At 40.7% G+C, this 72,089-nt stretch overlaps 2 protein-coding genes across 4 annotated transcripts; both read right to left on the reverse strand.

The window, feature by feature from the left end:
- Positions 1 to 7,346: 7,346 nt before the first annotated feature.
- Positions 7,347 to 20,615, reverse strand: LOC115184555 (GPN-loop GTPase 2). 2 transcript variants are annotated; one of them, XM_029745412.1, is made up of 6 exons: positions 20,511 to 20,615; positions 18,396 to 18,853; positions 17,933 to 18,089; positions 17,629 to 17,789; positions 17,214 to 17,344; positions 7,347 to 8,049 (listed from the first exon to the last, which is right to left on the reverse strand). In XM_029745412.1, exons 2-6 carry the CDS (start codon positions 18,813 to 18,815, stop codon positions 7,977 to 7,979), a joined length of 942 nt encoding a protein of 313 aa, XP_029601272.1. In that variant the 5' UTR covers positions 18,816 to 18,853; positions 20,511 to 20,615; the 3' UTR covers positions 7,347 to 7,976. The 2 variants fall into 2 exon arrangements, with proteins under 2 accessions (XP_029601272.1, XP_029601273.1); XM_029745413.1 differs by lacking the exon at positions 20,511 to 20,615 and adding an exon at positions 19,134 to 19,279.
- A 14,220-nt stretch (positions 20,616 to 34,835) lies between these two features.
- Positions 34,836 to 49,363, reverse strand: gpatch3 (G patch domain containing 3). 2 transcript variants are annotated; one of them, XM_029745415.1, is made up of 8 exons: positions 48,902 to 49,363; positions 39,235 to 39,480; positions 39,041 to 39,120; positions 38,579 to 38,753; positions 38,390 to 38,449; positions 37,136 to 37,260; positions 35,278 to 35,405; positions 34,836 to 35,110 (listed from the first exon to the last, which is right to left on the reverse strand). In XM_029745415.1, exons 1-8 carry the CDS (start codon positions 49,311 to 49,313, stop codon positions 34,930 to 34,932), a joined length of 1,407 nt encoding a protein of 468 aa, XP_029601275.1. In that variant the 5' UTR covers positions 49,314 to 49,363; the 3' UTR covers positions 34,836 to 34,929. The 2 variants fall into 2 exon arrangements, with proteins under 2 accessions (XP_029601275.1, XP_029601274.1); XM_029745414.1 differs by having other exon boundaries at positions 39,041 to 39,480.
- Between the last annotated feature and the right edge of the window lie 22,726 nt (positions 49,364 to 72,089).

Consider the following 72,089-nt stretch of genomic DNA (forward strand, 5'->3'; position numbering starts at 1 on the left):
TGAAACTACTAGCGTTGGAGGAAATTGAGCGTCAGATTGAGGAGGAACGACAGGCTGGTGAACGATGTCACCTATTGGGTGTGCAGGACCGTAGAGCTCTACAGGAACGGGAATTCATTGCCAAGGACCTGGCACAGCAGCAACGGCACCACCAAGCAAGAAGGGAATTGGAGGAGGCACGAATGGTCTCATCCTTCCTGGAGAGGAATGAACAGGGAGTTGACCTGATCACCCTTCCACATGGACTTGACCTGTCTGCCTTTCTTTCCCAATCTGCTCCTCTGGTATAGCATGGCACACAGTCCGCGGAGGCTCCAAGGTCAACAGTCAACACGGAGCACAGGGGACAGGCCGCTCCGCAAACGCCCTCTATGCCAGTGACACAAGTTAGCATTCCTCCTTCATCTAGACAAAGCATCACTCCTTCGCCTTTCCGCCAATTACCAACCATGGCAAATCGTTCCTCTCATCCATGGCCTGGGCCAGGCCAGTCATCAAACATCAGGTGGGAGGGCTCTCATCCAATTGCGGCTGCCACCAATGGAGGGTCTGGGACAGTAGGGGACAGGCCCAATGAGGCCACAGTGAGCTCATCAGCAGTCCCAGGTTTATCCTTCATGCAACCAGAAGAGGGAGCCAACATTATGAAACTGCTAGTAGCCTCAGCCTAAGTACTGGATACTTGGAAGACGAGGAGCCATTCGTAAGCATCAATACGCCTGTGTGGAATGGCAGAGATGGCGGGCCGGAGCCACTGTGCCCAAAATGGCAGATTTACCCCCTGCTCGCTTGCGCCTCCTCAAACCACATTTCTGGTCAACAGGAGTCGATTGCTTTGGCTCCTTGACGATCAAGCTAAGTCGTCGAGTGGAAAAGCGCTGGGGCATTCTATTCAAGTGTTTGACAACTAGATGTGTCCACCTGGAGCTACTGGAGAGTTTGGATACTGAAGCCTTCCTCATGGCCCTGCGGCGGATTATCTCCCGACGGGGGAAACTCTACGAGATCCTGGCTGACAGGGGCACAAACTTCAAGGCAGGAGAAGCCAGGTTGGAGGAAGCCTTCCAAGCCATGCCTCCAGGATCAGCTGATGGACCAACAAATCTCATTCAAATTTAACCCTCCAGGAGCTCCTCATTTTGGAGGAACATGGGAGCAAGAGATCAAATCTGTAAAGACGGCCTTACGAGTCGTCCTGGGGGACCAAACTGTCACTGAAACGGTCTTGCGGACCGTCCTGATAGAGGTGGAAGGGATACTGAACTTCAAACCCTTGGGATATCTCTCTACAGACATCGCTGACCCCGATTCGGTTACACCGAATATGCTCTTGATGGGACGCCGAGATGCATCACTTCCTCAAGTCATGTATGCTGATACCAACCTCATTGGCAGACGCCGGTGGTGACACAGCCAGATCTTGGCTGACCATTTCTGGGCCTGATTCATTCGGGATTACCTACCAAGCCTACAGCACAGAGGGAAATGGTGGAGAGAAATGGCCAGTCTGGAAACTGGCCAAGTAGTAATGATTGTGGACCCTCAGCTGCCACAAGCCTCCTGGCCGGTGGGCCGTATCACTAAGATCATGCCTGAGACCGATGGTCGTGTTAGATCAGTGGAGATCCAGGTAAAGAACCGGACATATATCCGGCCAGTCGCCCGACTAATTCCTCTCACTGAGATGACAGAGGACGGGGAGCAATGAGCCTTTTTGAGGTGTGTGGAATTTAACAGTAACCCTTTCACAGACAAGAGCACATCGACAACACACTCTTCATGAATGATGGTACTTTGCCCAGTACTCTAAACCTAAATCTGTCAATGTGCCCTTGAGCAAGGCACTTAACCCTAATTTGCTCCAGGGTTGGCATACTACTGTGGCTGATCCTGTAAAACAACACATTTCACTGCACCTATTCGGTGAATGTGACAATAAAACATCTTCTAGATTTGTATACCAGACGAGCTAAATCACTTCTATGCTCACTTGAGGTAAGTAACACTGAAATATGCATGAGAGCATCAGCTGTTCCGGACGACAGTGATCACACTCTCCGTAGGCGATGTGAGTAAGACCTATAAACAGGTCAACATTCACAAGGCCGCAGGGCCAGATGGATTACCAGGACGTGTACTCCGAGCATGCGCTGACCAACTGGCAAGTGATTTCACTGACATTTTCAACCTGTCCCTGACTGAGTCTGTAATACCAACATTATTCAAGCAGACCACCATAGTGCCTGTGCCCAAGAACACTAAGGTAACCTGCCTAAATGATTACCGACCTGTAGGCTCACGTCTGTAGCCATGAAATGTTTTGAAAGGCTGGTCATGGCTCACATCAACACCATTATCCCAGAAACCCTAGACCCACTCCAATTTGCATACCGCCCCAACAGATCCACAGATGATGAAATCTCTATTGCACTCCACACTGCCCTTTCACACCTGGACAAAAGGAACATGTATGTGATAACACTATTAATTGACTACAGCTCAGCGTTCAACACCATAGTGCCCTCAAAGCTCATCACTAAGCTAAGGACCTTGGGACTAAGCACCTCCCTCTGCAACTGGATCCTGGACTTCCTGACGGGCCCTCCCCAGGTGGTAAGGGTAGGTAACAACACATCCGCCACGCTGATCCTCAACACGGGGGCCCCTCAGGGGTGCGTGCTCAGTCCCCTCCTGTAGATTTGACTGCTGTAGATTTGACTGCATGGCCTGGCACGACTCAAACACATTTAACATTTACATTTAAGTCATTTAGCAGACGCTCTTATCCAGAGCGACTTACAAATTGGTGCATTCACCTATAATATCCAGTAGAACAAACACTTTACAATAGTGCATCTAAATCTTTTAAAGGGGGGGGGTTAGAAGGATTACTTTATCCTATCCCAGGTATTCCTTAAAGAGGTGGGGTTTCAGGTGTCTCCGGAAGGTGGTGGTTGACTCCGCTGTCCTGGCGTCGTGGGGGAGCTTGTTCCACCATTGGGGTGCCAGAGCGGCGAACAGTTTTGACTGGGCTGAGCGGGAACTGTGCTTCCTCAGAGGTAGGGAGGCGAGCAGGCCAGAGGTGGATGAACGCAGTGCCCTAGTTTGGGTGTAGGGCCTGATCAGAGCCTGAAGGTACGGAGGTGCCGTTCCCCTCACAGCTCCGTAGGCACCATCATTAAGGTTGCTGATGACACAACAGTGGTAGGCCTGATCACCGACAACGACAATACAGCCTATAGGGAGGAGGTCAGAGACCTGACCGTGTGGTGCAACGACAGCAACCTCTCCCTCAACGTGATCAAGACAAAAGAGATGATTGCGGACTACAGGAAAAGGAGAACACCCCCATTGTCATCGACGGGGCTGTAGTGGAGCAGGTTGAGAGCTTCAAGTTCCTTGGCGTCCACATCACCAACAAACTAACATGGTCCAAGCACACCAAGACAGTCGTGAAGAGGGCACGACCAAACCTATTCCCCCAGGAGACTGAAAAGATTTGGCATGGGTCCTCAGATCCTCAAAAGGTTCTACAGCTGCACCATCGAGAGCATCCTGACGGGTTGCATCACTGCCGGGTATGGCAACTGCTCGGCCTCCGACCACAAGGCACTACACAGGGTAGTGCTTACGGCCCAGTACATCACTGGGACCAATCATCCTGCCATCCAGGACCTCTATACCAGGCGGTGTCAGAGGAAGGCCGTAAAAATTGTCAAAGACTCCAGCCAACCTAGTCATAGACTGTTCTCTCTGCTACCTCACAGCAAGTGGTACCGGAGCGCCAAGTCTAGGTCCAAGAGGCTTCTTGGGGGTAGAAGCTGTTTAGCTTCTACCCCCAAGCCATAAGACTCCTAAACATCTAATCAAATGGCTAACCAGACTATTTACACTGCCCCCCTCCTTTACGCTGCTGCTACTCTCTGTTATCATCTATGTATAGTCACTTTAACAACTCTACCTACATGTACATATTACCTCGACTAACCGGTTCCCCCGCACATTGACTCTGTACCGGTACCCCCTCTATATAACCTCGCTATTGTTATTTTACTGCTGCTCTTTAATTATTTGTTACTTTTATTTATCTTTTTGTTGTATTTTTCTTAAAACTGCATTGTTGGTTAAGGGCTTGTATTCGACGCATGTGACAAATAACATTTGATTTGATTATAATGGCAGTCGGGATACGTACAGTCTGCCATTATTTTTCCAATGTTAGCACCATCTGTGTCTGTGCCTACATCCCCAATTGATATGAGAAAAAGGCATCTATCTAGGAGGTCCATACTAAATATCAATCTTAAACGGCCATTTTTAATATCAGGGAACTATAGCAGAAAAACCTGGAAGGATTTTGACCTTTCACTAAGGACAAAAGGTCTCGGAGGAGAGATGGAAAGAATTGTCCCTGTCCTCTCAAAGCCACTATACTGTATATACATAAAGGGAAGACGCAGGAGTTTTTGTCGCTTTGGAAGACATGCAGGGCCTTCCTATCCCAGAGAACAGACACAGGGCCAGTTGTGCAGAAACACAGATTTAATATTGCTTCCTCACCCCTCCTAACTTAGTTTTTTTTGGCCACCTGTAAAAGCTGGAGTATAATTTTTTAAGGGATCTAGGGAAGGGGATTTGGATACACTGGTGCCATCTCCTGGTCAGAAAGGAACTTAAAAACAAATACAGTAGCCTAGATGTCCTATTTATACTGAACAAAAATATAAATGCAACATTTAAAGTGTTGGTTTCATGAGATGAAATAAATGATCCCAGAATTTTTCCATACGCACAAAAAGCTTATTTCTCTCAAATGTTGTGCACAAATTTGGTTATATCCCTGTTAGTTAACATTTCTCCCTTGCCAAGATAGGCCACATCTGTGAAGTGGTGGATTATCTAGAAGCTGATTAAACAGCATGGTCATTACACGGGAGCACTTTGTGCTGAGGACAATTAAAGGCCACTCTAAAATGTGCAGTTGTCACAACACAATGCCACAGATGTCTCAAGTTTTGAAGGAGCGTGCAATTGGCATGCTGACTGCAGGAATATCCACCAGAGCTGTTGCCAGAGAATTTAATGTTCAGTTCTCTACCATAAGCCGCCTCCAACATCGTTTTAGAGAATTTGGCAGTACGTTAAACCGGCCTCACAACCGCAGACCACGTGTAACCACGCCAACCCAGGACCTCCACATCCGGCTTCTTCACCTACGGGGATCGTCTGAGACCAGCCACCCGGAGAGCTGATGCAACTGAGGAGTATTTATGTCTGTAATAAAGCCCCTTTGTGGGGGGAAAAAAATGCATTCTGATTGCCTAAGCCTGGCTTCCCAGTGGGTGGGCCTGGCTCCCAAGTGTGTGGGTAGGCCCACCCATGGCTGCGCCCCTGCCCAGTCATGTGAAATCCATAGATTAGTGCCTAATGGATTTATTTGAATTGACTGATTTCCATATATGAATTGTAACTCATTAAAATCTTTGAAATTGTTTGTTCAGAATACATAATACAATAAATATATTGTCACATTAGACCAGTTATGCTTGGCCCAGTCTTACACACCCTTAACCAAGAATGCAGCTAAGAAAAAGTGTTGAAGAATTTACTAAAATAAACTGAAGTTTAAACAAAAAAAACTATTAAGGAGCAACAATAATATAACAGTAGCGAGGCTATATACAGAGAGTACCGGTACAGAATCAATGTCAATGTGCGGGGGCATCGGTTAGTCAAGGTAATATGTACATGTAGGTAAAGTGACTATGCAAGGACAATAAACAGAGTAGCAGCAGCATAAAAATAGGGGGTGGGGTAGGGACAATGCACATAGTCCAGGTAACCATTTGATTAGCTTTTCAGGAGTCTTATGGCTTGTGGTTAGAAGCTCTTGGGCACAGGGACTATAGTGGTCTGCTTGAAACATGTTGGTATTACAGACTCAATCAGGGACAAGTTGAAAATGTCAGTCAAGACACTTGCTAGTTGATCAGTACACACCCTGGTGATCTGTCTGGCCCTGGGGCCTTGTGAATGTTGACCTGTTTAAAGGTCTTACATCGGCTACAGAATGTGATCACAGTCATCCGGAACAGCTAATGCTCTCATGCATGCTTCAGTGTTGCTTGCCTCAAAGCGAGCACAGAAGTTATTTAGCTTGTCTGGCAGGCTTTTGTCACTGGGCAGCTCGCAGCTGTGCTTCCCTTTATAGTCCGTAATAGTTTGCAAGCCCTGACACAGCCGATGAGCGTCAGAACCGGTGTAGTACGATTCAATCTTAGTCCTATATTGACGCTTTGCCTGTTTGATGGTTTGTCGGAGGGCATAGCGGGATTTTTTATAAGAGTCTGGGTTAGAGTCCCACTCATTGAAAGCGGCAGCTCTACCCGTTAGCTCAGTGCGGATGTTGCCTATAATCCAAGGCTTCTGGTTGGGGTATGTATGTACGGTCACTGTGGGGAAGACGTCATCGATGCACTTATTGATGATTCTTTAAGTAGGGTTAGTTTTGACTGCCAATATACTGCCAATGTTCTTGTTTTTACATGGAATAACAGTTTACAAGAAAGCAATTATCCACAGATAAAACATATCCACATTCATCTATTTATTGATTTCCCAACAAGCCTCTGGACACTGCTGGTATGAACTTTTCTGAGCATATGAAAGTCAAGATTACTTCTACCCTTCTAGATGTACAGCAGCATTAGCTCCCTTTAAGCTACATCTTTGAAAGGTTGGCAGACAACTGAGGACAAGACTTGAAGTGTGACCAATACTTTGGAGCTAGAACTCCATTCCATGTTTTGAAAACAGCTCTACTCTATGAGCTAGGTGAATTACTGACTCAGTTATGCCAATGCTTCTGAAGTTTATCATGTTTGTTCCATAAAATCTGGCCTACGCCTACAAAGATGAAACACCAAGGTCGTTATAAGTGTATATTTTAAACCTCTGTATCATTTTACATCCTTAAAGCGAGCATCCAAATCAGGTTTGGTTAAGAATCTTGCCTACTATTTTGCACACGTCTATTGTTTTAATCTGCCTGCGAGCTTCTTTCTGTTGGCCATCAGCTGCCACCTATGGAGAACAAAAGTTACCTGAATAAATTCTGGAGCGAAATGAAGGGAACAGTTGCATCAGGGGACCAGTACCTATGCTGCTGATCTGACTAAAGCGCCACTCTGAATTCTCCCTCTCTGCCTCTTCCTAGTCTAAATGTGTCACAGGACCTGGGGTAGATAGGGAGATGATGATGCTCAGTTTGAGATAGTCCACCTCACCCTCTCCTGGTCTGCACCTAATACACCATAGGTCCACACAAACACAAGAGGGCACATCTGTACATGCATGTAAGACCAACTCGTCACAAACTTTATTCATGAAATGTAAAAAACACATTAAACAGTTGATTTTGCTGATCTGCAAAGGGATGCATACCCAATGTACACACCTTATAGACTGAACGGCTGACCAAATTGCCCCACACACCAGGGTATTTCTCATTACAATATGCAAATAATTATCTGTAGTCCAGAGCTCCTGGATTTGTCCATCTTTTTCACTGGCAGAATAAGAGATCAACATTTGCATCCAACTAAACACACTGTAGTCTGTACTAACACTAGCATTATAACCCAGCCACAAAGCCAAGGATATTTATCTTTTCAAACTCTTAACCCAGATTGATCCAATTCTTGGATTGTGGGGTAAGAAGCAGTTGATTTGGATTCTCTTTGCAGACTGATGCTTCTAACCCTTTCTCCACCCTTCTCTCCTATATATAACCAAAGGCAGCCATATCAAGATAAAAAAAAGTTATTTACGTATTCAGTCAAAGAGTGAAAGAAGAATAGCATTTGCTGCGTTTGACACTCCAATTCCACTGGACAAATGTTGTACTGTTGGTCCTTTGCTGGTCCAGTGCAAGCAACATCGGGGTCAGCAGCATCCATTGATGGGTGTCTGTTGATTTACAGATCCATCACCTCCTCCTCCACGGTCTTTTCACCATCTTCAACATACCTCTCTTGCACTCCTAGAGTTCTAGGGGTAAAATTTAAGAAAATCTAATCAAAATGCTACTCGTCACATGCACCATAAACAACAGGTGTAGACCAACAGTGAAATGCTTAGGAGTGTTGACCAGTCATCTATGTTAAGCAGCACTCTACAGGCAGATCTGCTTACTGCAGAACACACTATTCAAACTCAAATAATTGTCATCACTTGCTGAGACTGCTTTAAAAAAAAAAGGTCGAAATGCAGCAGTTTTAATCTCAATATCAAATAATTTTTGGGTAACAACTAAGTACCTTACAGATTCTTTTTGACCATTTGAAATAAAAACAAACAAAAATAGCTTCTTAGCAAAGATCAATTTCTCAAGCAAGAATTTTGCTAGGACTGTCTGGGAGTGGTCTGAGTGGGGAGGGGAAAACGGAAAACTAGCTGTTATTGGCAGAGGGGTTTGGAACTCTTATTGGTCTATTTAAGTGATAATTCCCGGTCCCCTAAACAATTCTCGGTCCCCTAACCAATTGTGTTTTTTCACGTTATTTTTAACTTATTTTGTACATAATGTTTCTACCACAGTCTCTTATGACCGAAAAGATCTTCCAGATATCAGGACAGCGATTACTCACCCCGTACTAGAAGATTTTTTCTTTAACGAGTCAAACGCGAAGGACTTACTCCAGACATCCGACAAGGCCCTCATCCCTGTCATTCGCAGGAGAAAGAGACAGAAATATCTGGGATGTAGGTCTGGGTGCCTTGGAAGGATCTGACGGCGAGTGGGTAATCTGCCTTTACCATCGGTCCTATTAGCCAAAGTACAATCATTGGATAATAAAATAGACAAACTACGAGCACATATATCCTACCAATGGGACATTAAAAACGTTAATATCTTATGTTTCACCGAGTCGTGGCTGAACGACGACATGAACATACAGCTGGCGGGTTTTACGCGCAGCTGGCGCTCCTAGTAGCCGGGGACTTTAATCCAGGGAAATTTAAATCCGTTTTACCTAATTTCTATCAGCAGGTTAAATGTGCAACCAGAGGGAAAATAACTCTGGACCACCTTTACTCCACACAGAGAGACGCGTACAAAGCTCTCCCTCGCAGTCCATTTGGCAAATCTGACCATAATTCTATCCTCCTGCTTACAAGCAAAAACTAAAGCAGAAAGCACCAGTGATGCAGTCAATAAAAAAGTGGTCAGATGAAGCAGATGCTAAGCTACAGGACTGTTTTGCTAGCACAGACTGAAATATGTTCCAGGATACTTTCGATGGCATTGAGAAGTACACCACATCAGTCACTGGCTTCATCAATAAGTGCATCGATGACGTCATCCCCAACGTAACTATACGTACATACCCCAACCAGAAGCCATGGATTACAGGCAACATCCACAATGAACTAAAGGGTAGAGCTGCCGCTTTCAAGGAGCGGGTCTAACCCGGAAGCTTATAAGAAATACCGCTATGCCCTCCGACAAACGGTCAAACAGGCAAAGCATCAATACAGGACTAAGATTGGAGCCGATTACGATTCAACGCTCGTCTTATGTGGCAGGGCTTGCAAACTATTACATACTTCAAAAGGGAAGCACAGCTGCGAGCTGCCCAGTCACACGACCATACCAGACAAGCTAAATTACTTCTATGCTTGCTTCGAGGCAAGTAACACAAACATGCATGAGAGATTCAGCTGTTCCGGACGACCGTGTGATCACGCTCTCCGTAGCTGATGTGAGTAAGACCTTTAACCAGGTCAACATTCACAAGGCCTCAGTTCAAGACAGATTACCAGAACGTGTACTCCGAGCATGCGCTGACCAACTGGCAAGTTTCTTCACTGACATTTTCAACCTGTCCCTGATTGAGTCTGTAATACCAACGTTTCAAGCAGACCACCATAGTCCCTGTGCCCAAGAACACTAAGGTAACCTGCCTAAATGACTCGTAGCACTCACATCTGTAGCCATGAAGTGCTTTGAAAGGCTGGTCACGGCTCACCATTATCCCAGAAACCCTAGACCCACTCCAATTTGCATACCACCCCAACAGATCCACAGATGATGCAGTCTCTATTGCACTCCACACTGCCCTTTCCCACCTGGACAAAAGGAACACCCAGTGGCAAGAAAAAGTATGTGAACCCTTTGGAATTACCTGGATTTCCGCATAAATTGGTCATCAAATTTAATCTGATCTTCATCTAAGTCACATCAATAGACACACTCAGTGTGCTCAAACTAATAACACACAAATTATTGTATTTTTGTTGTCTATATTGAATACATAATTTAAACATTCACAGTGTAGGTTGGAAAAAGTATGTGAACCCCTAGGCGAATGATTCTCCAAAAGCTAATTGGAGTCAGGAGGCAGCTAATCTGGAATCCAATCAATGAGACGAGATTGGAGATGTTGGTTAAAGCTGCCCTATAAAAAAGACTCACAAAATTTGAGTTTGCTATTCACAAGAAGCATTGCCTGATGTGAAACATGCCCCGAACAAAAGAGAAGACCTAAGATTAAGAATTGTTGACTTGCATAAACCTGGAAAGGGTTAGAAAACTCTCTCTAAAAGCCTTGATGTTCATCAGTCCAAGGTAAGACAAATTGTCTATTAATTGAGAAAGTTCAGCACTGTTGCTACTCTCCCTAGGAGTGGCCGCCCTGCAAAGATGACTGCAAGAGCACAGCGCAGAACACTCAATGAGGTTAAGAAGAATCCTAGAGTGTCAGCTAAAGACCTACAGAAACATGCTAGCATCTCTGTTGACGAGTGAACGATATGTGAAACGCTAAACAAGAATGGTGTTCAATATTCTGTGGACAGATGAAACTAAAGTTGAGTTGTTTGGAAGAAACACACAACACTATGTGTGTAGAAAAAAAGGCACAGCACACCAACATCAAAACCTCATCCCAACTGTAAAGTATGGTGGCGGGAGCATCATGGTTTGGGGCTGCTTTGCTGCCTGAGTGCCTGGACAGCTTGCTATCGTCGACAGAAAAATGAATTCCCAAGTTTATCAAGACATTTTGCAGGAGACTGTTAGGCTATCTGTCCGCCAATTGACGCTCAACAGAAGTTAAGTGATGCAACAGGACAACAACCCAAAACACAGAAGTAAATCAACAACAAAATGGCTTCAACAGAAGAAAATACGACTTCTGGAGTGGCCCAGGCAGAGTCCTGACCTCAACCCGATTGAGATGCTGTGGCATGACCTCAAGAGAGCAGTTCACACCAGACATCCCAAGAATATTGCTGAACTGAAACAGTCTTGTAAAGAGGAATGTTCCAAAATTCCTCCTGACCATTGTGCAGGTCTGATCCGCAACTACAGAAGACGTTTGGTTGAGGTTATTGCTGCCAAAGGAGGGTCAACCAGTTATTAAATCCAAGTGTTCACATACTTTATCCACCTTACACTGTGAATGTTTACATGGTGTGTTCAATAAAGACATGAAAACGTATAATTGTTTGTGTGTTATTAGTTTAAGCAGACTGTTTGTCTATTGTTGTGACCTAGATGAAGATCAGATCAAATTTGATGACCAATTTATGCAGAAATCCATGTATTTCCATAGGGTTCACATACTTTTTCTTGCCACTGTATGTGAGAATGCTATTCATTGACTACAGCTCAGCGTTCAACACCAAAGCTCATCACTAAGCTAAGGACCCTGGGACTAAACACCTCCCTCTGCAACTGGATCCCTGACAGGTCGCCCCCAGGTGGTAAGGGTAGGTAACAACACATCCGCCACACTTATCCTCAACACAAGGGCCCCTCAGGGGTGCGTGCTCAGTCCCCTCCTGTACTCCCTGTTCACTCATGACTGCTTGGCCAGGCACGACTCCAACACCATCATTAAGTTTGCTGATGACACAACAGTAGGCCTGATCACCGACAACGATGAGACTGACCGCCTCCCTATAGGATGAGACCTGGCCGTGTGGTACCAGGATAACAACCTCTCCCTCAATGTGATTAAGACAAAGAAGATGATTGTGGACAACAGGAAAAGGAGGACAGAGCATGCCCCCATTCTCATCGAAGGAGCTGTAGTGGAGCAGGTTGAGAGCTTCAAGTTCCTTGGTGTCCACATCAACAAACTATCATGGTCCAAACACACCAAGACAATCGTACAGAGGGCACGATAAAGCCTATTCCCCCTCAGGAGACTGAAAATATTTGGCATGGGTCCTCAGATCCTCAAGTTATACAGCTGCACCATCGAGAGCATCCTGACTGGTTGCATCACTGCCTGGTATGGTGGCAGGGAGCCTAGTGGTTAGAGCATTGGAGTAGTAACCGAAAGGTTGCAAGATCAAATCCCCGAGTCGACAAGGTAAAAATCTGTCGTTCTGCCCCTGATCAAGGCAGTTAACCCACTGTTCCTAGGCCGTCATTGAAAATAAGAACTTGTTCTTAACCAACTTGCCTAGTTAAAAAGGTAAAAAATAAATAACTGCTCGGCCTCCGACCGCAAGGCACTACAGAGGGTAGTGCGTACGGCCCAGTACATCACTGGGGCCAAGCTTCCTGCCATCCAGGACCTCTAATACCAGGCGGTGTCAGAGGAATGTTCTAAAAATTGTCAGACTCCAGCCACCCTAGTCATAGACTTATCTCTGCTACCGCATGGCAAGCGGTACCGGAGCGCCAAGTCTAGGCCCTAAAGACTTCTTAACAGCTTCTACCCCCAAGCCATAAGACCCCTGAACAGCTAATCAAATGCCTACCCAGACTATTTGCATTGCCCCTTCCCCCTTTTACACTGTTCCTACTCTGTTTGTTATCCTTGCATAGTCACTTTAATAACGCCACCTACATCTATATATTAACTCAACTAACCGGTGCCCGAGCACATTGACTCTGGACCGGTACTCCCTGTATATAGCCTCGCTATTGTTATTTTACTGCTGCTCTCTATTCGTTACTTTTATTTAGCTATTTTTTACTTATCACTTATTTTTCTTAAAACTGCATTGTTGGTTAAGGGCTTGTAAGTAAGCATTTCACCGTAAGGTCAACACCTGTTGTATTCGGTGCATGTGACAAATACAATTTGATTTGGAGAGTATATTGTTAGGCCCGAGACGAAGTCGGCAAACCGTGCTAATATATCCTCCAAACACCACCTTCAAGGGCATTATCACTTTTATACAACGGGTTACCAACATATTCAAATAATGATTGATATATTTTCATTATTTTGGGGGGGATTCATTTATTCATACCATTTCATCCTTCCACTAGATATAGTCCTGACACAAATCTAGGGTTTGCTCCCCAAGTCGTTAAGTCTTTGTTCGGTATCTATGGACGCGACCCAGTCGTTCTAATGCCATACTGGCTAGCAATGTTCTTATCCCTTGCTAGTTAGCCAACTACAGCAAACTAACTGTCACGTCAAACAGTGCAGCCATAATAACAGCCATGTAGCTGCATTTGCTTAAGCAGTTTTGTTGTGACATTTATTTGGATACATTCATAAGAATGAGCTAATGATGCGCGATTTCACCTGGCATAGAAAATTTGCTCCCGTCAGGACACTGATGTTCAGAGGAGCTAGCCTAATGCGTCGTCCGGGTTAGGGTTTGGCCGGGGTAGGCCGTCATTGTAAATAAGAATTGGTTCTTAACTGACTTGCCTAGTTAAATAAAGGTTAAACAAAAAAAACAATCACTTCAAACTGAAGGTGAATAGACCGCAAACTAGCTGCATTTCATTTCACCTATTTTCTATTGACATTTCTTTGAATACGTCCATATAAATGATGGATGAGAAAAGCTGCCTGCCTGTCTCATCCTGAGCCCTAAACGTTCATTACTACGGGACAGCTGGAGATCATTTCAATATTGAAACAATGTTGCAAATGCCAGACAGACAGCAAATCTCCATTATTGAAAACCAATTGCTAGTCTAAAAGTAATGGGAGATATTGTCTAGATGCTTTCTACATTGGAGATCAAGTTTATAACTTGTCTGGCTGTGCTGATGAGACACTGGATTGCGCAGTGAGAAGGAACAGAGTAAATAGGCATTTCAACATCATAGCTTTAGCCAGTGGTAACTTGTGGAATAGACACCGACTGGAATGCGGTTTTAACCAATCAGTGTCCAGGATTAGAACCACCCGTTGTATAATAACTAATTAACCACCTGGTGATGTCACCAGGCAGGCCAACACTCCAACTCATTAAAACAAGCGGTCTTCTTTTAGTCTTTTCAAAAAAAGCTCTTACATCCAACCTCAGTGTGGAAATATGTGGAGTATCTTGCAAGAGCCACATTACCTTAACTCTGTTTATACAGGTGGCTCAGTTATGAGGTTTGCATCTAATTATTGTATAAAATGAATGAGTAAAGATTAAACTATTTGCGAAATGATGTAATACGATGTTAACTTTTAAAATTAGAAAATCATCTTCCCTTTAAAGTTAACTAAGTCAGGAGCCACACCCAAGTGAATAAGCATTGGTGGAAATTATGAACCAACCCCTTTTCTACATTTCTATAAAAGCCCCCATTACCCAAAGTAACCTGAACTCCAAATAACAGGAGGATTTGTCCTCATGTTTAAAAAGGGCTCATTCTAATTTCAACCCTACAGGCCAGGAAACGTGAGAGCTTGCGCCACACATGAAATGGTATGAACTCTGAATTATTGATCACCTAAAGAAGAAGTGCATACTAAACTATCAGACTGCAGCTGAACATATGCGCAAATCTAGAACGAGAACACTGACCGACGTGGACGAATCTCCAGAGTGAGATGAACCTCTCAGACCACACAACGACACAGAAGATTCCACAAAGGACAGGACAAACCAGAGCCTCACATAACCAGCTTCATGTAAATACAATGCATTGCTTTTCCGAATGAGCGATCGTTAGTGGCATATGTATTTATGTGAGAATAGCTTCCCAGGTCTGATAAAGACCAATGTTCTTAACCTTCCTTCCCAAAACCCCTTCTCTTCTCTGAATCTATCGTGTTATAACCAAACTGTTTTTGCTTAGCCCAATAGGGGACTTTCCTATCCTTGTTAGTAACCAATGTCTACTGTTAGTTTATGCATTTCTGTGATTATTTAGTTAGTTAATAAATAAATGATTAAGCCAACTGGTGTATGGATGATTCATGGATTAGGCTGGGTTCGTGCAGATAACCAACAATTCACGATGATTGGAATGAGACTCACGTGAGGTAAAGAATAATTAATTAAAGACTAATTGATCAGATATTAAAATATCTGAAGAGTTAGTCGGAAAATTATAACTTTGTAATCTGAAGATTTTCCGTGGTGCACCGACTTCCTAGTTAATTAAATTTACAAGATTAGTTTAATCAGGTAATAATAATTACTGAGAATTGATTTGATAAAATAAGTCTTCACCTTTAATGATGCCAAAGACACGACACAGTACCAGTCAAAAGTTTGGACACACCTACAAGGGTTTTTCTTTATTTGAACTATTTTCTACATTGTAGAATAATAGTGAAGACATCAAAACTATGAAATAACACATATGGAATCACGTAGTAACCAAAAAAGTGTTAAATCAAAATATTTAACGTAGCCACCCATTGCACAGTCTTAGCATTCTCTCAGCTTCTCCGGGAATGCTTTTCCAACAGTGTTGAAGGAGTTCCCACATATAAGGAGCACTTGTTGGCTGCTTTTCCTTCACTCTGCGGTCCAACTCATCCCAAACCATCTCAATTGGGTTGTGGTCAGGTGATTGTGGAGGCCAGGTCATCTGGTGTAACACTCCATCACTCTCCTTCTTGATCAAATAGTCCTTACACAGCCTGGAGGTGTGTTTTGGGTCATTGTCCTGTTGAAAAACATGATAGTCCCACTAAGCGCAAACCAGATGGGATGGCATATCGCTGCAGAATGCTATGCTAGCCATGCTGGTTAAGTGCGCCTTGAATTCTAAATAAATCACTGACAGTGTCACCAGCAAAGCACCCCCACACCTCCTCTTCCATGCTTCACGTGGGAACCATCTGTTCACCTACTCTGCGTCTCACAAAGACATGGCAGTTGGAACCAAAATCTCAAATTTGGACTCATCAGACCAAAGGACAGATTTCCACCGGTCTAATGTCCATTGCTTGTGTTTCTTGGCCCAAGCAAGTTTCTTCTTATTGGTGTCTTTGCAGCAATTCGACCATGAAGGCCTGATTTATGCAGTCTCCTCTGAACTGTTGATTTTGAGATGTGTCGGTTACTTGAACTCGGAAGCATTTATTTGGGCTGCAGTCTGAGGTGCAGTTAACTCTAACGAACGTATCATCTGTAGCAGTGGTAACTCTGGGTCATCCTTTCCTGTGGCAGTCCTCATGAGTGCCAGTTTCATCATAGCGCTTGATGGTTTTTAATACTGCACTTGAAGAAACTTTCGAAGTTCATGAATTTTCCGGATTGACTGACCTTCATGTGTTAAAGTAATGGTAGACTGTCGTTTCTCTTTGCTTACTTGAGCAGTTCTTGCCATAATATGGACTTGGTCTTTTACCAAATAGGGCTATCTTCTGTATACCACCCCTACCTTGTCACAACACAACTGATTGGCTCAGACACATTGAGGAAAGACATTCCAAAAATGTACTTTTAACAAGGCACACCTGTTAATTGAAATGCATTACAGGGGACTACCTCATGAAGCTGGTTGGACCGCAGAGTGAAGGAAAATCAGGCAAAAAGTGCTCAGCATATGTGGGAACTCCAAGACTGTTGGAAAAGTATTCCAGGTGAAGCTAGTTGAGAGCATGCCAAGAGTGTGCAAAGCTGTCATCAAGGCAAATGGTGGCTACTTTGAAGAATCTCAAATATAAAACATATTGATTTGTTTAACACTTTTTTGGTTACTACATGATTCCATATGGTGTTATTTCATAGTTTTGATGTCTTCACTATTATTCTACAATGTAGAAAATAGTAAAAAATAAAGAAAAACCCTTGAATGAGTAGGTGTCCAAACTTTTGACTGGTACTGTATATATATTTATAAATAATACACAGGAAAATCTAGTTTTGGACTGAGCCTGGCCTTTAACACTTTTTACATTTAAAATTGCTTTGTTTCATAGGTTGAGCATGTGGAATAGACTGGTTTAATAACAAACACATAAATCAATATAGCAGCTGTGAGTAAAGGATACGAGGTGAACTGGAAGTCTGCTCCCACAGCGGCTGACATCATTGCTTGCAGGTTCCTCTCCTCCAGGTTGCCGAAGCAGTAGCCGTTGGCCTTGTCCACAGTCCGCAGGACCTGCGTCATGCTCTCCCTGTCCTGGAGATAGAGCACAGTGCAGGATGTCAGTGGTTAAGTGGCAAAAATGTTAACGGCAAGCTTCATCCTTTAGGTTGAGACTACAGTGTTTTACATGTTTGTGGACCAGTATTTATTATGAGTTTAGACAAAGTATTGTGGTTGTGTTCACTAGTAGGCACGAAGCAGAAGAAACATATCTGAAACAGGGAGGTACTGAACTTCATGTCTCATAATAAATATGACCCAGAAACAGCAGATGCCCAAGAACCAGTGAACTTCTAAAAGTAGCAGCAAAGTCTCACCTGCACATTGAGAGGCACAAAAGAGACAAGGCCATAGTCTTGTATGACCCCTGCAAGTTTCTCATTTAGTTTGAGGAACTTCCTAAAGAAAGGGTCAGCAGCCAAGTGATCCAGCAGATATGTCAAGTCCATAACATCTGTGTAGAAGTCTAGGTTGAAGGCTATCCCAGAGACAGAGAAAGTGCAAAAATGAAACAAGTCCCGCAGCTAAAGACAAACTGTCAAATCAAACACTTGAGGGAAACTGAGGGAATATAGCCATACAAAGCCCATATTCATCGTCACCCAGGATGTTTCATCTCACCCAGTTTGCCGTACTGCTCGATGAGGTCCATCTTGGAGAGGACGTTGACGTGGGGTAGCTCCACATGCAGCATGGTGGACAGGGAGGTGCACAGCACTGAGATGAACTTAGCTGGGTCAGCGCAGTAATGAGAGTCCACAAGGTGCACTGCAGTCAGCTGAGAGTGTTTAAAGAGGGAGTGTTAGTGAGACAGTGCAGGGATTCAACTAACTGGCCCAGGTTATCCCGGTGGGGCGAGTTTGCACAGGGTGAAAGGTGATTGCATTTGTTTTGTCAAAGCCCCAAATTCTCCATGAATGTGGCGAACAATACATTTCTTAAATTAGCCTAAATGATACTGAATGTGTCATGCATGGATTGACATACCACACTGAGTGTTTATTTTGGGGAATCGTTCATACTAGGAATCACAACATTCCAGCACCAATGGGCACAAACATCTTAGAATCCTGAAGCATCTCACCCTGAAGTTCCACTTGGCCAGCTGAGCAAAGATGTTTTTCACTGAGTTCTGGTGGGTGTACAGCTCCACCTGACCAGGACAGTCAAACAGGAAGTAACAGTCGCTATGTTCCTCTAACTTGGTTTCCAGCCAGTCCAGATTGGCCTCCAGGTACTCCATGCAGTACAGGAGTCCACCATTGGGCCCCAGCTTCAAACCCTCCATCACGTCATCTAGGGTGACCAGCTCTGAAATATCCACGGCACAGGGGTATGGGAGCCCTTCATTTGCAGGGTCCATGTTCACCACAACTACCTTCCGTCCCAAGTGACTCAAGAACTCCTGCATCCCCCGGCAGTATGTGGTTTTACCTGAGCCAGGAGGTCCTATGACCACCTGGCCAAAGCGTAAGGATGGAGGCTGCGAGGGCTGGGTGGCCATGATTACTTCTCCAAAGCTCTGACTTGTTAGATTCCCATCTGAGGAGAAAACAAATGGTACATACCCATCACTGACCCCTGTCCTGAGCCACTAACCACCACATATGGTCCTTGCATAAGGTTAGCCCATTCATAGAAGCTAACTATATTTAGCGCCTATTAATGATAGTAACTTCTGGTCGGGGGAGTTTTGTTAGGTGCCCTGACGCTCGTTCTGAACGTTAACATGCATCATTTACGGCACGGTTTTGAAAACATAAGGTATATATATCAGCAATAAATTATTTTTTTTTAAATGAAAGGTTAAATTTGTACGCACCTTTATAGGGTTACGCTTCGAACACACCGACAGCATCATTGCATTTTGGTACACCAGAATTACACTAATTTCCAATGAAACACTGCGTTTGCGTTGCAGAGGCAGTTCGTTCGGTGTGGTGCATACGTTGGATTTATCGAACGTATGCGTGGACGGCTTGACAGAAATGGTAGCAGAAGGTGAATGTTGAACTTTTGTTACATACATATCCAGATGATGCAGCATACTATTTTGCGCAATGACGCTGTCGGTGTGTTAAATAGTATACTATTGGGCTAGCTGAGGAACGCTCAACTCCGTTCTCTTATCGAGGCGGAGTTGAGTTTTGATAAATATTACTAGCAAACATTCGCCTCGACTTAAGAGAACGGAGTTGAGCGTTCATCAGCTATTATGGGTCTAGCGCAGGGTTTCCCAAACTCGGTCCTCGGGACCCCAAGGAGTGCCATAACACAACACAACTGATTCAAATAATAAACTAATCATCAGGCGTTGTATCAGCTGTGTAGTGTTAAGGCAAAAACCAAAACCTGCAATCCGAAGGTGGCCTGAATTTAGGCAACTAGCCAGGTTAGCGCAGAAACGTGTAAAACATGGTTTACTGACTAACATCTTTCAATTAACATGCACATTTTATAGTTTGCTAGTTAGTACCAGTTGTGGAAAAGGAACACAATTGTCATACTTTAATAAAAGTAAAGATACTTTAATAGAAAATTACTAAAGGAACATACTACCTGAGTAAAAAACTCAGTATTTGGTTAAATATACTTATCAAAAGTAAATGTAATTGCTAAAATATACTTAAGTATCAAAAGTAATAATTTCAAGTTCCCTTTAATAAACCAATCAGATAGCACATTGTTTTAATTTACGGATAGCCAGGGACACACTCCGACGTCATTTCCAAACGATGCATGTATTTAGTGAGTCCGCAAGATCAGAGGCAGTAGAGATGACCAGGTATGCGCTCTTGAATTTGACAATGTCTCTGTCCTACTAAGCATTCAACATTTAACGAATGGGTGTCAGGGAAAATGTATCGAGTAAAAAAGTTTTTTTTTTTTTTTTTTTAGTAATGTAATGACGTAAAATCTGTCAAATCTAAAAAGTACAGATACCAGCCAAAACGATTTAAGTAGTATTTTAAAGTAATTTAACTTAAGTACTTTACGCCACTGGTTAGAAGAGCATTCGATGCACAATGTCATGCGAAGTGATGATGCGCTAGTTTGTCATATTGCAGCTAGCTTGCTAATTAGCAGCGTAGCAAATGTATCACGACAAGTAGCTAGCAAAATGCTCCCCAAAATACATGTTATAAGAACAAATAAGTGTTGTTAATATTACATTACGATACGAGTGAAATGTACTAACCAGCGCCAGTTGCCGCCGTTAAATTTGGTTATTGGAGAAGCTACCCAAAACAACACTGCTGTGAAACAGGTAAGAATAACTTACTACTTCCGGGTCACGGTTTTTGGAATCCTTCAGAATAAAAGTTATGTCCTGTATACTTAGTAAAGGAATAATTAGGTTCAAAATGAGCACAATTATTGATATCTTTGACTTCTTATCCTACAAAGAACTACGTATATTATGTCATAAAATGTTAAAGCCTAAATGGTCAACAATGTTTTTCGTGTGTGTACACATTCATTTCAACTTTAAAAAGTAGCTTAACTTAAGTAACTCTGAACTTACAATGGCTAGTACCAAGTCACTATATTTCTTTCTTGTGCTCTATGCTATTTGCCTCATGACTCCTGCGTGCTTTGTTAACTTGCTTGTTTACCCAACTGTGGGACAGATTGTTTGTTCCCACACTCGAGACTGACTCTCTATTCTAACCACCTCTTGCCGGCTTTTTATTCATATTACCTGATAAAATGTTGCTGTACAATATGATCTTGTTGCCATCTAATGCACATTCAAATGTCATAAATCTCTCCCTGTCCTCTGCAGTGCCCTGATTGTATTACTGCTGATGATATCTGGAAATGTGCATGTACACCCTGGCCCATCTACTGTTGCTAGCCCCAATTATAACTTGTGATCTGATATCTGCTTCACTGATTTCTGCTCTCGTAAAAGCCTGGGTTTTCTGCACATTAACACTAGAAGCTTAAAATGGATCAATTGAAAGTGTGGGTTCACAGCTCCAATCCAGATGTGTTGGTCATTACTGAGACGTGGTTAAGAAATATTTTTTTGAACCTTTCTGGTTATAACCTTTTTCAGTAAGACAGATCTCCCAAAGCTGGTGGAGTGGCAATCTTTACCAAGGAACACCTTCAGTGCTTGGTTGTCTCGACCAAGTCTGTCCCCAACAGTTTGATTTGCTGGTTTTAAGCATTAAACTTTCAAATAGCTCTTTGTTGACTGTTGCTGGGTGTTATCGTCCACTAACAGCACCGGCCTGTACCCTAAATTCCCTAAGCTCTCTCCTGGCCTCTTACACTAAGTCTGAATTTGTCCTGCTAGGTGACCTAAACTGAGACATGCTTTAACCACCTGACCAAGTCCTAAAGCAATGGGACTCCCTAAATCTTTCTCAGATTATCACCAATCCCACAAGGTATGACTCCAAACACCCAGAAAAGGCTACTCTCCTTGATGTTATCCTCACAAATAATCCTTATGGGTATCAGTCTGGTGTTTTCAGTAATGACCTTAGTGATCACTATTTTACAGCCTGTGTTCGTAATGGCTGCTCAGTGAAATGACCTGTCTTGATTTGTCATAGACGCTTGCTAAAAATCTTTAATGAGCAAGCCTTCCTTCGTGACCTGGCCTCTGTAAAATGGTATAGAATCAGCTTGATCCCTTCTGTCGAAGACACTTGGACCTTCTTTTTATATTTTCAGTGGTATTGTTAACAAACATGCCCCATAAAGATAATGAGAATTAAAAACAGGTTCAGCCCCTGGTTTGACCGTGATCTTGCAAAGTTACTCCACCTCAAGAATTCCATTTGGCAAAATGCTCGGCACACGCATTCTCAAGCTGACTGGCTTTCGTTCAGGCAAATTCGAAATAAGTGCACTCAAGCTATCCGGAAGGCCAAAGTTAGTTACTTTAAGAAGCAGTTTTCTCTTTGTGGGTCTAACCCTAAGAAGTTCTGGAAAACGGTTAAAGACCTGGAGAATAAACCCTCCTCCTCACAGCTGCCCATGGTTGTTACTGACAAGGACCACATGGCTGAGCTCTTTAAACACCACTTCATTAAGTCAGGATTCCTATTTGACACAGCCATGCCTCCTTGCCCGTCCAACATTTCCTCATCTCCTACCCCTTCTCATGTGACTAGCCCCGATGCTCCTCCCTCTTTTTTTCCCCTGCCCCACTACAAAGTTTCTCCCTGCAGGCGTTCACTGAGTCCGATATGCTAAAGGAGCTCCTTAAACTTGACCCCCAAAAAACATCTGGGTCAGATGTTAGATGTTACTGCATAGTCGGAACTAGAAGCACAAGCATTTCGCTACACTCGCATTAACATCTGCTAACCATGTGTATGTGACAATAATATTTGATTTGATAAGTAGCATTGGTGGCAAATCTGATGGCCGAATGGTAAAGAGCATCTAGCCGCTCGAGAGCACCCTTACCTGCCGACAACAAATTCACAACAACTACCTTATACACACAAATGTAAAGGGAAGAATAGAATATGTACATATAAATATATGGATGAGCGATGGCGTGCGGCATAGGCAAGATGCAGTAGATAGACCTTTTTTTTGCGTGATTCCACGAGTGCTAGCTGGCTGTACTACAGACACCTGTCGTCGTCGTAGGAAAGACTCATTGTTATCTTTTTGTAAAACAACTGGTTGCAGTAAAGAGCCAATCTGGATACTAAGGAGATCCTGAGGGAAATCGACGAGAACCAACAGCTTTACGCTATGGAGGAACAACATACTCCTTCATGGAAAGATCCAACCACCTCACAAAATAACTTTAACCCGACAAAAAAATGAAAAAAACAGATTAATCTACAGACACAGGTGATTTACTTACCATTGAGGTAGAGGCTAGTGCTCTGGCTGGAATCCATGCAACACTGGAAAAGTTGTGTGAGGAGGTAGCAGGGCTGAGGGGGAGTTTGGAGTTCAGCCAGAGTGAAATTCTCACGCTCCTAAGAGAAAACAAAACAAGACACTCACAACCAAAGTAAACATCCACGATTCCAACATGGATTGTCTACTCAGGGAAAACAGGGTGATGGAGTCGCTACTAGACATACAAAGTCGTAGTATGTGTGATTTATTTTAATTTTTTTTAAAAAATTTTTTATGGGATTCCTGAGGACGCATCCAATAATCCAGAGGTCGCGATCAGAGAATTCATGCAATCTGCCTTAACTTCCTATAGAGACTGTAAACAAGGTGGCTTTCCACCGAGTACACAGACTTGGAGCGACAAGACCGATCATCGCAAAATTTGAACACTACTGTTAGGTTCTTATTTTTCAGAGTAAATAACCCACGGACACTAGAGAAGCTTTAACCAAGTTTAATTCTGCCCAAGGTTCTGTACAGCTGTAATCAGACAACCCAACATTTGTCCCATCCAGATATTTATATCCCACTTAAGACACTCCCTCTCTCCAATCCATACAGTTTATGCCCCAACAGGAAGAAGGTAACCAGATACTACCCTGATTACTCCTTTAAGGGGAACTGACCTCACCCCTCATTTTCTGACCTCAACCCCTCCTTCACCTAATCCACAGATATCCATCTGTCTTCCTTATATCAACACGTCGCTCTCCTTTCCTCCATCAAACACATTCCAAAGTCATCTGGATTTCTACAGAGAACCCTTAACTTTCTCCTTTGATTCTATGCTTCTTCTCTATCATTTATTTAATATCTCAATGTTCAAAATGTCAAACCCAACAAAAGGAGCTGATCAATAGCATAGAAAGGGAGCTTAAAGGGACCAAATTTGGTCTCAATGACCAATTTCCAAGGGAGATAAACGAACGTCGTAAGAGACTGTATCCGGTACAAAGACAACAAAGGAAGGATGGTAGGCATGCCTTCATCATTGTGGACAAACTCTTTATAGATGGACAGCTATTCTGAGACCGCTCCATAACTCCGTGTCTGTACTAAATTCTACAGGGACTTCAGGTTATGGGGAAAAAAAAGAAGTTATGGGAACTGTAAAATGAGCTGGGCATTATGAAGTGGATATGAACACGTACTCAATTACATGCTTGCTTACACATACGGACTTATACATACACACACACACCTGATCTCATTCTCCTCTCTCACGCTTTCTTTCTCTCTTTTCTCTTCTCTTCCTCTCTCTCTATTGTCGAACTGTTTTATAATTTAATGTGTTTATTGTTTGTCTATCTTTTTTTATGTATTTGTCTACAAGTTTATATATGTTTACAACAAGCAAGGGGAAGATATCAGAATAGGGGCATTGGGGAATAATAACATATTGTATGGAATACATTTGTACTGTATTGAAGCCGTCTCTAGAGTAATTCAAGGTCTCTTTCATGATCATGTGAAACGTCAATTGCTATGGAAATGCTGGGATGTGTTTTTCAATTATGTTAAAGATAATTATGATGCAACTATGATGGTGATACGATATGGATTACAATTATCATCATGAATATCAAGGATATACGCACTACATGTTACACACATAGACACTCAACCATGCAAATTGGCAGAGTTATTATTTATTTGGACATCACAGATTATAGTCTTACTCTTATACAGACATTACCCACTCTCACTATATCACATCCAATAGCATACACATCAGCCTACTCAGATTTGCTACACACATAATATCTTGTCTCAATTTTCTAACATCTGTGGCATTGGCTCACAGGCAAACAGGCAAGGGAATAAAACAAATATTGCTAGAACCTATTTCTTGAATTCTAAATATCAGACATTTGAAAGCTCTAGTTTTGACCTTCATAATACCTCTGATGGCAGTAACTTTACAAGCACTAATTATGGTCAATTTAGACTGAGAATAGTATCTAGTTATGGTAAGGGATGAAATAAGTATAGCCAGTTATAATTGTAGTGGTTTAGCAGATTTATAAAAAAAGATCAGTCTTTACATGGCTAAAAGAAAATGAATATAACATATACTGTTTAAAGGAAACTCACTCTACATCCTTAGATGAAGTTGCGTGGGAAAAGGAATGGGGTGGTGAAATCATTTCCTGTCATGGATAAAGGAACTCAAACATTTCGATCTGAATGTGCAAAGAGTCAGGAATGATTCGCAAGGAAGGTGGATCCTTTTGAATATTAAAGTGTACGAAAAGTGATTTGGCTCATTAATTTATATTGTCCAAATCAGGACGATCCGCACTTCTTCGAAAACATTTATACCAATTTATTGAACCTACAGGCAACAAATGATCTAATCATTATGGTAGGAGACTATAACACAGTGTTAAGTACCACATTAGAAATAGTGGATATTTGGAGACTAAAAAACCCCGACCTAGTGAGATATACATGGAGGAGACTTAATCAAGCTAGTCGTCTTGACTACTTTCTTGTCTCTTTCTCTCTTGCATCAAAGGTTAAAAAAGTTTTAATAGGAGACAGAATGCGATCGAATCATCATCTAATTGGCATTCCCATAACTCATATAGATTTTAGATTTCCCACGTGGATGTAGATCAAAGTTTATTGCAGGACAGCTTATTTTTAACTAAGACAAAATAATTTATAACTGAATTTTTCCAGTATAATATAGGTTCAGCGAATCCCCTTATTGTTTGGGATAACTTCAAATGTACCTTCAGGGGTCATTCAACTCAATATTCATCAATAATAAAAAAAACAGTTTCTGGCTAAAGAGACAAGACTAACAAGGGAAATCCATGAACTAATAGTACAGGTAGATGGCAATAAAAATGATACTACAGAGATACAAAATAAGTTAGAGTAAAAACAAAAAGAACTTGAGGAACTTATTCAAGAACTATGTAATCCATTGCAAAAATAAAGCAAACTGGATGGAATATGGAGAAAAATGCACAAAATTCTTCCTGAATCTCTAATACAGGAACGCTAACAAAAATAATTTGCAGAAACTCGTTACTGAAGATGGAGTCATCTATGATTCTCCGAATTATATTTTAAGAGGAAGCTAATTATTTTAGGCAGATGTTCTCTTTTCCGTCTCATCCTTTCCCACTGAATGAAGATTATGGTAAGGAATTCTTTCCAAATAATATAAAAAATTGAAAATTAAATGTACAGAAAGACCAGTGCGAAGGCGAAATTACAGAGGTAGAACTTTTTGAGGCTATTAAATCCTTTCAGTCTGGAAAAACCCCAGGGCTTGATGGCGTAGAGGTATATCAAGTATTTTTTGATATACTAAAAGCTCCATTGTTAGATTGTTTTAACTACTCCTATAGAAATGGTAGTCTGTCAGGTATTCAGCAGGAAGGTCTGATTTCTCTATTATTAAAACAAGACCCAGATGGCAAATATAAAGACCCTATCTAAGAAAACTAGAGGCCCCTTACACTTCAATGTTGTGATGCAAAATGCATAGCAATCAGAATTAAAAGGGTTTTACCAGGTATTGTTCATCCTGATCAGACAGGGTTTTTTAATTGGACGATACATTGGAGATAATATACGACAACTACTAGAAATGATAGAACATCATGAAACGTATAAGAAGCCAGGAATGGTATTTATAGCAGATTTTGAAAAGGCATTTGATAAAGTAAGACTGGATTTTATTTATAAATGCCTGGATTTTTATAGCAACCCCAGGTGTAAAATAGTAAATAACGGCTACTTCTCAGAGAGTTTTGAATTGTCAAAAGGAGTTAAACAAGGGTGTCCGCTGTCACCATATCTATTCGTTATGGCCATCGAAATGCTAGCTATTAAAATCAGATCCAATAACAACATTAGAGGATTAGAAATCCAAGGCTTAAAAGGTGTCCATGTATGCCGATAACTCAAGTTTTATATTAAGTCCGCAAGCTAGATCCTTGCAATGTCTCATTAAAGATCTAGATAACTTTTCTGTACTCTCTGGATGAAAACCTAATTTTGTTAAGTGTACAATATTACCTATTGGATCCTTAAAAAATACAACTTTTACATTACCCTGCAGCTTACCTATAAAATGGGCTGATGGTGAAGTAGACATACTCTGTATTCATATCACAAAATATATAAATAAGCTCTCCACAATGAATTTCAATAGAAAACTTGTAAAAATAGACAAGATCCTGCAACCATGGAGAGATAGACAGGTATTTATTTATGGAAAAATTGCCCTGATTTAACTCCTTAGTCATATCTCAGTTTACGCACTTACTCATTGCGTTGCCTACTCCTGATGATTCATTTTTCAAATCATATGAGCAAAAAATATTCGCTTTATCTGGGACGCTAAACCAGACAAAATAAAACGTGCCTATCTACACTGCTCAAAAAAATAAAAGGAACACTTAAACAACACAATGTAACTCCAAGTCAATCACACTTCTGTGAAATCAAACTGTCCACTTAGGAAGCAACACTGGTTGACAATACATTTCACATGCTGTTGTGCAAATGGAATAGACAACAGGTGGAAATTATAGGCAATTAGCAAGACACCCCCAATAAAGGAGTGGTTCTGCAGGTGGGGACCACAGACCACTTCTCAGTTCCTATGCTTCCTGGCTGATGTTTTGGTCACTTTTGAATGCTGGCGGTGCTTTCACTCTAGTGGTAGCATGAGACGGAGTCTACAACCCACACAAGTGGCTCAGGTAGTGCAGCTCATCCAGGATGGCACATCAATGCGAGCTGTGGCAAGAAGGTTTGCTGTGTCTGTCAGCGTAGTGTCCAGAGCATGGAGGCGCTACCAGGAGACAGGCCAGTACATCAGGAGACGTGGAGGAAGCCGTAGGAGGGCAACAACCCAGCAGCAGGACCGCTACCTCCGCCTTTGTGAAAGGAGGAGCAGGAGAAGCACTGCCAGAGCCCTGCAAAATGACCTCCAGCAGGCCAGAAATGTGCATGTGTCCGCTCAAACGGTCAGAAACAGACTCCATGAGGGTGGTATGAGGGCCCGACGTCCACAGGTGGGGGTTGTGCTTACAGCCCAACACCGTGCAGGACGTTTGGCATTTGCCAGAGAACACCAACATTGGCAAATTCGCCACTGGCGCCCTGTGCTCTTCAGATGAAAGCAGGTTCACACTGAGCACGTGACAGAGTCTGGAGATGCCGTGGAGAACGTTCTGCTGCCTGCAACATCCTCCAGCATGACCGGTTTGGCGGTGGGTCAGTCATGGTGTAGGGTGGCTTCTTTGGGGGGCCGCACAGCCCTCCATGTGCTCGCCAGAGGTAGCCTGACTGCCATTAGGTACCGAGATGAGATCCCCAGACCCCTTGTGAGACCATATGCTGGTGCGGTTGGCCCTGGGTTCCTCCTAATGCAAGACAATGCTAGACCTCATGTGGCTGGAGTGTGTCAGCAGTTCCTGCAAGAGGAAGGCATTGATGCTATGGACTGGCCCGCCCGTTCCCCAGACCTGAATCCAATTGAGCACATCTGGCACATCATGTCTCGCTCCATCCACCAACGCTACGTTGCACCACAGACTGTCCAGGAGTTGGCGGATGCTTTAGTCCAGGTCTGGGAGGAGATCCCTCAGGAGACCATCCGCCACCTCATCAGGAGCATGCCCAGGCGTTGTAGGGAGGTCATACAGGCACGTGGAGGCCACACACACTACTGAGCCTCATATTGACTTGTTTTAAGGACATTACATCAAAGTTGAATCAGCCTGTAGTGTGGTTTTCCACTTTAATTTTGAGTGTGACTCCAAATCCAGACCTCCATGGGTTGATGAATTGGATTTCCATTGATTATTTTTGTGTGATTTTGTCAGCACATTCAACTATGTAAAGAAAAAAAGTATTTAATAAGATTATCTCTTACATTCAGATCTAGGGTGTGTTGTTTAAGTGTTCCCTTTATTTTTGGAGCAGTATATATAATGAATATGAATTGGGTGGGTTGAGATGATTAAATATAAAAGCACTAAACCTCTCTAAAAGCTTCACTCATTCAAAAGTTTTATTTGAACCCTAAATGGTTCTCAAGTAGATTACTAAGAAAAGCTCATCCATTGTTTGAAAATTGCCTTTTTGCCTTTGTGCAGATTGCCATGTCTCATTTTCGATTAATTGAAAATGATACTTTTTTCAAAGTATCTCTCTTTTTCAAATAAGCATTGCAGAGCTGGCTACAATTTCGATTTCATCCCCCTGAAAAGAGAACAAATATTATGGCTGAACTCAAATGTGTTGGTTGATAAAATACCTGTATTTATGGGAAAGATGTTTGAAAAGGGTATTTTGTTCTTAAATGATATTGTAAATTGGAATGGTAGAGTTATGTCCTTCATGGAGTTATTGTACGGAAAGGTCTGCTCAATGAAAGAGTACAACCAATTGATTACAGCATTGCCCCAAAATGGAGGAGGCGTGTGGCAGCGGGAGGGGGCAGGGAACTGGTCTGTCTGCCCAATATAAAGGATCAAAACTGGCGGAGGAATAAAAATGGCATAAATAGGAAAGTATACCAGTTTCATTTGAGGACCAGGATGTTGACAACTGTGTCATACAGATTGCAAAATAGTTGGAAAGAGATTTTTGATGTACCGATTCCACGATACAGGGTGTATGTGTTGATATATAAAACAACGCAAGATTCAAGACTTCGTGCTTTTCAGCTAAAATTATTATATAGAATTCTTGCCACTAACAAAATGTTGAATATTGGGGCATAAAATCATCGAAGCGCTGCAGATTTTGTTGTGAGGATACAGAATCAATAGACCATTTATTTTGGTATTGCCCTCAGGTAGCCTGTTTCTGGTTTCAGGTTCAGGAATGGCTGAAAATGCATAGCATTGATCTAAAATTGACCCTAGAAATAGTACTGTTAGGGGATCTGGAGAGACCGGGTCAGTCAATTACTAATACTCTTAGTAAAAGTATTTATCTTCAACTCGCAATCTGTGGATTCTATTCGATTAGATAGATTGAAATTGTACATTAAATATCACAGTATAGTTGAAAGATATGTGTTGTGTAGAAACCCGAAGTGGGTGGTCAGCAGAGATAGATGGGATGGGCTGAGGGTTGGTATGTGGAATTGGAGACAAGTGGGAGTGGAGTTGCTGTGTGTGAGAGAGAATGATGGTCAAAGATAAAAGTCAAAATAAATCATAATAAAAAGTTCATTTGAATGACACTAAGTGGCAGTGTTTTTACAACTAATGCCAGTTTGCCTGAGGCTGATGCCGTGCAGGTGTATGTACACATGCATATGCACTCACTCCTCATTCAAATGAACACATACAACAACATACATGTAATAGTGCCAGACATGCACACAAACATATACAGTTGGCATTGCTGTTATGATTTTAGTTGTCCTTGATTTAGTTGTCCTTTTGTTTTACATTTATTTTAATTTTTGAAAAAACTTTTGCATTGTTGTTTGCTGGTTTCTTTTGTCTTTTCCTTTTTTCTCTTTAATTCATTCTCTTGGCTGTTGGTGCATTAGGGGTTCTTGGGGGTGGGGAATGGAATGAATTGTATTTTTAAAAAAATTCTCCCTTGGGGGGTCTGTGGGAGGGGTCTCGAATGGTTGAGTGAAGGAGGGTTCGGGTTCATGTTTTTTGGCCTGGTGGTAGATCGGTCAACATGCCCTTGAGCAGGGCATTGACCCTGGATGCTTCTGTGTGTCGCTCTGAATGGGAATCTGTTGGATGACTGGTATGATGTAGTTATTGAGCGGCTTCACTGCAAGTATATTGTATGTTTCGAATATTCAATAAATAATGAAATAAAGATGCAGTAGATGGTATAGAATACAGTATATACAGTGAGGGGAAAAAAAATATTTGATCCGTCTGCTGATTTTGTACGTTTGCCCACAGCTATTTTCAGTTCTCTCCAGAGATGTTCGATCGGTTTCAAGTCCGGACTCTGGCTGGGCGACTCAAGGACATTCAGAGACTTGTCCCGACGCCACTCCTGCGTTGTCTTGGCTGTGTGTCCTGTTGGAAGGTGAACCTTCGCCTTCGGTATGAGGTCCTAAGCGCTCTGGAGCAGGTGTTCATCAAGGATCTCTCTGTACTTTGGTCTGTTCATCGATCCTGACTAGTCTTCCAGTCCCTGTCGCTGAAAAACATCCCCACAGCATGATGCTGCCACCACCATGCTTCACCGTAGGGATGATGCAAGGTTTCCTCCAGACGTGACGCTTAGCATTCAGGCCAAAAAGTTACATCTTGGTTTCATCAGACCAGAGAATCTTGTTTCTCATGGTCTGAGTCTTTAGGTGCCTTTTGGCAAACTCCAAGAGGGCTGTAGTGCCTTTTACTGAGGAGTGGCTTCCGTCTGGCCACTCTACCATAAAGGCCTGATTGGTGGAGTGCTGCAGAGATGGGAGAACCTTCCAGAAGGACAACCATCTCCACAGAGGAACTCTAGAGCTCTGTCAGAGTGACCATCGGGTTCTTGGTCATCTCCCTGACTAAGGCCCTTCCCCCCCGATTGATCTCTAGGAAGTGTCTTGGTGGTTCCAAACTTCTTCCATTTAAGAATGATGGAGGCCACTGTGTTCTTGGGGACCTTCAATGCTGCAGAAATATTTTGGTACCCTTCCCCAGATCTGTGCCTCGACACAATCCTATCTCGGAGCTCTACGGACAATTCCTTCGACCTCATGGCTTTGTTTTGCTCTGACATGCACTGTCAGCTGTGGGACCTTATATTGACAGGATGCATCTTTTCAAATCATATCCAATCAATGTAATTTTACCACAGGTGGACTCCAATCAAGTTGTAGAAACATCAAGGATGATCATTGGAAACAAGATGCACCTGAGCTCAAATTCGAGTCTCTTAGCAAAGGGTCTGAATACTTAGGTATAAGCAAAAATATTTTTCATAAATTAGCTAAACATTCAAAAAACTTTGTCATTATTGGGTATTGTTTAGATTGAGGAAGAAAATACGTTCAGGCTTATTTTAAAATGGATTAAATGTATCAAAGTGGAAAAAGTCAAGGGGTCTGAATACTTTCCAAATGCACAGTAATTTGGAATTGATTACATTTCTATACTTCAGTGTTTTAAAATTAGTTGCTTATTAGGCTATATATCGATGTGTGCCTGATGCCGCCCTTCATCTCTGATTCTCTGCTGGGCACACAATATCAAGTGCATCCATAGCCACGGGAAGATGTTTGTGGGTGGGGGTGCTGCACAGTTTTTGGCCCATGCTATATCTGTCCACTAATACAGGACAGGTAAAGGCCCAGTGCGCTACCTTTGTGAGAAAAACGTGTATGTATGTATGTATGTATGTATGTATGTATGTATACATGTGTACATATATATGTGTACATATATATATATGTGTGTGTGTGTGTGTGTGTGTGTGCGTGTGCGCGCGTGTGTGTGTATTTACATTTTAGTCATTTAGCAGACGCTCTTATCCAGAGCGACTTACAGTAGTGAATGCATACATTTCATACATTTTTTTCCCCCGTACTGGCAACACGGGACCATTATATTTAACACGGGACACACCTACTCTTTCAAGGGTTTTTCTTTATTTGTACTATTTTCTACATTGTAGAACAATGGTGAAGACAAACTATTAAATAACACATGGAATCATACAGTAACCCAAAAAGTTTTAAACAAATCAAAATATATTTTATATTTGAGATGCTTCAAAGTAGCCATCTTTTGCCTTGATGACAGGTTTGCACACTCTTGGCATTCTCTCAACCAGCTTCATGATGAATGCTTTTCCAACAGTCTTAAAGGAGTTACCACATATGCTGAGCGCTTGTTGGCTGCTTTTCCTTCACTCTGCAGTCCAACTCATCCCAAACCATCTCAATTTGGTTGAGGTCGGGGGATGGTGGAGGCCAGGTCATCTGATGCAGCACTCCTTCACTCTCCTTGGTCAAATAGTCCTTACACAACCTGAAGGTGTGTTTTGGGTCATTGTCCTGTTGAAAAACAAATGATAGTCCCACTAAGCACAAACCAGATGGGATGGTGTGTTGCTGCAGAGTGCCTTGAATTCTAAATTAGTCACTGACAGTGTCAATAGCAAAGCACCATCACACCTCCTCCATGCTTCACGATGGGAACCACACATGCAGAGATCATCCGTTCACCTACTCTGCATCTCACAAAGACATGGCAGTTGGAACCAAAAATCTCTAATTTGGACACCGGTCTAATGGCCATTGCTTGTGTTTCTTGGCCCAAACAAGTCTCTTCTTCTTATTGGTGTCCTTAAGTAGTGGTTTCTTTCCAGCAACTCAAACATGAAGGCCTGATTCACGCAGTCTCCTCTGAACAGTTGATGTTGAGATGTGTCTGTTACTTGAACGCTAAAGCATTTATTTGGGCTGCAATTTCTGAGGCTGGTAACTCTAATGAACTTATCCTCTGCAGCAGATGTAAGTCTGGGTCTACTTTTCCTGTGGCGGTCCTCATGAGAGCCAGCTTCATCATAGAGCTTGATGGTTTTTGCAACTGCACTTGAAACTTTCAAAGTTCTTGAAATTTTCCATATTGACTGACCATGTCTGAAAGTAATGATGGACTGTTGTTTTTCTTTGCTTATTTCAGCTGTTCTTGTCATAATATGGATTTGGTCTTTTACCAAATAGAGCTCTTCTGTATACCTTGTCACAACACAACTGATTAGCTCAAACGCATTAAGGAAAGAAATTCCACAAATTAACAACACACCTGTTCATTTAAATGCATTCCTGGTGACTACCTCATGAAGCTGGTTGAGAGAACACCAAGAGTGTGCAAAGCTGTCATCAAGGCAAAGGGTGGCTACTTTGAAGAATCTCAAATATGTAACACTTTTGGTTACGACATGATTCTGTGTTATTTCGTAGATTTGATGTCTTCACTATTATTCCACAATAAAGAAAATAGCACAAATAAAAAACCCTGGAATGAGTAGGTGTGTCCAAATGTTGACTGATACTGCATGTCCAATATGAAAAACGTATTGCATTTAAGGTGATAGGCCACTAAGGGCCGCAGATTGAGCAGTGATACTCCTTGGGTTGTACACTATGAATTTGGAAACTAGAAGTGCTCCTGATTACTGCGACACAATGTACAAGAAATTGTGTACTATGGTGCAGTATGTCCAATATGGAAAACGTACTGAACATCGTGCAAATTGAATAAGTTAATTAACAATAGGATTGAAGTGTTTTCTAAAGTTGATTATAATATTATTAATAGCATTGTCTTGTTACTGTTACTATGATATCTAGTAATTAATACTGTTAACAATCATTGCTATAATATGTGCTATAAAAGGTGATTACCCTTATTCCTTCTTTCATATTGTTAAACAAAATTCTAAGTCTACCAACATTTCCCCAAATGTTACAAATTTCGACCATTGGTATAAAACATTTTACCGTCATTGCGGGACTTTTATTTTGAAGGAAAATCGCCAGAGTCACGACCTTATTCTTGCAGGCGGAAGGCAGGTCATGCCAACTACTACTGCCTAAAATAATTACTTCTGTTTCAATCATACTATGGTCAAATTTACAAATGTTTAATTCATTTAGGAGACGAGACAAAATAATTTAAACAAATTCATTGTATGATAAATGCTTTAATATAAACAAAGCATGAATTCTAATGGGGAAAGAGGTAATAGTAATATCAAATTATGTAAATACAGTGTTGTCATCTTTTTGGCCCAATGCTGCCACCTGGCTGCCAGCCTCTGTACTTCATGCTGGTTTTGGGATTGCGTCGCAATAAGGGGTCTCCTTGGTCTATGTCTTTGGGTTTATCATACACCGTGGATATGAACAAGTCTGGTTTGGCCTTTTTCACAAAGGTGCTCAGCTTCTCTCCATGGTACCTGCACAAAACAGCATATTGTAAATCAGGGTTTTTATTTCCCTGGATGTCAACAAGAATAACTTGTAATATCCTTCAAATTTCCGTTACCTTCCTGTACATATCCAAGTTAAAGGCCATAGATTTAATCGTCATTGTAATTATTGTGATAGTAAATGTTGCACTCACCCAAAGCCCCTCTTGCATTTGGGATGCTGTCCTTCATTCTCCAGGGCTTCTGGAATCCCTGCCTGACTGTTACCCAGGCCCTTTCCCTCCTGCCAGCCCTGCTTCTCCATCACCCGTCGACCAACACCCTAGACAACATAAAAAGATCAGTACTAGTCCTAGTACCAGGTACCAGACAGTGGAAAAAGCCATTCCTGCTTTTGAGGAATTCAAACCACACCAGTTACATTCTGCCCATTAAATGAGAAGAGTACTAGGTATTGATAGACATTCCAACAGTACCTTTAGGTCTCCAAATGACCCCTAGAACATAATGGTTGAACGATAAGCAGATAATTTTTTTACATTTTAAAACGCATCTCCTGCAGTTCTACACAGTTTGACATGACTTATGTCTTGATGAGTATACGGAGAGGTATTTTGAAAACACAGTATAGGTGGAAAGCCCCCTCCCCCCTGAAAATTGGGCATATTCCCCCCATTCCCCATTGGCAATTTCACCTATGCTTCAGACACACTATATGCTGAGTAAAAATGTTTTCAGGCCGAAAATGCTAGCATAAGCTTTTCTCGGCAGTGACTTTTCTACCAAACCAAAGCATGGATTGCAGTCACTCCTAAGAGCAGTCTAATCTTGGTTTGCCCAGAAAGTCAGTGTCAAATTTCTTCCCTGCCAGAGCAGCCCCAGTAAACTAAGTGCTGTTATTTAGAAGTCAAAACATCTAGGAGCAACAACAGCTCACCCACGAAGTGGTAGGCCACACAAGCTCACAGAACGAGACCGCCGAGTCTTGAAGCGCATTTAAATGATCTGTCAGTTGCAACACTCACTACTGAGATCCAAACTGCCTCTGGAAGCAACATCAGCACAAGAACTGTTCGTCGGGAGCTTCATGAAATGGGTTTCCATGGCAGAGCAGCCGCACACAAGCCTAAGATCACCATGCGCAATGCCAAGCGTCGGCTGGAGTGGTGTAAATCTCGCCGCCATTGGACTCTAGAGCAGTGGAAACGCGTTATATGGAGTGATGAATCATGCTTCACCATCTGCCCCAATGCATAGTGCCAACTTTAAAGTTTGGTGGAAGAGGAATAATGGTCTGGGGCTGTTGTTCATGCTTCAAGCCCCTTACTTCCAGTTAAAGGAAATATTAACGCTACAGCCTACAATGACATTCTAGACTATTCTGTGCTTCCAACTTTGTGGCAACAGTTTGGGGAAGGCCCTTTCCTGTTTCAGCATTACAATGCCCCCGTGCACAAAGCAAGGTCCATACAGAAATGGTTTGTCGAGATCAGTGTGGAAGAGCTTGACTGGCCTGCACAAAGCCTTGACCTCAATGAACACCTTTGGGATGAATTGGAATGCAGACTGCGAGCCAGGTCTAATCGCCAAACTTCAGTGCCCGGCCTCGCTCTTGTGGCTGAATGGAAGCAAGTCCCGGCAACAATGTTCCAACATCTAGTGGAAAGCCTTCCCAGAAGAGTGGAGGCTGTTATAGCAGCAAGGGGGGGGGGTGTCCACATACTTTTGATTATGTAGTGTAGTTCTTTAACATCCTGTGTTTTACCATTGATATGCTCTAGGCTATTTTGAGAACTTAAGGTAAGGAGCATCCAGTACTGCTGGAATGTCTTCCAATGGCATGTCCATTTTTTGTGTGAGAAATTACTGTTCACTCAAAACATTTAAAGTATAAATTGCCCACACTTTAGATAAGGCCACACAAAAAGACTTAACTAATGATTAGTAAACCTACATTAAACATCTTATCGAGTAATCATTAATAAATAAACTATTTACTAATCCATTATAAATGCTTTATTAATAAGTGGATTGGCACAAGGACTTCCCTACCTTTGTGAACTTCTCAAAGTTGCCGATTGGCTGATCTTGTCCTCCAGACCGGTCCTCCAGCCCCTCCCTCAGCCTCTTCTCATACCGCATGCGGACATAGTCACGGGAGTCCATGTCACCCCCGTCTGTGTGGAGAGAGTGGCCCCCACGAGATTCATTCTCTATGTACACCATTACTGCCTTTTTGCACTTCGTGCTGTTGTCTGTGCCTAATAACGTCTGTGCCGCTGCCATGTTGTGTTGCAACCATGCTGTGTTGTCATGTGTAGCTGCCATGTGTTGTCGTTTTAGGTCTCTTTATGTCGTGTTCTCACGTCTTTGTGTGTGTCGTCCTAAATGTTGAATCCCAGCCCCCATCCCCGCAGACCTTTTACATCTTGGTAGGCCATCATTGTAAATAAGAACTTGTTCTTAATTGACTTGCAAAGTTAAATAAAAGGTTAAATGTTCCTTCAAATGTCTTAAGACAGCATGCCTACCTAGTCCACTAGGATTTCAAATCAGTCAACCATGTTTCCATCCAGTTATGCCAGCAAAGTCTCGACAGCTTTGATGGAAACAGGAACTTTTGGTATAAATTCATAAAATGCCAAAATATAAATTTGTTCGTTCGACTTTGAGATCTTTTTGTGTTGGTAAAATGTAATTATGCTAGAAATGGCAGTGGAAATGCCTTTATGCGCAAATATTGAATTACACTTGGAGTCACGCAAGGACATGGTGTGTGGTCCTCCCACTACGGCTCGAAACCATGAAGTTTAAATTAGGCTACAGATTAAAATCATTTATGATGAACTTCACAGGGTGGTGAAAGTGCTTGAGCTTGATGCTCCGGTCCAATACATATTTAGGGTCTTATTCCGGTGACATAATGATCGATGCTTGACTGCCGTTGTGACGAATCAAAACATTCTCATCATTTAGACTAGCCTAACCATACTGTATCTGTTGGCTTGTGCCAAGACCAGAGTAGGCACATTTGCTATTTAAACGCAACAATGTGACAAAACTATGCGATGGAAAGACATTAAACATTCAATGTTTTATTTAGTACATGAAAACTTAAGTGAAAAAGTAAATGTGCGCACGTAATCACGCACTGATTTGTATTTGCAACAAGTCAGTTTGGTGGAAACACAAGCATATTTTCTGTATGCAGATTTTAGAATACTCACATGAAAATCTGTTGCAAATTGGATGGAAGCCCAGCTATAGATCCTGAATTGTGAAGGAAAACATGCTAAGTCAGGTTACCTTTGTCATAGTAAACGCTCATGTCCACATCCCAATCATCTGCAGTTTGCTCATCAAAATCTAGGTGGAGAGAAAAAACAATAATCACTATTTGACTAGAGGGAAATGTATAATTATGAATTTTACAAGACAGAAATATTAAATCAGAAGGGCAGATCTTTAAGAGGGCTAGTGGAGCCCCTGTCATACCTCCTTCCTCCTCTTGCCAGTACTGGGCATCTGTGTAGAAGACCAGGCCCGAGCCTCCCTTCTCCCACTTCAGCTCTATCTCCTCCTCGTAGAGCCGCTCCTTGCTGCGTTCCTGGCTCGTCACGTCCTCATGTAGGGCCTCATGGCGCTCCCACTCCTCACAGCGGTCATCGTCCTACAGCACAGAAGAACACAGGGATCATATGCAATACAAGAAATGACAAATGCATCTGTAAAGCCAGAGTTCACAGCAACAAGAATACTCTCATATTACCCAGCCATTGTTATGTAAGCTACTCAAATGTTTCTACCTTGAGATGTATTTTTCTTTACTCAGGCTTTTTACCATTTTAAGCCCTTCCACTTTTCAACATGATTCCCTTATGAACTTAACACAGCAAGTGCTGTAACTCACAGGTTATAGGATATTTACAGTATACACAGTAACAAATTTAGACTCACATCATCTGCATTTGACTGGGCATCCTCGTCTTCCTCTGGTATTTCAGGGTCCCCTGAGGGGTCAGTGGGCCCCTGGGTTCCTGAGGGAGGGACCACACAACCAGGACCTGATATTTCATGCCCACCAGCTGTGAAGACACTCTCCTCAGTAGATGGTGCTAAGCTGGTGTTATGGTACTGGAAGGGCACATTACCATAGCGCCGATTGCAGCTTGTCTTGGGGAAGGCGAGGCCCAGCTTGCGTATGAGGCGTGGGGGTAGGCGGCATGACTGAATAAGCTGTAAGAATACCTTTACGGTTGTACCCACATTACCAGCCGGCATAAGAGAAGGCGGGTTCAGCTCTGGCAAGCCCTTTAGGTCCACCTCTGTGAAGCGTTCTGTTAGTGCCACGTGGCGCCTGTGCCCAGACTTTGTCTTGTAGGGGAATTCATCCTCATCTGAAATAAAAATGTAGTTTCATTACATTTTATGTATAGCACACAGAGGCAGATTTTATGGTTTTATGTCTGACCTCATCCCCAGGCTATTGTCTGATACACAAGACAACCCATGACAAGATACACCCTCCCTGACTTTTTCCACATTTTGTTGTGTTACAAGGTGGGATTGAAATTGATTCTAAAATTACATAAGTATTCAACCCCCCGAGCCAATACATGCTAGAATCACCTTTGGCAGCGATTACAGCTGTGAGTCTTTCTGGGTAAGTCTCTACAAAAGCCTTACACACCTGGATTGTACAATACTTGCATATTATACTTTTTTTTTTTAATCTTAAAGCTCTCAAGTTAGTTGTTGATCATTGCTAGACAGCCATGTTCAAGTCTCGCCATAGATATTCAAGGACATTTTTGTCAAAACTGTAACTAGGCCACTCAGGAACATTCAATGTCATCTTGGTAAGCAACTCCGTGATGTGTTGCGTTGGATTTGCCCCAAACATAAAGCTTTGTATTCAGGACAAAGATTTTGTTGTTGACACATTTGCAGTTTTACTTTAGTGCTTTAGTGGATGCATGTTTTGGAATATTTTGTATTCTGTACAGGCTTCCTTCTTGCCACTGTCATTTAGGTTAGCATTGCGGAGTAACTACAATTTTGTTGATCCATCCTCAGTTTTCTCCTATCAGTTAGGAACAACTCCTGGATCTTTGTAGTGGCTGGGTATATTGATACACCCTTCAAAGTTTAATTAATACTGTACCGTCACCATGCTCAAAGGGATATTCAAATGTCAGCTTTTTTTTTTTACCCATCTACTAATAGGTGCCCTTCTTTGCGAGGCATTGGAAAATCTCTCTGGTCTTTGTGGTAGAATCTGTGTTTGAAATTCACTGCTCGACTAGGGCTGGGCAATATGGACCAAAAGTCATATCACGATATATATTTAGGCTGAATATCGATATAAGATATATATCCCAATATTTTTTTCCGCAAAGTGAGAGCAAATGTTCAGTCAAAGTCAAAGCCAGATATGACATGTCTCAAGTAGTTTTATTGAAACCGGCTATTTCAGTGAACAGTTGAAAAATCAAAAGAATAAATAATAAACAGGGCTCTTCACCTGGTTCAGATTAAATGCTCAGCTGTTCAAATAACAATAACATGTAAACATAAACACTGTATAACAACAGGAGTACCTTTTTTGAAATCAAAGCTCCATAAGGTGCACATTTAAATAAATAAAAATATCTTAAACAAAAATAGCCTATAAAATAGGCCTCTTTTTCTGAAATAAATATTATATATATTTGAGAAGTCAACTTATTTTTATTTTGACAACTTTAAATGGCTTATTAAAATCAAATTACAGATTTCTTCTCCTTTCTAACAAATCCACAGATGCAAATAACGAACATTACAAAATAATAAAATATGACAAACCCTAGTAAGGGCAGCAATTATATATAAATAAAGAACAAAATAAAGTGCTCAGTTTGAGAAAATGTTTTTTAAACATCAGCCTGAGATTACCATTTGCTTTTTGTTAACTCAATTTCTTATCTGAACAGCCTCAACCAGTTGCACAAGAAACAGACTATCAACTCCAACATTTTCCCCCTCTTTTTTTACTTTGATAAACAGTAATGCTGTCTTGAGGTAGACATTAGGCACACTGCGGGAAAATGAAGTTTGCAGTGAGCTTTGTTTCGGGGCAGGAGCTTTTTCGGGATGTCGACGGCTTGCGGCTGGGGCTTCTGCAGCGCGCAGTTTCACACACTCTTCGTATTGCTGTTTGTGCCACTGTTTTAGGTGGTAAAAGATTTGTAGTGCTTCCACCCCTGGCTGTAACTTTTTTATGGCACTGCCTACATATAACGTGATTTTGTTGCTCATCTGATACTTTGAATCCGAACCATCTCCAAATTACTGAGCCAATGCTTTTTCTTTTACTAACCAATTCCTCCTCAAAACGCACCGTTGCAGACGCTGTTGCTTCCTCCATGTTTGTTGAAGTGTCTGTTCCTGCCCCTCCCCCCTCTGTGCATGAAAGAGGAGGGGCGGGGCGCGGGGAGCAGCGCAGAGAGCTCCGGGTCTGCAGCTTGCTTGGAGCAAGGATCAAAGCGCAAATTTGAACTATCGATATATGCGAAATGGTCTAATTTCATATCACATTTAAAATATATCGATATTTTTTATATCGATATATCGCCCAGCCCTATGCTCGACTGAGGGATCTTATGTGTAGGGTACAGAGATGAGGTACTCATTCAAAAATCATGTTAACTATTAGCACACAGGGAGTCCATGCAATGTATTCCTGAACTTACTTGCCATAACAAAAGGGGTTGATGCAAGACATCTCAGCTTTTTATTTGTATTAATTTGAAATTCTACTTTGGAAAAAAAAAATTCTACTTTGAAATTATGGGGTATTGTGTCTAGGTCAGTGACACAATCTCAATTTAATCCATTATAAATTCAAACTGTAACAACAAAATGTGGAAAAAGTCAAGGGTTGTGAACACTTTCTGAAGGCACTGTGGCCTAATTTGAATCCTTCAGAAACTATTTGGAGTTACTTTTGGGTGATTTCCTCACAAAACTACATTTCTTCCCTTGTTGATATACAGTACCAGTCAAAAGTTTGGACACCTACTCATTCAAGGGTTTTTCGTTATTTTACTATTTTCTACATTGTAGAATAATAGTGAAGACATCAAAACTATGAAATAACACACATGAATCATGCCGTAACCAAGAAAGTGATAAATCTAAAATAAATGTTAAATGTGTTTGAGATTCTTCAAAGTAGCCACCCTTTGACAGCTTTGCACATTCTTGGCATTCTCTCAACTAGCTTGACCTGGAATGCGTTTCCAACAGTCTTGAAGGAGTTTCCACATATGCTTAGCACTTGTTGGCTGCTTTTCCTTCACTCTGCGGTCCAACTCATCCCAAACCATCTCTATTGGGTTGAGGTCAGGTGATTGTGGAGGCCAGGTCATCTCATGCAGGCCAGGTCATCTCATGCAGCAAAGTAGCCACCCTACTTTCCAAAAGTAGGGAGGCTACTTTGAAGAATCTACAATGTAGAAAATCCTTGGTCAAATAGCCCTTACACAGCCTGGAGGTGTGTTTTGGGTCATTGTCCTGTTGAAAAACAAATGATAGTCCCACTAAGCTCAAACCAGATGGGATGGGGTATCGCTGCAGAATGCTGTGGTAGCCATGCTGGTTAAGTGGGCCTTGAATTCTAAATAAATCAGACAGTGTCACCAGTAAAGCACCATCATACCACCTCCATGTTTCATGGTGGGGAACCACACATGCGGAGATCATCTGTTCACCTGCTCATCGTCTCACCAAGACACGGCAGTTGGAACCAAAAATCTAAAATTTGAACTCAGACCAAAGGACAGATTTCCACCGGTCTAATGTCCATTGCTCGTGTTTCTTGGCCCAAGCAAGTCTCTTCTTATTATTGGTGTCCTTTAGTAGTGGTTTCTTTGCAGCAATTCAAACATGAAGGCCTGATTCACGCAGTCTCCTCTGAACAGGTGATGTTGAGATGAGAATAATTTATTTGGGCTGTAATTTCTGAGGCTGGTAACTAATGAGCTTATCCTCTGCAGCAGAGGTAACTCTGTGTCTTCCTTTCCTGTTGCGGTCCTCATGAGAGCCAGTTTCATCATAGCACTTGATGGTTTTTGCAACTGCACTTGAAGAAACTGTCAAAGTTCTTGAAATTTTCCAGATTGACTATCATTTCTCTTTGCTTATTTGAACTGTTCTTGCCCTTATATGGACTTAGCCCTATTTGGTAAAATACCATCTTCTGTATACCACCCCTACCTTGTCACAACTGATTTGGCTCAAACGCATTAAGAAGGAAAGAAATTCTACAAATGTACTTTTAACAAGGCACACCTGTTCATTTAAATGCATATTCCAGGTGACTACCTCATGAAGCTGGTTGAGAGAATGCCAAGTGTGCAAAACTGCCATGGCAAAGGGTGGCTACTTTGTAGATTCTTCAATGTAGAAAATAGTAAAAATCAAGAAAAACCCTTGAATGAGTAGGTGAGTCCAAACTTTTGACTGGTACTGTATATAGCCTATGTGATGGTATACAAATGTAAGTAAGGTTTGAAATGATTATGTTTTAGTAAAATATTATATACAGTATGTTTGGGTTTCTTGCGGTCAATTTTCAGTCTACAAATTATTTGTAATTATGTTCTGGCCCTTAGGGTGACACACTTTAGTGATGAAATTTCACTTCCTTATGTTATAAAATACATTTTTACCAAGACAAATATGATTCTTCATGTTCAGTATCTAACATTTCATCAAAATTATATCCAAAAAGTCGGATTTCCTAACCTAATACAACCGATAAGCACCAAGCTCTGACATCCTTTATAGGATTTTACATTTTGTGGTCGTCGTCTTCCATTTGGTTTCCGCCGGTCGTAAATAGAAATATTAGCATGTATAACTGAATTAAATGTAAAAAGTTTGGGGTACGCTCAGTGCTCCGTTGGTATTTCACAAAGATACGCTTGTTTTTGTAAAAAGTTTTCGAAAAAGAACAAACTTCACATTTAATATGAACAGCGTATACTAAAACATGAAAATACTACAGGCCAAGTCTCAAAATCGATATCTATTTTACCTCTAATGTCCTCTGGATTTGAGAAAAAAGATGAGTAAAATGGTAAGCCCGTCAAGTAGCCTTAATGGTGCTTTCAAGACAACTGGGAACTCTGGGGGGGGGATAGGTAAAATCATGACGCCAGTGATCTTCAGGTTGGAGCTTTAGCAAGAGGCCTGAGTGGGGCGCTGAATATGGCGGCATGAGAGGGCGTAACATTTCTAGCTGAGGAACAATTTTAGGGTTATCAAAGTTTCTAATTTTAGGCTGTAGTTGCAAAATGTAAAAAAAATGATATGTAGCTATTTTGATACATTTTGTAATTAATCAAGCCATTGGAATTTTTGGGGGGATGATTTCCAACGAATAAGCTAGCTATCAAAGTTTCAGCGTGTTTAGCAAATGTTAGCGAGCTAAAATCTTCAGAGCTAGCAGCATGGAGTCAGGACATAACCAAACTGTTGCTGAGATAATGGATGTTGAAACGTCCAAGGAGAAAAGAGGCATTGCTGAAACTCATTCATATGCTTGCAGTGTAAAAGAGGGGGGTGAATGTGATTTCATACCCGAATACCCCAACCAAGGAGTAACTTCCAAAGAAGTTGAGAAGTGAACCATCACTGAGCCAGCTACAGGACAACATCATCCGCATCCTCGCAGCTAAAATCAAAGAGCGCAGATGACATCATGGACTTGGTGAAAAAGAACACCATCAGCATCGTTAACCTGGAGAAAGCGATTGATTTCAATGCTGAGGAAGTAAATACTCTGAAGCAGCAGAACGCAACATTGAAAACTCAGGTTGCAAATCAGGAGAAGAAACTCACTGAAATGGAGTCAAAGGTAAACAAGACTGACCGGTATAGTCGGAATCTTCGAATTTTATGGAATCGCAGAAAGAGCTGACGAGAACATCAAAACAAAAGTGAAGGACATTTGCAGGGCAATAGTCCCGGAGGACAAGCAAAATGTTGTTGCAGGTTCTCTGGATGTAGTGCAGCGCCTGGGTAGGCTGAGAGATGGGGAGAACCAGCCACCACGACCACTGATCATGAGATTCATCTCCAGGACAGCGAGGGATCTGACATGGAAAAGTGCAAAGAAAAATGACTATTTAAAGAACAACAACCTGAGGTTCATGACAGCAGTTGACAAAGAAGCTCGGAATAGTCTGTGGCCGATGATTGAGAGAGCAAGGAAAGAGGGGAAAAGTGCATACTTTGCGGGAGTCAAGGCTTTTGTTAATGGAAGGGAAATTTGTGCTAGCTTGATGACTACTGGATTTACCAAGTGAATGGTGCAGGACTGATTTATTTGCAACTGAAAACGTATTTCTTGAGGAAAGAGCATTATTTGTGTGAATCAATTTTTTTTTTATGGCAGGGAAATTCACTTAATGTTAGCTTGATGGCTATTTGTTTTACCAATCTATGGCACAATTATTTGCAATTGTATAAAAATATACTTTAGGTCTACCACCTGCATGGTGCAAAGGACTGTTTTTATTTGCAACTAGTAAGAACGTTTCATTTTGTGAGAACCCGGTTCATGTGAACGTATACAAGTTTAATATTCTTCATATAGTCACTGTGATAGTAAAATGTCCATTTCTGTTTTTTCTATTAATGCCAGGGAAATCTGTAATATTTTGAAAAGGAAATCTTTATTTTTGTATTGTAAAAGGTAAGAGTCCCAACTTATTTAATTCAAGAAACTCATGCCTGTTCCACAGATACTGCGTATTGGAAATGTCAAATGGGGGAATGATATTTGGCACCAATGGGTCAGCAGGTGACGCAATTTTAAAAGGCAACTTCCCTGTGGCTCAGTTGGTAGAGCATGGTGTTTGCAACGCCAGCATGGTGTGTGCAACGCCAGGGTTGTGGGTTCGATTCCCACGGGGGGCCAGTACAAAAAAAAATACAAAATGCATGAAATGTATGTATTCACTACTGTAAGTCACTCTGAATAAGAGTGTCTGCTAAATGACTAAAATGTAAATGTGAAGCCTGAGGTTGGCAGCATCATGTTGTGGGGGTGCTTTGCTGCAGGAGACTGGTGCACTTCACAAAATAGATGACATCATGAGGAAGGAAAATTGTGGATATATTGAAGCAACATCAAGACATCAGTCAGGAAGCTAAAGCTTGGTCACAAATGTGTCTTCCAAATGGACATACTTCCAAAGTTGTGGCAAAATTGCTTAAGGACAACAAAGTCAAGGTATTGGAGTGGCCATCACAAAGCCCTGACCTCAATCCTATAGAAAATGTGTGGGCAGAACTGAAAAGGCGTGTGCGAGCAAGGAGGCCTACAAACCTGACTCAGTTACACCAGCTCTGTCAGGAGGAATGGGCCAAAATTCACCCAACTGAAACGTTTAACCCAAGTTAAACAATTTAAAGGCAATGCTACCAAATACTAATTGAGTGCATGTAAACCTCTGACCCACTGGGAATGTGATGAAAGAAATAAAAGCTGAAATAAATCATTCTCTCTTCTATTATTCTGACATTTCACATTCTTCAAATAAAGTGGTGATCCCAACTGACCTAAGACAGGGAATTTTTACTAGGACTTTATGTCAGGAATTGTGAAAAACTGAGTTTAAATGTATTTGGCTAAGGTGTATGTAAATTGACTGCTCTTTGTCAAACTTCGGTGGCCGCGAAGTGTCAAACATGGCTGCGTTTTTGGCATGCGAGACAAAATGATCTAACTAGCTTGCTAAAACATAGATATAGATGACATTGATTTTAGCATTGGCAAATGGGAATGATGCTCAAATTGGCTTAGTCGTAGTGAGGAGCCTATAAAACATAGCTAACTTCATACATTCCCCGCACCTCTCTGATTCAGAGGGGTTTAGTTAAATGCGGAAGACATGTTTCATTTGAATCCATTCAGTTGTACAACTGACTAGGTATCCCCCTTTCCCTTCCAATAGTGCATTGAAATTGGTAGGAAAACATCTGACTGGGAGGTGTGATCATTGTCAGGAGGAGATGGAGACAGTGGAACATGTTCTCTTTAAGTACCGGAAATATGTGAGGGAAAGGGTTCGATTGTTATTACATTTGAGGAGTAATGGGGTTGAACAGCAAGGATTAAGTGAACTGCTTGGGAAATCTTCAGTGGATGTAGTATTAAATTATGCATTAGTTTTATATGGCGGTTGGCATCCAACTATGTAAATGTCATTCAGGGGCTGAGGGTTGTCTACTTTGTTTTTGGACTGCAGTTGGACATCCAAGTAGGATGGGTTGGAAAAAAAAATTCCCAGTCTGACTTGATGCTATTTTCATGATTTGTGGCCACTTTTTTTTTTTCTGTGGCCTCCATTGATTTAGCTGCCCTAATTTTGACCATCCTATAAGGGTTAAAAACTCAAATCATTTAACAAATTATGGTAGAGATGTGAGGTTTGGACCATTGGTTTTCTTAGAGTAGGCCTATTATCTACACAATTAACATTATTTTACCCATTGGTGAAAAGATGCGTTTTTGATTGGACAATGTCCCCCCTTATCTGGTCCAACGGCCAACAGATAGCGATATTGAGTTATTTAATCTTCTGGGGGCTCCCAAGTGGCGCAGCGGTCTAAGACACTGCATCTCAGTGCTTGAGGCACCACTACAGACACCCTGGTTCGAATCCAGGCTGTATCACAACCGGCCGTGATTGGGAGTCCCATAAGGCGGCGCACAATTGGCCCAGCATCATCCGGGTTTGGCCGGTGTAGGCCGTCATTGTAAATAAAAATGTGTTCTTACCTAACTTGCCTAGTATAAATAAAAAAATCCATCCAAACGCATGGTATGCAGCCAGCAATACACTCACATACACGTGGACCGATTCATACTTAAAATTCTCCATTCAGGCTGCAAAGGCTTCAATGTCCTCCTTAACTAGATTCAATGGCAAGAAGGCAGGAAAAAAACGTAAAATATGCATGCTTTCTGAAACACCTTTTCCACCACCATGCTAAAGTGGCTAATGCCTAGGAAAGCTAGTAAGTATTGCGTTCAGCCAATCAACATGCAGCAGTCTACCCCTGGCTGAACACATTTACATTTTAGTCATTTAGCAGACGCTCTTATCCAGATCGGCTTACAGTAGTGAGTGCATACATTTCCTACATTTTTCCCCCCCCTCCATACTGGTCCCCCGTGGGAATCGAACCCACAACCCTGGCGTTGCAAACACCATACTCTACCAACTGAGCCACACGGGTCCTAACGTGGTGAAAGAAAGAAAAAACGTAAAATATGCATGCTTTCTTTATGGAACCCCATTTTCCATCCTTCTCACCATTTAAATATAGTTAATGAGGAAATCGACGCATTTGCAGCCTGAATGTAAAAATGTTTTAGTACGAACCGGTCCACGGGGATACCAGTGTATTGCCGGTTGCATACAAAGTCTATGCTTTTGGACGGTAAGATGAAACCATCAATACCAGATCAATATCGCCATCTGCCGGCTTCGGCTACCGTGACCATCTATTCAAGAAAAAAAGTCTGCCCGCGGCTGAATCTAGTTGATCCCTGGCCTACACTAACAAACTAATACATTATATTGTCTTTAAACATATGTATATATTTCGTATTCTGACGTTAGACACCTTCATAAACACAACCAAAACATAATTTTCCCGATATCATAGGACATCTATTTATTGGACCGTTAGAATGTGGCTTAAAGGGAGTCCCTCGAAGCCCAGCTTTTATAGTGTTAATGACTCCAAATACATACTAACCTGTGAGAGGTGATACTTTTACTTTTCTTATCACACAACGCTTCGCAAGCCAGTTACCCTTCGAGTCGATCCATTGATTCCCCGCGTACATTTTGACCAATCTGGCCGCCTCATTTGAAGGTACCGATACCACGCAACAACATGTTTTTATACTATTCGGCGAAGAACCACTCTCCTCCTCGACATCTGTGGATGGCATTTCTGTTGTCGGCGTGTCTCTTCTTGTATGGTCTGACATGTTGACTTGGGTGCCCTCGGACTCCTTCAAAACCTCCGGTCGATGTCGGTAATGGAAACACAAGAAACCATTGCTTTCTATGAATTGGCTAAAAAAGTTTCGAAGGTTAGCAGATCGAAAGGCAGCAGGTATATTGCTAACAGCAAAGTACATAGCCGAGCTGGATTCAGCCATATTTGTTTATTTGTTGTCGACTCCAACGTCATTACGGAAGTGATCAAGAAGACGACAGGCAGTGTCAGCAACAAAGGAAAATATAAAACCATTCAAAATTAAACGTAGTAGCGCCATCTACTGCATGGATGAAGCATGTTAGACTACCTAAAATTGCTGGCTGTGTGTTCTGGCTATAGTCAAAACGAATTGTATTGTAACATGCTTCATAAACAACAGGTGTAGACTAACAGTGAAATGCTTACTTACAGGCCGATCCCCTAAGAAAGCAGACTTGACAGCCCTTGACCAAGACAAAAACACCCTGTGGCGTACTGCACTAGCTTCGAATAGTCAAGATGACAGGAACATTGTGGACCATTTTCAGCAAGTTGCAACCATGTAATAGAAATATAAACAGTTTTCCATAAACAAGGTCTAAAACATGTTTGATCTACTCTGTAAGTAAAAATGTGTGCAGTACTGGTTAGTCGAGATGATAGGAACACGACAATTTTTCATCAAGTTGCAACCATGAAATACAGTTATAAACAGTTTTCCATAAACAAGGTCTGAAAACGGTTTGATGCACTTTGTAAGTAAAAATGTGTGCAGTACTGGGTAGTCGAGATGATAGGAACACTGTGGACAATTTTCATCAAGTTGCAACCATGTAATACAAATATAAACAGTTTTCCATAATCAAGGTCTAAAACATGTTTGATGCACATTGTAAGTAAAAATGTGCCCAGTACTGGGTAGTTGAGATGATAGGAACACTGTGGACAATTTTCATCAAGTTGCAACCATGTAATACAAATATAAACAGTTTTCCATAATCAAGGTCTAAAACATGTTTGATGCACATTGTAAGTAAAAATGTGCCCAGTACTGGGTAGTTGAGATGATAGGAACACTGTGGACAATTTTCTGCAAGTTGCAACCATGAAATACAGTTATAAACAGTTCTCCATAAACAAGGTCTAAAAACGATTTGATGCACTTTGAAAGTAAAAATGTGCCCAGTACTGGGTAGTTGAGATGATAGGAACACTGTGGACAATTTTCTGCAAGTTGCAACCATGAAATACAGTTATAAACAGTATCCATAAACAAGGTCTAAAACATGTTTGATGCACTTTGTAAGTTAAACCTGTTGAGTATTGGGGGCAGTATTTTCACGGCCGGATTAAAAACGTATCCAAATTAAACTGCCTCCTACTCGGACTCAGAAGGTAGGATATGCATATTATTCGTATATTTGGATAGAAAACACTCTGAAGTTTCTTAAACTGTTTGAATGATGTCTGTGAGTATAACAGAACTCATATGGTAGAGAAAAATCCAACCAGAAAGTTTGACCTCACATGGTTGTAGTCATTTCAAATGATGTTCTATCTAAACTACAGTGTCTGTGATGACATATTGCACTTCCTAAGGCTTCCACTAGATGTCAACAGTCATTAGAACCTTGTTTGAGGCTTCTACAATGCAATTTGATTGAATAATACCCGGAACAGTAAGTGGTCGACCTGGTGTCATTGACTTACCTCGTGCAAACTCACGTAGGGCTAGCCATTTTTATTTTTCTTCTGTAACGAATCTGCTATTGTCCGGTTGGAATATTATCGAAATTCTACGTTAAAAACACCCTAAAGATTGATTGTGAACATGGTCTGACATGTTTCTACAAACGCTGAGGGAACTTTATAACTTTTCGTCGACGGTGGATAGATGCATTTTGGAATGGTGATCTGGGCTCGCCCTCAAAACGGATTTATTTCGACATAAATTAAGGACTTTATCGAACAAATGAACATTTCTTGTGGAAGTGGGAGACCTTCCGAGTGCATTCAGTCGAAGATCAGCAAAGGTAAGATCATATTTTTAACATATTTCAGCATCCATAACACACTGAAATATGTTAAAAATATTATCTTACCTTTGCTGATCTTCGACTGAATGCACTCGGAAGGTCTCCCACTTCCACAAGAAATGTTCATTTGTTCGATAAAGTCCTTAATTTATGTCGAAATAAATCCGTTTTGAGGGCGAGCCCAGATCACCATTCCAAAATGCATCTATCCACCGGCTGGACGGCTAACTGAATCGCTTGGGGCTCAGTACTCAGAATATTGAACAATGTGCTTTCTCCGTAAAGTTATTTTGAAATCTGACAAAGCGGTTGCATAAAGGAATAGTTAATCTATACTTCTTTAATTAATTGTTAGAGATTTTGTCAACGTTTATGATGAGTATTTCTGTAAAATATGGTGCCCATTCATCGGAAATTTTGGGGGGAATACATTTTCTGAACGTCACGCGCCAATGTAAAATGGGTTTTTTGATATAAATATGAACTTGTTGGAACAAAAAATGCATGTATTGTCTAACATAATGTCCTAGGAGTGTCGTCTGATGAAGATCGTCAAAGGTTAGTGCATAATTTTAGCTGGTTTTGTGCTTTTGGACGGCTACCCTGGCTTGGAAAATGGCTGTGTTGTTGTTTTTTTGCTGTGGTGGTATCCTAACATAATCTAATGTTTTGCTTTCGCTGTAAAGCCTTTTTGAAATCGGACAACGTGGTTGGATTCAGGAGAGGTTTATCTTTCAAATGGTGTAAAATAGTCGTATGTTTGAGAAAATTGAATTGTGGTATTTTAGTTGTTTTTGTATTTTGCGCCATGCGATCCCATTGGCTGTTGGCTAGGGGTTCCGCTAGCGGAACGCATAGATGTAAGAAGTTAAAATGTGTGCAGTACTGGGTAGTCGAGATGATAGGAACAATGTGGACAATTTTCAGCAGGTTGCAACCATGAAATACAGTTATAAACAGTTTTCCATAAACAAGGTCTAAATCATGTTTGATGCACTGTGTATGTAAAACTGTGTTTGCTCTACTGGGTAGTCGAGATGATAGAAACACTGTGGACAATTTTCTGCAAGTTGCAACCATGAAATACAGTTATAAAAAGTTCTCCATAAACAAGGTCTAAAAAAGGTTTGATGCACTTTGTAAAATGAGCCCAGTACTGGGTAGACGAGATGATAGGGACACCGTGGACAATTTTCAGCCAGTTGCAACCATGATATAGAAATATAAACAGTTTTCCATAAACAAGGTCTAAATCATGTTTGATGCATTCTGTAGGTAAAATAGTGTTTGCTGTACTGGGTTGACGAGATGATAGGAACATTGCAGGAATATTGTGGACAATTTTCAGTAAGTTGCATCCTTGAAATACAGTTATAAACAGTTTTCCATAAACAAGGTCTAAAAACGGTTTGATGCCCTTTGAAAAATGAGCCCAGTACTGGGTAGACGACATGATAGGAACACTGTGGACAATTTTCAGCAAGTTGTAACCATGAATACAAATATATACAGTTTTCCATAAACAAGGTCTAAATCATGTATGATGCACTCTGTAAGAAAAATGTTTGCTCTACTGGGTAGACGAGGTGATAGGAACAATGTGGACAATTTTCAGCAAGTTGCAACCATGAAATACAAAGATAAACAGTTCTCCTTAAACAAGGTCTAAAAACGATTTGATGCACGTTGAAAGTATAAATGTGCCCAGTACTGGGTAGACGAGATGATAGGAACACTGTGGACAATTTTCAGAAAGTTGCAAGCATGAAATACTGTCTTAAGCTAGAAATCCCGTTCCAATTTCAAGAATTCCGCAAAGGTCTCGATCGAGTTGTTTGTATAGAATTTTTGATATCTGTTGTACTTTTTCCGTTATTCACTTTCTTGTCGTCTTTCTGTCCTCCATCCGCTTTCATTGGATTTCTCAAGATACTAAATGAAACTAAATGAAACTTCCAACTGACATTCTCTGTAAGTGAAATCTAGCCACTTTTGACACAAATCAGCTAATAACTCCACTTTGCAACCACTTAGACAAAATATGTCAAGTTTTACAGCTTCGTCTACTTCTCTGCTACTCAAATCTGGAGTTTGGAGAAAAAAATGATATTCGCATCAAAAGTTACAGCAGTTTCAATAGGACATTCTCAGTGATGCAGCACACATGCTCTGTTCCAGTGTGACTAGAGCTATAATTTGACACCGTTTGAATAGACAATGGAGCTTTTCTGCGATTTTTCTGCACCCCCAGACAAATTTTACAAACAAAGCTAAATTGAATTTACAGCAAAAACGAGCCAGTTTAGAGGGTGAAAAGCTAGTTAAATAGGACATTCTCAGTGATGTAGCACACATTGCTCTGTTCCCGTGTGACTAGAGCTATAATTTGACACCGTTTGAATAGACGATGGAGCTTCTCTGCGATTTTTATGCACCCCGAGACAAATTTGGCAAACAAAGCTAAACTGAATTTACAGCAAAAACGAGCCAGTTTAGAGGGTGAAAAGCTAGTTAACCTCTCTGGGCCTACTCAACAGCCAGTGTAATCCCGTGGAGCTATATTCAAATACCTTAGAAATGCTATTACTTCAATTTCTCAAACATATGACTATTTTACACCATTTTAAAGACAAGACTCTCGTTAATCTAACCACACTGTCCGATTTCAAAAAGGCTTTACAACGAAAGCAAAACATTAGATTATGTCAGCAGAGTACCCAGCCAGAAATAATCAGACACCCATTTTTCAAGCTAGCATATAATGTCACATAAACCCAAACCACAGCTAAATGCAGCACTAACCTTTGATGATCTTCATCAGATGACAATCCTAGGACATTATGTTATACAATACATGCATGTTTTGTTCAATCAAGTTCATATTTATATCAAAAACCAGCTTTTTTACATTAGCATGTGACGTTCAGAACTAGCATACCCCCCGCAAACTTCCGGTGAATTTACTAAATTACTCACGCTAAACGTTCACAAAAAACATAACAATTATTTTAAGAATTATAGATACAGAACTCCTCTATGCACTCGATATGTCCGATTTTAAAATAGCTTTTCGGTGAAAGCACATTTTGCAATATTCTGAGTAGATAGCCCAGCAATCACAGCTAGCTATTTTGACACCCACCAAGTTTAGCCCTGACCAAACTCCGATTTACTATTAGAAAAGTTTGATTACCTTTGCTGTTCTTCGTCAGAATGCACTCCCAGGACTTCTACATCAATAACAAATGTTGGTTTGGTTCCAAATAATCCATAGTTATATCCAAACAGCGGCGTTTTGTTCGTGCGTTCAAGACACTATCCGAAGTGTAAATAAGGGTCACGCGCACGACGCATTTCATGACAAAAGATTTCTAAATATTTCATTACCGTACTTCGAAGCATGTCAACCGCTGTTTAAAATCAATTTTTATGCCATTTTTCTCATAAAAAAGCGATAATATTCCGACAGGGAAAGCGTGTGTACGTACAAAGAGAGAGAAAATAAAAGCATGGGATCCCCTCGTGCACGAGCCTGAGTCTCATAGTACTGTTACTGGCCACTATCCAAACGCGCTAATGTTTTTCAGCCAGAGCCTGCAAATCCACGATTCAGCTTTTTGCTGCCTTCTGAGAGCCTATGGGAGCCGTAGGAAGTGTCACGTAACAGCAGAGAGCCCCTGTTTTGGATAGAGATAATCAAGAAGTTCAAGAAATGGTCAGACAGGGTACTTCCTGTACAGAATCTTCTCAGGTTTTGGCCTGCCAAATGAGTTCTGTTATACTCACAGACACCATTCAAACAGTTTTAGAAACTTTGGAGTGTTTTCTATCCAAAGCTAATAATTATATGCATATTCTAGTTTCTGGGCAGGAGTAATAATCAGATTTAATCGGGTACGTTTTTTATCCGGCCGTGAAAATACTGTCCCCTAGCCATAACAGGTTAACAGTCCTCTCTAATTATTATAACATTTTTCAACATTTGAGTTCTTCCGTAAATTAAATGTGCCTATTCACCGGCAGTTATGGGGAGAAAACATTTTCTGAACGTCACGCGCAAATGTAAAAATGGGGTTTTTGCATATAAATATAAACTTGATCGAACAAAAAATGCATGTATTGTCTAACATGATGTCCTAGGAGTGTCATCTGATGAAGATCGTCAAAGGTTGGTGCATAATTTTAGCTGGTTTTGTGCTTTTGGACGGCAAGCCTTGCTTTGAAAATAGCAGTCCTTGCTAAGAAAATGGCTGTGTTGTTTTTTGCTGTGGTTGTATCCTAACATAATGTAATATTTTGCTTTTGCTGTAAAGCCTTTTTGAAATCGGACAATGTAGTTAGAATAACGAGAGTCATCTTTAAAATAGTGTAAAAATAGTTGATTGTTTGAGAAAATAGGGTTAGGGTTAGGTTTTGAATATAATTGTGTTTCGTGTCAGCTAGCTTGTTTTACGGTGCACAGGCCTATCTGCTGTTCAGCCCTCTCCTTCTGATGATGTTATATTAGGTGTAGTACTTAAGGCATGTAGGTGTCCTCCTAACATCATAAAATAAACTGAAATAAGTTCTAAAATGCCTTTTTCTGGGTGACAGCCGATGTGGTGAGAGATTCATTCAACCATATTGTTGTTAAATATGAACATAAAAGCAATATTGTACATTTAGTTGGTTTTATTGTTTTATTCTGTTCAAAGAAAGGAAAAACCTAAAAAAAGGAAGATGCCAAACTAAAACCGAACAAAACATAAATATATAGAGTATAAATAAAACCATGTTCTTCTCCATCCATTTTCCTGTCTGCTAAAACCCATTTTCTAAAACCTCTCTTCAGGCCATTTGGCGTTATTGTCTGTAGGTGCTGGATCCACTCCTTGTTCTACCCTCTTTCGCTGCCCACAGGTCCAGCCTATATGTGACTGTAACCCTGATATGGTGAGTGATGGGGTGCTCCTGGAAGTGGGTTATGAGTGCCGTTTGTAGGTGTGCCCTTTTAATGTTATACAGATGTTTGAGTCTGGTTTCTATGGTATGTTTGGTTTCTCCAATGTATTGTTTATTGCAGAGTGTGCATGTAATGATATAAATGACGTTATGTGTGTTCAGTGAATAAGATTCTTGTACTGGTGCTGATGTATGGCTGTGTATGTTTGTAATGAACTTTATCTGTCGAAAATGGGAATTGTGAGATTTGGGGTCTTGTGGTGGCTTACTACTGAATCTTGCTTTGGTGAGGAGGTCCTTTACATTTTTGTTCTTTCTGAATGCTGAAATTACTCTGTATGGTTTGAGTGGTATGTAAGTGTGCTGAACTGTAGAGAAGTTGTATTTGATTGAATGATATAGGGATCTGATTCTATGTGAAAATGTGGTTACTAGGGGGATGATAATTGTTTGTTGATTGAGTATTGACGACAAAGGAGAAGAGACAGAGGAAGTGTTGCGGTTTAGTGATTAGTGCAGATCACTCCCCATAGGAGAGTCAGATTTAGGGCGAGGGAGGGAGATGGGGGTTAAGTTAGGATGAGAACCCTGGTTAGGGTAATGGTGAACATTAAGGTTAGGCGTGGGGTTTGGGGAGAGGTTAAGGTTAGGAGTAGGGTTGAGGTTAAGAGAGGTGGATGGTTTGATGTGGTCTGTGAGTGTTGGATGAATGGGAGGGAGGGCTGCCAATGTGTTATTTTTAATGGTTCTTAAAAATCGTTTTGAATATCCTCCTCTTCTGAGTGCATTGAATAGTGTATTTATTGTATAACCCAGGTCTTGCTTGCAAGATGATATCCTGTAGAACCGTATGATTTGCGATTTTATTATTCCCTTAAATGTATGTTTAGGATGGTAACTGTGTTTATGAGGTAAAGCATGTGTGTCTGTTGGTTTGAAGTAGACTCTAGTGTGTAGTGTTTTCTGTGATTGATTGTAATTACTGAAAAACACTGTTGTCTCTAAGAAGTTGACTTCTTGAGGATGAATTGTGTATTTAACCTTAATTGATGAATGATGGCTGTTGAGAATGTTTATAAAGTCTGTGAATAATTGCATGTCATGAGGCCAGGCTCCTATTATGTTGTCTAAAAACTGGTAATAAAAAGTGGGTTGATATGGACACTTGGCCAGTGCCTCTCTCTCCCATTCAGCCATGTAGATATTGGCGTAAGCAGGTGCGAATTTTATGCCCATAGCTGTTCCCTCCACCTGCAGGTAATAGTGATCGTTGAATAAAAAGTCATTGCTAGTCAGGCTGATATAGTTGTAATATTTCTTTGTCCGGTCTAGTGTTGTCTGGGTATCTCCTGAAGATATTTCTAATTGCTTGTATTCCTGTTGCTGTATTTATATTAGTGTATAGGCTATCAATATCTATGGTGAATGTGTGTGTGGGAGGGAACAACTATGGGAGGGAACAACTATGAGTCCAATCCTCTCCATAAAGTGATGTGTCCCTGAGAAAGCTGGGGTGCCTGGTGGAGAGAGGGTTAATATGATGATCTATATATTGTGAAATGTTATAAGATCCACTATTGCTGTCTGATACAATTGGTCTGCCAGGAGGAACTTCAAAGGGAATTGTCCATGTCCCCGGTTCCTTGTGTACTTTTAACAGTAAGTAAGTAGAATAGTCTAGGTTGTGGGGTGTCTGTACCGTAGAGAAAGTCCCATTGTTTTGCTGTGATGTAGTGTTGGTCATAGAGTCTTTTTATTATTGTCCTTAACTGTGTCTGTGGTTGTATACTATTTTCTATCGGTTTATAATGTTTGGTGTTTGATAGCTGTCTGTTGGCTTCATACGTGTATTGATGTTTATCCAATATTACTATTTTTGAACTTTTATCTGCTGGTTTGATGATTAGGGTTAGGTGTTAGGGGTAGGGGTAGGGTTAGAATATAATTGTGTTTCGTGTCAGCTAGCTTGTTTTACGGTGCACAGGCCTATCTCCTGTTCATCCCTCTCCTTCTGATGATGTTATATTAGGTGATATATGATATGATATAAATGGCGTTGTGTGTGTTCAGTGAATAAGATTCTTGTACTGGTGCTGATGTATGGCTGTGTATGTTTGTAATGAACTTTATCTGTCGAAAATGGGAATTGTGAGATTTGGGGTCTTGTGGTGGCTTACTACTGAATCTTGCTTTGGTGAGGAGGTCCTTTACATTTTTTGTTCTTTCTGAATGCTGAAATTATTCTGTATGGTGGTATGTAAGTGTGCTGAACTGTAGAGAAGTTGTGTTTGATTGATTGATGTAGGGATCTGATTCTATGTGAAAATGTGGTTACTAGGGGAGGATAATTGTCTGTTGATTGAGTATTGACGACAAAGGAGAAGAGACAGAGGAAGTGTTGCGGTTTAGTGATTGGTGCAGACACTCCCCATAGGGGAGTCAGGATAAGGGTGAGGGAGGGAGATAGGGGTTAAGTTAGGATGAGAACCCTGGTTAGGGTAATGGTGAACATTAAGGTTAGGCGTGGGGTTTGGGGAGAGGTTAAGGTTAGGGTTAGGGTTAGGTTTAAAAATAACAGACATCTGATATGCACTGGCAAAACTTTAAATAAATGGTAAAACCACGGTATAAAATACCTTAATTACTAAAAGGAGGGGAGGGAGAAAAAAAAGGGGGGGGGGGGAATTGGGAAAGAAAAAGAATAATAATAAAAAGATTACCCGGAAAATAAAACTTGGGTTAACAACCAGGGATGCAATCCCAAAGGGATAGAGGCCAAAAACCAGGGTCAAGACAATAAACCTAAAATTAGGATTGAGTATAAAAGTCCAGAGGTTGGAGTTCAGTATGTTAGCTCCAAGGGTTCGGGTTAGATGAGGGGATATAAGGGTTAGGGTTAGATGAGAGGGTATAAGGGTTAGGGTTAGATGAGGGGATATAAGGGTTGGGGTTAGATGAAGGGATAAGGGTTGGGGTTAGATGAGAGGATAGTCAGTTTAAGATCAAGGGAGGTTTTAGGGCTATCTAAACCTAAAGTGGGTATATTCCCCCCCAGGGCTATTGGCTTGGCCAAAGGCTCAAACCGATTTCTCCTGGGAAGCATTTTCTCCTCCCCCCCAAAAAGGGGGGGGGGGGGGGGGTTTAATCCACAATGTTCCCCAAACTAAGTCTCCACCACGCCACGGTCGTTTTGGAGTTAGAAACAAAAAAAAATGGGTTGGGGGAAAAAGGGGGGAAGGGGAAGAAAAAAGGGGGGAAAAAAGAAGAAAAAAAACTTTTAAAAGATAAAATCACATTAGGGTTGGGGTTGGGGTTAAGGTTAGGGGTAGGGTTATGGTTAGGGGTTAGGGTTAGGGGTTAGGGTTATGATAAATTCAGTTTTTTGTGGTTTTTTACCTTGCGTTGCACTGGCCTATTGTGATCTCTGTTATTGTTTCCAGTCTGGTGTTTATTGGGAGGGTTGTGTTTGTGAATATGTGAGATGTATGAATAGTTTCCCTACTTACATTTTGCCATTTAATCCAAGTGGAGCCAGAGATCTAAGGTTGGCTATCCACTTGGATTCTGCGGCCTTTCTCTGGGCTATGGTCCAGGTAGAGACTGTTTCTAGCCCAGTGATATTGAGGTGTATAATATAATATGGTGTGTTTGGAAGTGTGTAACTAAATGTGTGGACAGTTTATTATTGGTGATTGTATATAGATGTTGTTTGAGACGTGTTAAAATTGTCGATCCAGTTTCCCCCACATAGATTTTTTGGCATAATGCACAGGTGATTGCATAAACTATGTTAGTGCTGTTTATGTTCATCAGTTGTTTGATTTGGCTACAGGTGTGTGCGTATGGGTTGTGTATGTTTGTCAGTTGTCTGTAGTAGTGGCTTTCAGTGGGTACTGGGGGAGAGGGCCTGTTTGAAAATGTTGCATTGACTAGGAGATCCTTCAGATTGGGGTTCCTCCTGTATGCTGAGATGGGTCGGAATGGTTGTAGTGGGGGGAAGGCATGTTGTGTGTTAGAAAATGCGCTTTTCAGTCTTGAGTGTATGCGTTGGTTTATGTGTGAATAGGTGCTGATGATTGGTCACCTCTTGGGTTCCGGCCCCCATACCCAATGTGGGAATGGGGATTCTAGGGAAAGTCTGGGGATTAGGGTTGTGGTTAGGATTAGGGTTGTGGTTAGGGTTGTGGTTGGGGTTAGGGTTAGTGTCAGGAACAGTGCCACCTGGGTTAAGGTTAGGAGGGAGAGGCAATTGATTTTGGATGATGCTTGCTATTGTGTACGCTTTGATGTATCTCAGTGACCGCTCCTCCTCAATGCCTCAAATAGTATATGTGTAGCTGTATTGAAATCCGTCTGTTGAGGGCATAATCTGTAGAATCGGATGAGTTGTGATTTGACAATCCCCCTAAAGGTATGTTTGGGGTGGAAACTGGATCTGTGGAGTAATGCATGCGTGTCTGTTTCTTTGAAATAAACTTTAGTGTGTAGGTAAACTATGGTTGCTTCAGTGTCTGGAAAGAAAACGGTGGTGTCTAAAAAATGTATTCTATGTGGGTGTATGATATATTTAACTGTAATGGTGGGATGGTGATTGTTCAAGATGTCTATGAATGTGGTGAAGTCCTGTAGATTGTCTTGCCACACTCCGAAGATATCATCCAGGTAGCGTTTGTAAACCAAGGGAAGCAGTGGGCATTTTTCCAAAGCTGTAGTCTCCCAGTCCGCCATGTATATGTTTGCGTATGCTGGAGCGAACTTTTTGCCCATTGCTGTCCCATGAATCTGAAGATAGTATTGGTTATTAAATGTAAAATCATTATTTTTCAGCCCCAGTTCAAGTAACTGTAAGATGTGTTTGTCTGGTCTCTGTCTATCTGGATATCTTCGGAGTGCTGCTTCCACTGCTGCCATCCCTGAGGGGATGTCTATGTTCGTGTAAAGAGAGTCTATGTCCATGGTGAACAGGTATGCCTGTGCTGGAACTGGGATTGTACGAAGTGTGTCTATGAAGTGATATGTGTCCTTAATATAGCTGGCATGTTTTTGTGAGATGGGGTTGAGAAAATGATCTATGAATTCAGCTGCTGGAGATGACTCACTACCACAATCAGAGACGATGGGTCTTCCCATGGGGACCCGAAAGGGGACAGTCCACGTCTCTGGTGTTTTGTGAATTTTTGGTAAGAGGTAAAAAAGTTTCTGTCTCGGTATATCAGGTCCATCTAAGTATACTTTCTGTCTATGTGAGATTAATTTATTTTTATAAAGGTCCGCTATAGTCTGTCTCACTAGTGTCTGTGTCTCCATCTGTGTGGAAGTGGGAATGGGAGTGTAGTGTTTTGTATTGGAAAGTTGGCGATTGGCTTCCAAGAGATATTGCTGATTATCCATTATCACTATCTTGGAGCCTTTGTCTGCTGGTTTAATTGTTATGTTTGTTTTGTCTTAGCTGGGTTATAGCTAGTCTTTCGTCTTGTGTAGTGTTATGTGAAGTTGTAATGGTAGAGCTATGTAAATCTCTAATCTGTGTATTGGTTTTAATAAATTTTCTAATTGGTTGTGATAGTTTCTTTAGTGAGGGTTCCCATTTAGATCTTTCAGTGAATGGTTGGGTAATAAAATCAGTAGTATAGTCAAAATGGTCTAATAGCATGAGGTTTCTATGGAACCTATGGATGTCCCTTTGCAGGTCCCCATAGTCCGACTGTATCGGTGTCGGGACAAAGGTCAGTCCCTTCTCCAGCAGCCGAGTCTCAGAAGGGGACAGAACAAATACCGTGGAGAGATTCATAATATTAGTGTGTTGGTGGAGGGGCTGTACTATGCGCTTACCCTCCTCTACCACTTTAGCTGAGTTGCCCAATGTTTCAGTATTTTAGCTGCTGTAGCTGGTGTCCAATGTATGTTGTCATGATTTTCAGGGATGAATTCTGAATGGTCTATTTCCAGTAGGGCATTATAATGTGTGTTGATATGTTTCAGTATGTCCTTCTGTTGACATGTGAGGTTGGGTGAGAAGTTCATGATTGGCCAGTAGATGGTGGCGTTGGGGTACATGACTGTGGCATTATTGTGGAGTATCTGTAGTTGCCTTATGGGTGTTGATTTCCTTTCCTGGTCTTTGTTATTTATCCCTAGTGACAACACAACCACCTTAATATTGGGGTTTGGGGTTGACTTTGCCAAAACCCCAGTAATGTGATGAAATTGTGCTCCTGGGTAACTATCTATCTGAATATCTTTGTAAGGGTGTGGTGGAATTCTGCTAAGGTTAGAATCTCCTATAATGGTGACCGGTTTATGTGAAGTTATATGCCAATCATATGTCTTTCTGGTGCTCAAATTATGTCTGGTTGGTCGGTACAATAATCGGGGAGATGGTGGAGATGTTGGGGTGGAGTGTCTCGGTATAGGCAGGGGAGAGAGTCTTACAATGGGTTCTTGGCCAATCTTTTTCCTAGTACCCAAGATAGGTGGGGTGGGTACCATGTTTCCAATCTGTGGAGAGGAAAGTATTGGAGATGTTTCAGTCTCACCCTGGGCTCTTTGGGGAGCCCATTGTTTGGAGACATACTAGGTGGGGTGGGTAGAGAGAGGGGTCTGGTGTATGGAGAAATAGGTGTTGGGGAGGGTTCAGCCGGGACATTACCGGGATTGAACTTCCCTTTGGTCTGTCCGATCATCATATTTTTATCACCCTTAGCCCCTTTCTCCTTATTCCCCACCTCAGTGGGGTTTATGGGTATGTTTGCTTGGGTCTCTGTGGAAACAGAAGTAGAGATGTTAGTGTCTGGGCTGGGTGGACCTGAGATGTTCAAGTCAGAGTACACCGCCGCATTACTGGATCTAGGTTTGTCGGGTGGTTGTGCTGTCCCTATTGCTACGGTGGGTGGAGAGATGGTTGGAGTTGCCACTTGGCTTCAAGGTGTATGGATCACTTGGGCCTCAATCGTAACTGTCTTTGCTTTTGCTGTGGTATGTGAGTTTTCAACTACGGTAGATTGTAGGGGTGGGAAGTCCTCTTCTATTAACTCAAAATGAATCATGGCGTGTCCAGATTGTCGCTAGTTCGGCATGACCGGAGTCACCAATTTTATGTCACGAAAATGAAAAAAAAAATCTGCAATTTTTGGTGAACATGGTTCTAAAATCTTTTTAAATGTTTTTTTTTTAGGCCTGTCCAGAATGTCGCTAGTTCAGCATGATCTGAGTCATCTTTTTTGGTGACAAAAAAAGAAATCTGCAATTTTTTAGTGAAAATGGTTTTAAAATGTTCTTTTTAGGCCTGTCCAGAATGTCGCTAGTTCGGCAAAAAGTCATCTTTTTTGGTGACAAAAATAGAAATCTCCAGATATCTATTTTTCGTGAAACAAAAACAGTGACTCCGGTCATGCCGAACTAGCAACATTCTGGTCATGCCTAAAAAAAAAGATTTTAGAACCATTTTTACAAAAATGCGCAGATTTTTTTATTTCATTTTCGTGACACAAAAACAGTGACTCATGTCATGCCGAACTAGCGACATTCTGGACAGGCCTTAAAAAAAACATTTTAAAACAATTTTCACAAAAAAATGCAGATTTTTTTTTTTCATTTTCTTGACACAAAAACAGTGACCCAGGTCATGCCGAACTAGCGACATTCTGGACAGGCCTAAAAAAACATTTTAAAACCATTTTCACAAAAAATTGCAAATTTCTATTTTTGGCCCTAAAAACGCTGACTCCGATCATGCCGAAATAGCGACATTCTGGACAGGCCTAAAAAAAACATTTTAAAACCATTTTCACAAAAAATTGCAAATTTCTATTTTTGGCCCTAAAAACGATGACTCCGATCATGCCGAAATAGCAACATTCTGGAAAGGCCTAAAAAAACATTTTAAAAACATTTTCACAAAAAATTGCAGATTTCTATTTTTGTCACCAAAAACGATGACTCCGATCATGCCGAACTAGCTACATTCTCGACAGGCCTAAAAAAACATTTTAAAACCATTTTCACAAAAAATTGAAGATTTCTATTTTTGTCACCAAAAAGGATGACTCCGATCATGCCGAACTAGCGACATTCAGGACAGGCTTAAAGAAACATTTTAAAACCATTTTCACAAAAAATTGCAGATTTATTTTTTTTCATTATCGTGACACAAAAACAGTGACCCAGGTCATGCCGAACTAGCGACATTCTGGACAGGCCTAAAAAAACATTTTAAAACCATTTTCACAAAAAATTGCAGATTTTTTTTTTTTGCCATTTTTGTGACCCAAAATTGGTGACTCCGGTTATGCCGAACTAGCGACATTCTGGACAGGCCTAAAAAAACATTTTTAAACCATTTTCACAAAAAATTGAAGATTTCTATTTTTGTCACCAAAAAGGATGACTCCGATCATGCCGAACTAGCGACATTCAGGACAGGCTTAAAGAAACATTTTAAAACCATTTTCACAAAAAATTGCTGATTTATTTTTTTTGATTATCGTGACACAAAAACAGTGACCCAGGTCATGCCGAACTAGCGACATTCTGGACAGGCCTAAAAAAACATTTTAAAACCATTTTCACAAAAAATTGCAGATTTTTTTTTTTTGCCATTTTTGTGACCCAAAATTGGTGACTCGGGTTATGCCGAACTAGCGACATTCTGGACAGGCCTAAAAAAACATTTTTAAACCATTTTCACAAAAAATTGAAGATTTCTATTTTTGTCACCAAAAAGGATGACTCCGATCATGCCGAATTAGCGACATTCAGGACAGGCTTAAAGAAACATTTTAAAACCATTTTCACAAAAAATTGCAGATTTATTTTTTTTGATTATCGTGACACAAAAACAGTGACCCAGGTCATGCCGAACTAGCGACATTCTGGACAGGCCTAAAAAAACATATTAAAACCATTTTCACAAAAAATTGCAGATTTTTTTTGTTGTTGCCATTTTTGCGACCCAAAATTGGTGACTCCGGTTAAGCCGAACTAGCGACATTCTGGACAGGCCTAAAAAAAAACATTTTAAAACCATTTTCACAAAAAATTGCAAATTTCTATTTTTGGCCCTAAAAACGATGACTCCGATCATGCCGAAATAGCGACATTCTGGACAGGCCTAAAAAAACATTTTAAAACCATTTTCACAAAAAATTGCAAATTTCTATTTTTGGCCCTAAAAACGATGACTCCGATCATGCCGAAATAGCAACATTCTGGAAAGGCCTAAAAAAACATTTTAAAACCATTTTCACAAAAAATTGCAGATTTCTATTTTTGTCACCAAAAACGATGACTCCGATCATGCCGAACTAGCTACATTCTGGACAGGCCTAAAAAAACATTTTAAAACCATTTTCACAAAAAATTGCAGATTTTTTTGTTGTTGCCATTTTTGTGACCCAAAATTGGTGACTCCGGTTATGCCGAACTAGCGACATTCTGGACAGGCCTAAAAAAACATTTTTAAACCATTTTCACAAAAAATTGAAGATATCTATTTTTGTCACCAAAAACGATGACTCCGATCATGCCGAACTAGCGACATTCAGGACAGGCTTAAAGAAACATTTTAAAACCATTTTCACAAAAAATTGCAGATTTATTTTTTTTGATTATCGTGACACAAAAACAGTGACCCAGGTCATGCCGAACTAGCGACATTCTGGACAGGCCTAAAAAACATTTTAAAACCATTTTCACAAAAAATTGCAGATTTTTTTTTTTTGCCATTTTTGTGACCCAAAATTGGTGACTCGGGTTATGCCGAACTAGCGACATTCTGGACAGGCCTAAAAAAACATTTTTAAACCATTTTCACAAAAAATTGCAGATTTCTATTTTTGTCACCAAAAAGGATGACTCCGATCATGCCGAACTAGCGACATTCTGGACAGGCCTAAAAAAACATTATAAAACCATTTTCACAAAAAATTGCAAATTTCTATTTTTGGCCCTAAAAACGATGACTCCGATCATGCCGAACTAGCGACATTCTGGACACAAAAACAGTGACCCCGGTCATGCCGAACTATCGACATTCTGGAAAGGCCTATAAAAACATTTTAAAACCATTTTCACAAAAAATTGCAAATTTCTATTTTTGGTCCTAAAAACGATGACTCCGATCATGCCGAAATAGCAACATTCTGGAAAGGCCTAAAAAAACATTTTAAAACCATTTTCACAAAAATTGCAGATTTTTTTTTTGTTGCCATTTTTGTGACCCAAAATTGGTGACTCCGATCATGCCGAACTAGCGACATTCAGGACAGGCTTAAAGAAACATTTTAAAACCATTTTCACAAAAAATTGCAGATTTATTTTTTTTGATTATCGTGACACAAAAACAGTGACCCAGGTCATGCCGAACTAGCGACATTCTGGACAGGCCTAAAAAAACATTTTAAAACCATTTTCACAAAAAATTGCAAATTTCTATTTTTGGCCCTAAAAACGATGACTCCGATCATGCCGAACTAGCTACATTCTCGACAGACCTAAAAAAACATTTTAAAAGCATTTTCACAAAAAATTGAAGATATCTATTTTTGTCACCAAAAAGGATGACTCCGATCATGCCGAACTAGCGACATTCAGGACAAGCTTAAAGAAACATTTTAAAACCATTTTCACAAAAAATTGCAGATTTATTTTTTTTGATTATCGTGACACAAAAACAGTGACCCAGGTCATGCCGAACTAGCGACATTCTGGACAGGCCTAAAAAAACATTTTAAAACCATTTTAACCTGTTAGGGTATAGGGGGCAGTATTGAGACTTTTTTGAAAAAAGATGTGCCCATTTTTAAATGCCTCCTACACCTACCCAGTAACTACAATATGCATATACTTATTATATATGGATAGAAAACACCCTAAAGTTTCAAAAACTGTTTGAATGGTGTCTGTGAGTATAACAGAACTCATTTGGCAGGCAAAACCCTGAGACAGATTCTGACAGGAAGTGGATACCTGATGTGTTGAATTGACTTTGAGCCTATGCCATTGAAAAACAAAGGGGGTGAATTATATTCTGGCACTTCCTATTGCTTCCACAAGATGTCCCCAGCCTTTACAAAGTGTTTTGAGTGTTCTACAGTGAGATCTGACCGAATAAGAGCCATGGAACGTGATGGTCCATCATTCACCCTGGCGCGCGATTTGATGGTGGGTACTCTCATTCCGAAACGTTTTAAAAGAAAACCCAATGGTCCGCCTTGAATTTTATTCATGTTCTGGTTAAAAAAGGCCCTAATGATTTATGCGATACAACGTTTGACATGTTTGAACGAACGGAAATATATTTTTTCCGTTCTTGAAGTGAAGTGACTTAGATCATGCGCTACAACACGGAGGTTTTTCGACATAAATGATGAGCTTTTTTGAACAAAACTACATTCGTTATGGACCTGGGACTCTTTGGAAGTGACATCTGATGAAGAGAATCAAAGGTAATGGATTATTTATATAGTATTTTCGATTTTAGATTCCTCCAACATGGCGGTTAGTCTGTATCGCGATGCGTATTTTTCTGGCGCAGTGCTCAGATTATTGCAAAGTGTGATTTCCCAGTAAGGTTAATTTAAAATCTGACAAGTCCATTGCGTTCAAGAGATGTAAATCTATAATTCTTTGAATGACAATATAATATTTTAGCAATGTTTTCTAATATTAATTAATTATTTTGTCGTCATGACTTGACTGCCGGTATTGGAGGGAAACGATTTCCTGAACATCAACGCCATAGTAAAACACTGTTTTTAGATATAAATATGAACTTGATAGAACTAAAAATGCATGCATTGTCTAACAAAATGTCCTAGGAGTGTCATCTGATGGAGATTGTAAAAGGTTAGTGCATAATTTTAGCTGATTGTATGGTTTTGGTGACGCATGTCTTTGAATCGACAATGCATTGCACACAGCTATTGTCAATGTACTCTCCTAACATAACCTAACTTTATGCTTTCCCCGTAAAACCTTTTTGAAATCGGTAAACGTGGTTAGATTAAGAAGATGTTTATCTTTCAAAGGCTGTAAGTTAGTTGTATGTTTGAGAAATTTGAATTTGTACATTTATTTGGTTTCAAATTTGCCGCTCTTGAAATGCACCTGCTGTTGATAGGGTGCGCCACAGGTGGCACGCTAACGTCCCAGGTAGCCTCAAGAAGTTAACAAAAAATTGCAGATTTTTTATTTTTTTGCCATTTTTGTGACCCAAAATTGGTGACTCCGGTTATGCCGAACTAGCGACATTCTGGACAGGCCTAAAAAAACATTTTAAAACCATTTTCACAAAAAATTGCAAATTTCTATTTTTGGCCCTAAAAACGATGACTCCGATCATGCAGAAATAGCGACATTCTGGACAGGCCTAAAAAAACATTTTAAAACCATTTTCACAAAAAATTGCAGATTTCTATTTTTGTCACCAAAAACGATGACTCCGATCATGCCGAACTAGCGACATTCAGGACAGGCTTAAAGAAACATTTTAAAACCATTTTCACAAAAAATTGCAGATTTATTTTTTTTGATTATCGTGACACAAAAACAGTGACCCAGGTCATGCCGAACTAGCGACATTCTGGACAGGCCTAAAAAACCATTTTAAAACCATTTTCACAAAAAATTGCAGATTTTATTTTTTTGCTATTTTTGTGACCCAAAATTGGTGACTCCGGTCATGCCGAACTAGCGACATTCTGGACAGGCCTAAAAAAACATTTTTAAACCATTTTCACAAAAAATTGAAGATTTCTACTTTTATCACCATTAACGATGACTCCGATCATGCCGAACTAGCTACATTCTGGACAGGCCTAAAAAAACATTTTAAAACCATTTTCACAAAAAATTGCAAATTTCTATTTTTGGCCCTAAAAACGATGACTCCGATCATGCCGAAATAGCAACATTCTGGACACAAAAACAGTGACCCCGGTCATGCCGAACTATCGACATTCTGGACAGGCCTATAAAAACATTTTAGAACCATTTTCACAAAAAATTGCAGATTTATTTTTTTTGATTATCGTGACACAAAAACAGTGACCCAGGTCATGCCGAACTAGCGACATTCTGGACAGGCCTAAAAAAACATTTTAAAACCATTTTCACAAAAAATTGCAAATTTCTATTTTTGGCCCTAAAAACGATGACTCCGATCATGCCGAAATAGCAACATTCTGGAAAGGCCTAAAAAAACATTTTAAAACCATTTTCACAAAAAATTGCAGATTTCTATTTTTGTCACCAAAAACGATGAACTAGCTACATTCTGGACAGGCCTAAAAAAACATTTTAAAACCATTTTCACAAAAAATTGCAGATTTTTTTGTTGTTGCCATTTTTGTGACCCAAAATTGGTGACTCCGGTTAAGCCGAACTAGCGACATTCTGGACAGGCCTAAAAAAAAACATTTTAAAACCATTTTCACAAAAAATTGCAAATTTCTATTTTTGGCCCTAAAAACGATGACTCCGATCATGCCGAAATAGCGACATTCTGGACAGGCCTAAAAAAACATTTTAAAACCATTTTCACAAAAAATTGCAGATTTATTTTTTTGGCCCTAAAAACGATGACTCCGATCATGCCGAAATAGCGACATTCTGGACAGGCCTAAAAAAACATTTTAAAACCATTTTCACCAAAAATTTGCAAATTTCTATTTTTGGCCCTAAAAACGATGACTCCGATCATGCCGAAATAGCAACATTCTGGAAAGGCCTAAAAAAACATTTTAAAACCATTTTCACAAAAAATTGCAGATTTCTATTTTTGTCACCAAAAACGATGACTCCGATCATGCCGAACTAGCTACATTCTCGACAGGCCTAAAAAAACATTTTAAAACCATTTTCACAAAAAATTGCAGATTTCTACTTTTATCACCATTAACGATGACTCCGATCATGCCGAACTAGCTACATTCTGGACAGGCCTAAAAAAACATTTTAAAACCAATTTCACAAAAAATTGCAAATTTCTATTTTTGGCCCTAAAAACGATGACTCCGATCATGCCGAAATAGCAACATTCTGGAAAGGCCTAAAAAAACATTTTAAAAACATTTTCACAAAAAATTGCAGATTTCTACTTTTATCACCATTAACGATGACTCCGATCATGCCGAACTAGCGACATTCTGGACAGGCCTAAAAAAACATTTTAAAACCATTTTCACAAAAAATTGCAAATTTCTATTTTTGGCCCTAAAAACGATGACTCCGATCATGCCGAAATAGCAACATTCTGACAAGGCCTAAAAAAACATTTTAGAACCATTTTCACAAAAAATTGCAGATTTTTTTTTTGCCATTTTTGTGACCCAAAATTGGTGACTCCGGTTATGCCGAACTAGCGACATTCTGGACAGGCCTAAAAAAACATGTTAAAACCATTTTCACAAAAAATTGCAGATTTTTTTTTTGCCATTTTTGTGACCCAAAATTGGTGACTCCGGTTATGCCGAACTAGCGACATTCTGGACAGGCCTAAAAAAACATTTTAAAACCATTTCCACCAAAAATTGCAAATTTCTATTTTTGTCACCAAAAACGATGACTCCGATCATGCCGAAAAGCAACATTCTGGAAAGGCCTAAAAAAACATTTTAAAACCATTTTCACAAAAAATTGCAGGTTTCTATTTTTGTCACCAAAAACGATGACTCCGATCATGCAGAACTAGCTACATTCTGGACAGGCCTAAAAAAACATTTTAAAACCATTTTCACAAAAAATTGCAAATTTCTATTTTTGGCCCTAAAAACGATGACTCCGATCATGCCGAACTAGCGACATTCTGGACAGGCCTAAAAAAACATTTTAAAACCATTTTCACAAAAAATTGCAGATTTTTTTTTTGCCATTTTTGTGACCCAAAATTGGTGACTCCGGTTATGCCGAACTAGCGACATTCTGGACAGGCCTAAAAAAACATTTTTAAACCATTTTCACAAAAAATTGAAGATTTCTATTTTTGTCACCAAAAACGATGACTCCGATCATGCCGAACTAGCGACATTCAGGACAGGCTTAAAGAAACATTTTAAAACCATTTTCACAAAAAATTGCAGATTTATTTTTTTTCATTATCGTGACACAAAAACAGTGACCCAGGTCATGCCGAACTAGCGACATTCTGGACAGGCCTAAAAAAACATGTTAAAACCATTTTCACAAAAAATTGCAGATTTTTTTTTTGCCATTTTTGTGACCCAAAATTGGTGACTCCGGTTATGCCGAACTAGCGACATTCTGGACAGGCCTAAAAAAACATTTTTAAACCATTTTCACAAAAAATTGAAGATTTCTATTTTTGTCACCAAAAACGATGACTCCGATCATGCCGAACTAGCAACATTCAGGACAGGCTTAAAGAAACATTTTAAAACCATTTTCACAAAAAATTGCAGATTTATTTTTTTTCATTATCGTGACACAAAAACAGTGACCCAGGTCATGCCGAACTAGCGACATTCTGGTCAGGCCTAAAAAAACATTTTAAAACCATTTTCACAAAAAATTGCAGATTTTTTTTTTGCCATTTTTGTGACCCAAAATTGGTGACTCCGGTTATGCCGAACTAGCGACATTCTGGACAGGCCTAAAAAAACATTTTAAAACCATTTTCACAAAAAATTGCAGATTTTTTTATTTTCATTTTCGTGACAAAAAACAGTGACCACGGACATGCCGAACTAGCGACATTCTGGACAGGCCTAAAAAAAAAATGTAAAACCATTTTCACAAAAATTTGCAGATTTCTATTTTGTCACCAAAATCGATGACTCCGATCATGCCGAACTAGCGACATTCTGGACAGGCCTAAAAAAAAAAAATTAAAACCATTTTCACAAAAAATTGCAGATTTCTATTTTTGTCACCAAAAACGATGACCCCGATGATGCCGAACTAGCGACATTTTGGACAGGCCTAAAAAAAACATTTTATAACCATTTTCACAAAAAATTGCAGAT

Source organism: Salmo trutta, unplaced genomic scaffold (assembly GCF_901001165.1).
Source record: "Salmo trutta unplaced genomic scaffold, fSalTru1.1, whole genome shotgun sequence".
NCBI lineage: Eukaryota > Metazoa > Chordata > Actinopteri > Salmoniformes > Salmonidae > Salmo > Salmo trutta.

Coding starts and splice junctions, on each gene's coding strand:
- LOC115184555 (XM_029745412.1), bottom strand. CDS start 18,815: ATGGCCACCCAGCCCTCGCAGCCTCCATCCTTACGCTTTGGCCAGGTG. Junction 18,090..18,395: donor TGGCCAAGTGGAACTTCAGG/GTGAGATGCTTC, acceptor AAACACTCTCAG/CTGACTGCAGTGCACCTTGT. Junction 8,050..17,213: donor GCAGACTTCCAGTTCACCTC/GTATCCTTTACT, acceptor TTTTACCCCTAG/AACTCTAGGAGTGCAAGAGA.
- gpatch3 (XM_029745414.1), bottom strand. CDS start 49,313: ATGGCTGAATCCAGCTCGGCTATGTACTTTGCTGTTAGCAATATACCT. Junction 38,450..38,578: donor CTGGCAAGAGGAGGAAGGAG/GTATGACAGGGG, acceptor CTCTCCACCTAG/ATTTTGATGAGCAAACTGCA. Junction 35,111..35,277: donor AAATGCAAGAGGGGCTTTGG/GTGAGTGCAACA, acceptor TGTTTTGTGCAG/GTACCATGGAGAGAAGCTGA.